General features: G+C 40.9%; 3 protein-coding genes and 2 non-coding genes across 7 annotated transcripts; all 5 read left to right on the top strand.

Moving 5' to 3' along the window:
- The first annotated feature begins 6710 nt into the window (after positions 1-6710).
- Positions 6711-10700, top strand: gcshb (glycine cleavage system protein H (aminomethyl carrier), b). Its single transcript, XM_030095719.1, has 5 exons — positions 6711-6935; positions 7828-7907; positions 9830-9893; positions 9979-10110; positions 10275-10700. The coding sequence occupies exons 1-5, from the start codon at positions 6785-6787 to the stop codon at positions 10370-10372; spliced, it is 525 nt and encodes a 174-aa protein (XP_029951579.1). The 5' UTR covers positions 6711-6784; the 3' UTR covers positions 10373-10700.
- Positions 10701-13421: 2721 nt separating this feature from the next.
- On the top strand, positions 13422-17804 carry rpl13 (ribosomal protein L13). Of its 3 annotated transcripts, none has more exons than XM_030095690.1 (6): positions 13422-13486; positions 13918-14035; positions 15000-15141; positions 16322-16495; positions 17177-17233; positions 17598-17804. In XM_030095690.1, exons 2-6 carry the CDS (start codon positions 13932-13934, stop codon positions 17754-17756), a joined length of 636 nt encoding a protein of 211 aa, XP_029951550.1. In that variant the 5' UTR covers positions 13422-13486; positions 13918-13931; the 3' UTR covers positions 17757-17804. The 3 variants fall into 3 exon arrangements, with proteins under 3 accessions (XP_029951550.1, XP_029951559.1, XP_029951567.1); XM_030095699.1 differs by having other exon boundaries at positions 13458-13482; XM_030095707.1 differs by lacking the exon at positions 13422-13486 and adding an exon at positions 13527-13548.
- LOC115394880 (small nucleolar RNA MBII-202) lies at positions 16165-16237 on the top strand. The gene has a single exon (XR_003932183.1). It is a non-coding gene; the product is annotated as a small nucleolar RNA MBII-202 (small nucleolar RNA).
- On the top strand, positions 17428-17503 carry LOC115394877 (small nucleolar RNA MBII-202). The gene has a single exon (XR_003932181.1). It is a non-coding gene; the product is annotated as a small nucleolar RNA MBII-202 (small nucleolar RNA).
- A 6408-nt stretch (positions 17805-24212) lies between the features above and the next one.
- cpne7 (copine VII) lies at positions 24213-48172 on the top strand. Its single transcript, XM_030090963.1, has 15 exons — positions 24213-24530; positions 28712-28894; positions 29130-29204; positions 32238-32312; positions 36604-36687; positions 36766-36855; positions 36963-37061; positions 37243-37329; positions 37725-37784; positions 38382-38515; positions 43262-43316; positions 45199-45250; positions 45567-45700; positions 46638-46874; positions 47450-48172. Exons 1-15 carry the CDS (start codon positions 24357-24359, stop codon positions 47597-47599), a joined length of 1689 nt encoding a protein of 562 aa, XP_029946823.1. The 5' UTR covers positions 24213-24356; the 3' UTR covers positions 47600-48172.
- The last annotated feature ends 17294 nt before the right edge of the window (positions 48173-65466 follow it).

The following is a 65466-nucleotide window of genomic DNA, read 5'->3' as shown; positions in this document are numbered from 1 at the left end:
TGTGCCGTGCAATGCCAATCATACGCTCCCATGTGCCACCCATGTGAGATGAGTGGGGGCGGGGTTGAACACCCAGGAACATCTCTGCTCAAGTAAGTAGTCACTCACAGTCCTTTCACCAGGCTTAGGAGGATCCAGTTTCAGTTCTTTGGAAGCACCAATGAAGTTTGTCCCGCAATTAGACCTCAGCTGCTTAACAGGACCTCTGATTGCAGTGAATCGGTGAAGTGCGTTGATGAAACTAGAAGAACTCATAGTTTCAATAACTTCAATGTGAACAGCTCGCGTGGACATGCAAGTAAACAGAACTGCCCATCTTTTACTGTTGGCTTGCCCCTTTTTTGTGCGTCGTGCAAAGACCTCCCATGGGCCAAAAACATCCAGGCCAACATAAGAGAATGGTGGATCTGTCTGTAAGCGTTTAGCAGGCAAGTCTGCCATGATTTGCTGCTCTTAGTCTCCTACAAGTCACACCTTTGTGAATGATGCTGCAGATAGATCTTTTAGCTCCCACTATCCACAGACCACTTGCTCTCACAGCTCCCTCAGTGAAGTGTCTTCCTTGATGCTTTAGTGCTTCGTGATGATGACGGATCAGAAGAGTAGCAATACGATGCTTGCCTGTCGATCCTTGAGTGTCGTGCATCACTGCCATATTCCTGTTCTGCCTCCTTTGCTGCCATCCTCAGGCCAAAGATCGCCACTGCTGGAGATGGACTGTTTCCAAAGGCATGGACTCTCATGTGGTAGTCTACCACTTCTTTGCTGGGATCATTGTTTTCATACCAGAGAAAATGAAGAAAATCTCTGTGGTCTTCCTGAACAACAAAGGAGTAGAACATTTGCTCTATGTCTGCTGTGACTGCAATGGGTTCCTTCCTAAAACGGAGCAGCACGCCCAAAAGGGTGTTGTTTAAGTCAGGCCCAGAAAGCAGCACGTCATTGAGAGACACTCCGTCAAACTGTGCACTTGAGTCAAACACAACTCGAATTTTGCCTGGCTTCTGTTCTGTGGGTGATAGACTCCAAAGGTGGGCAAATACCATCTCTCTTTATCCTTATCGCAAGGTGGGGCAAGCTCAGCATGTTTGTTATCCAGCATTTTCTGCATGAAGTCCACAAAGTGCTCTTTCATTTCAACTTTTTTGTCAAGCATTCGGCGAAGAGACATGAGCCGCTATAGGCATAAGATCTGTTGTCTGGGAGTCGATGCCTGGGACTTCGGAAAGGCAGAGGGGCAACCCAGCTGTTAGTTTCATCTTTGAAGACTTCTTCCATCTTCTTTAGAAAGAGCAAATCTTCAACAGATGGGGCAAGCTGGTTGCCAGTTGGAGTGCAGCGGAAAACAGTTTCTCCTAAATCCTAAGCAGTGAGCTTTGAGCATGGTTTTGCAAGTTGCAGTTGATGAGGAGTGACTTTTGAAGAACTCATCAGATTGAAGTTCTCTTTCACACTGAGGCGGCTATCACAAGGAGTGAAAAAACTGGGACGGCCATGATCCAATGCATGTGTTTTAAGAGTGCTCACTTCAGTTGGCTTGTGAACACTGCCGAGGCACACATCGCCAATGATAACCCAACCCAGGTCAAGCTTCTGTGCGTATGGGTCATTGTGTCTGCCATTACATTGTTTTCTCACCTTGTGAGCTCTCAAAAGGTTCCTTCCAATGAGCGGAAGGATGTCAGCATCTGGTTCAAGGTGCAGTATCTCAGCTGCTATTGAACTCAGATGTTGGTGATGCTGTGCAGCTTCAGGGGTAGGTATTTCCTCCCTGTTGTTAGGAATGGCATTACATTCAATGAGTGAAGGGAGAGGAAAACTTGTTTTCACATCTGCAGACTCCACTATGTAGCCACAGGCTCTTTTACCTGAAGTTTCTGTTATGCCAGCACAGGTTTTCAGGGTGTATGGTTCTGTTGTGCCTTGAATGTTAAACATGTCAAAAAAACTCCGTCTTTGCAAGTGACAGATTACTTTGGTCATCTATGATCGATCGCATACATCTTTCTCTTATCGTGTGGATGACCTTCAGGATAGACATGCACCAGGCAAATCTTGGAACAGGATTTCCCAGAGATTTCCTTTCCACATACCTCAGTACAGGTGGCTGTGACATTCTGGTCTGATGTGCTTGGTTCCTCCCCGTCATGCTCTTCTGAGGAAGAGGAAGTCTTTGGTGTCTTTGGTGCTGGACCAGGATGCAGCGCTGTCAGGTGAGTCCCACTTTTGCACTCTACACTTGATGCTGACATTACAATCTTTTGCTTGATGGCTGGTGGAGGCAGGGCAACGGTAGCAGATCTTATTCTCTTTGATGAACTGGTTTCTGTCTTCCAGCAGCATGGTACGGAAACCTCTGCACCTTTTTAGTGGGCGAGGTTTCTGGTGAATGGGACATTCTCTGCTTAAATCTTCAGCTAGATTTTTCTCTGTTGTGATGACATTTGTGCACATATCCGTTTTGTGCACTGTAACTGCTGGCTTGCTGTTGTAAAGACCAGGGGGCTTTTCTTTCCTTGAAATGACAGGGAGTTGCGGCAAAGCTTGAGTCATTTCTTGCTCTGGCCTCTTTCCTCACGAACTCAGAAAAGAAAGAGAAAGGTGGGAAGGCAACATTATAGTCCTCTTTGAACTTTGATCCCACTGTGGTCCATTTTTTCTGAAGATGAAATGGCAGCTTCTCCACTATCAGAATTACTCCTCTGGCAGTATCGAGGTAGGTTAAACCAGGTAAGTACCCATCTTGTTTTGCAGCTTCTAGTTCACAGAGCAAGTCTGATAATTCACAGAGCTTTTGAGGGTCTTTACTGCTGAGTTTAGGAAAGTTTTTTATTCTGGAAAACAGGGATTCTTCAATTGTTTCTGGTGCACCATAACATTCCTCAAGTCTTGTCCAAATCATATAGCCAGGATGACGTATATTGCCTGATTTCATCCGTTTTGCATGTTCTAGGACTCTGGGCCCAACCACTTGATAAGAAGGTTTATTTCTTCGCTGGGAGTAAGACCAAGGTCTATGGCTAAGGCTTTCCAGCTTAGATAGCTCTCGGTTTATCATCAAACTTAGTCAGTCCTCCAGTAACCAGTTGACTCTTTGCTAGGAATTTGCTAGGCCACTGAGGTCACTGTTGGCAGCTGCTTGGCTGGAGCTAACCCTCCTCTGTGGCTCCCTCATATGGTTTGGAAAAGTATCCTGACCTACACCTACTACTACACTGCAGTGTTGGTTTACTGCCATCTAGTGGTGAAAAATTGTGCTGAATTGGCTCTTGTTTGAAGGGAGAAGGTGTGGACTTTGGTGAAGATTTTATTTGTCTCTGCTGACACATACTATCATCATGCTGGATTGACATGTCCTTCTGTCCTTGATTAAGCTCAGTGTAGTCGTGTTTATTTATGTACTCACTCACTCTTTGCTCTGGCGTTGCTTGAATGGGAAAGAACTCCAGCTCTCCGCTTTGTTGGGCATTTTCAAACAGTGCAGCAGCAGACTCCATTACTTGTGCTTTGGCCATGGCAGCAATCAGCTTCTTTCTGCAGTTGAAGCACATCAAGAGTTGCTTCTAAGCGTGCCTTTTCAGTCTTGATATGTATTTCTCGCTCAGCGTAGGCTAATCTGGCTTTCGCAGCCTGTGCTTCAGCTTGAGCTCGTGCTGCTGCGATACTGGCTGGAGAAGATGCAGAAGTAGATGACCTTCCTGAAGATCCTGCTGATGATCTAACTGTCAGCCTTCCTGAAGACCTTGAATGAGCGGAGAGTGATTTGGTCTCCTCATGGTCTTGACCTTGAGCCTCTGGCGCCTCCATGTTGATCGCGTAGGGCTCGTGAAGGTGGTTGTGGCTGACACAAGCTTCCTCGTCTGTGCCCAGTTTGTTGACATCCCTCGCAGAGTACAAATAATTTCACTGTACTGTTACACCCAGTGTGACTCCTGTCCTATACTGGGGTTCACAGCCAGCTGAACTCTCCTTTGCATTGCATCCTCCAAGGAACAGGTCGGTTGTTGTGATGAACGGATTTAATACAAAAAAGTGTGAAACTGAAATGTACAAAAAAAAAAAAAACCCAGAAACTCATTAATCAGACTGGTATAGTTATAAAGTTGCATCAACATTAACACAAACCGCATTTAGATAGCCCCAAAGTCCCAAATCCACCAGGATAATACAATTATTAAAACAGAATGTAAGTCAGAAACACTGCACACAGACTACAACATTCCAATGCCGATTCTAACATCAATAACATATTTACTTACTTATTTTGCCACACAACGGGCTTGAAACAAATGCCAGTTTGAGGAAAAGGATTAGCTTTCTGCTGCTAATAGCTGAAACAATGTTGCCCCCTAGAGGCCTGGCGGCTCAGTCAGATAAATGACAGGTTACAATACAATTCACTTGGAAATTGTGCTCAATCTGTCCTTACTAAACTTGAGCATTTGCAAAGATTTTTTTGAGACATTGAGACATGCACTAAGATATTTCTGATGTAATGAAATGAATGAGAAATGCCGTTCTGTTCTGAGCAGCTACAGGGTAGTTTGGAGAGTTGTCCATGTTGTTTTGAGAATGTAATTTCTGTTTCAAGAAATGAGCCAAACCAATAGAGAAAAACTGTAAGAGAATACAAAACCAAATAAATCTTGGAGCGAAACTTTTTTTTAACACTCATTTTTAATGTCATAGATTGTCTTGGACTTTTTAGTGGTTCAACATCTGTGTATCACATTTCCCGCAGAAGTGGAATTTATAACCAACAAACTTGCAATATTTTGAAAAAAAAAAGGTTTATGAATTACGTGTCAAACTATAGTGCAGGTGTGAATAATGACCTGTTAGAGCTATTATGAGATTTGTGTAAATATTGGGGATCGGTCACAGAACACGTATCGAGGTAAACTCTGTCAACAATGGACCTGAAAAGTAACTGAACATCAATAATTCATACAAACTGGGACTATGGCTGTGTTTACCTTGCGAGTGGTGACCTGTAGGTTGAATCCTGAATTTTGTCTATTGTCAGTTGGGATGAACTCTCAGCAGGAAAGCACTAAACCTTGTTCTATCGCAACTAAAACAAACTGGATTTTGCAACTTCTCCATTGAATATTTAACTATTTACTCTGCAAATAAAGCATTCCCAGCTTTGTGTTTTTTCAATTTTCAGATGTCTTGTCTCCTTTAACTATAGGTATTTTCTGCCATACAGTGATCTGACACGAGTTTTTCATTTAATTGAGGAAATTTTTACAAGAGAATTTTAAAAAGAACAAGGAACAGTCCATCATCTCAGCAATTCTGTTGTCAGAGCACACTAGGGCTGAGGGCACACGCTAAGTACACTAAATCCTCAAAATTAGTATCAACAACAAAGATAAAAAGATGACAAAATTACAAACAATACTATTCCTTTACATACACGACTCTCAAAAAGTCAGATTATGTTTGGCTTTTTGGTCAAATTTAGTCTAAAATGCACTATAAACTTTACAGGTGAAGTTATTGTAACCTTCTCTAAACTCTTGATTGCATATTTCCAACTATTTAATGTTTCAGTACTCTTTGCACAACTTGTCGTTCTCTCCAATTCCAACTGGATGACTAACAAGTTCACTCAGCCCCCTGGAGCTTGTTTATGTCCCATTTATGGATAAATTTGTGAGCTCTCTTAAATGAAGCCTGCAAGTCTCTACAGGATTACCTGTACAAATAAAGGTTAATGATTAAAAATGAAAGTGGCAAGTAAAATGAATGACATAAAGTTTCTTCAGAAATATGCCGTGATGGTGGGATGTGGTGTAGGGGGACAGGCATCCCTGAAAATTGATTAATAAATCCCAATTGTTGTTTGTTATAATTCATAAAAATCATTGGGGCAGTCCTTGAAATATCTGGTAATTGAAAACTATAAATGAATGTTGCGTATCATAAACAAAGTTGTAAGCATACGCAGAGAAGTCTAAGCACCAAAAGATACCATTACAAGTGTAAAAACTAGTGCTTTCACATGATTAAAATTGTCTAATTATTGCAACTCTGTCCACAATTAATCACGATTAATCGCATCATTTGTGAACTTGTAGTTAACACACAAAATCATCCATTTAATGCACCAAAAATGGTTTTATCTGAAGCAGTTTCACATAAAAAAAACCACTCACAAATGTGGAATTTGAACCATCAAACATTTCTAAGTTGAGATGCTCAAGGGAAGGCCAGTCCCATTTTCTCTTTCGTTGTTGAACAGTACAAATCATAAACATCCACAGTAGGATATCTGTAACATTTTCAAGTTTCAAAGGAGCAAAAGGAGTTTTCTCTCCTATCTCTTTTCTTTGAAACTCACCCAAATTCTGCAATTATTCACAACGATTTTTAAAATAAATCCTGAATGATGTGATTAAAACTGACAGCACCCCCAAAATATTTTCTGGTAGGGAAAAATACGAGGGTTTTATTTATTATTATTATTATTATTATTATTATTATTACATGACACCAGAATTGATGCCTGAGGAGGCCGCTTTTTGCCCGTAAGGCGTATGTTGAAAAACGCATGCGCATCAAACATTGTACGAAAGACAACGTGCAAAAAACGAACCAAAAAAAAAAGAGAGAAAGAAATGAAGAACCTGGTGATGTTGGACCACCTCCTTCACGCCCTCCTCCCACAAACACGCGCACGTGCTGACGGGAGCACGCAACCAGTGGGATGGTGCGCGCCCCCGCGGTCAAGTGTATGTGCACCCAGCTAAAGCGGTCGGCAGCACAGTGAGTGAAGATGGCGATGAGAGCGGCGCTGCGGTGTCTCTCCGCAAACTTTTCCCCCAGGCTGCCTCAGCTGTCGCCGGCAGCGCGGTCCTCCGCCGCCCGGCTGCTGTGGAGGAGCGGCTCTCCCCGGACCCTGAGCTCCACCTCGGCCCTGTCCGCAGGTAAGAGAACCGGGCCGGACTGGCTGCCGGGAGCCCGCTCCATGTGGGGCTCGGTCCCGCATTCCTGTCTGACTGGAATGGGCGAGAAAAAAAAACACTCTCACGCAGTTTGTGTCTCTTTCCCACAGTGGAGCAGAGGAGACAGCTTGAAAGTTTGTTTTTCTTTTAGCAGGTGGCGGTCGAGGTTAAACTTTCGCAGCAGCGCCGCACAGATTTGTAGTCTTTCTCTGTGAGAGTTGGCTCCAAGCACGAGCTCCACATTTGGGGATGTTGATCTGAAATTGCATGCGTCTCGTGCACCAAGAAGGACCTTATTAAAACCAGTCACCCGTGATCATGGCCACGTGCAATTAATAGTGGTGGACTGAGTATTTGAATTGTGCACGTGAGCCAGATTTGATGCTGTTTATTATTTGCAGCAGTGTGTATTTAATGTCTAAAATCTACGCCTGCGTGACCCTGGAATGGTTTGTAACGCTACAGAAAGGCAGTGCAGCGGTCATTCATGTCCATCTGCACAGTCCCTCAATCTGGTTCAAACCTGTATTCTTCTGCATGGTCTGATGCCAGCACTGGAAGTTGTTGAGGCATTACAGTTTCTGGCTCTGGGTGTTGTGAAGATGACAGCAGGAGAGAACATTCAGCTGGATCCGTGTAGGACTCCACTGTGATCTCAAGTGTTTTTTTGCTTTCTGTGAAAATCATTGTTGATGATGAAAACCTGCACCTCTCAAAAGATATTATTTAAAAATGGCAGATCATTATGTTGCATGAGTAAAAACAAAATGGTTTGGTTCAACAGTTTGATTTATTGTCAAGCACTTGTTCACGAGATCAAAAGTTTTGTTTATGACTTTCACCAGACTAATTCCTTCCTTTGCTCTTTGTGCAGCCCTAAAGTTCACAGATAAACATGAGTGGGTGCGAGTGGACGGTGGAGTCGGCGTTGTGGGTATCAGCAGTTATGCTCAGGTAGGTTGCTGAGTCCGATCCTCTGCTAATCACTGAATTATGACACACATGGTTCAGAGGTTTACTGATGGCTATCTTAGAGTAGTGATATGATCATGTATGTTGTGCGCACCTTCGTGCTGCACTTTGCCCCCAGCAGCCTTTCTATAGCAGGAATATTTATTGTTTTACAGCTGTTGTTTAAACCTATTCATTCATTAAAGTGCTCACCCTGGGCGATATGGGGGTTCAGTATCTCGCCCCAGGTTCAAGACCCCTCTATCACCTGAACCACAGCTGACACTGTTTTCTTATCACTTAGCCCATTTCTAATGCTTACATTTACATTATCCATTAACCCCCGTATCATCGCTTTGTGAAGAAATGCAGCTCTGATAATTTCAGAACAAAGTGTGGACTTTATCGACTTGTGCCTGTACTGCACTTGATCTAAACATTTAGCAAACCTGAGATGATGTGAAGGAGTGAACTGTAGGTGCAATTAAGACAGTCAAAAAAATTCAGCATTAGACAACAAATGGGCTTTTATTTTTTTATTTTTTTTAGTCTTTTCTGAGTCAAATTTTAGTGTCTGAAAAGAAAAGGCTGTTTTATTTCAATGCTTTAATTTCATTGTTTGTCCGGTTCAATATGGCAATAAAACATCAGTGATTTGATCTCATATATTCTTCGACAAGCTTGATTTTGGGGTTGAAGCAGTGGTTTTAAACCTGTTTCAGGTGTTTTCCACCTCTAGCCCGAAGCCCTTACCGTATATACAGTGATCCTTTAATTCACAACTTAGTTTTATCTTTGTCTTCTAATGCATTTACAGCAGGCAGTGTTTAGGACAGTCGAAGTAAATCTTTTCACTCTCATGAAAACAATTTCAGGTTGTAAAAAAAGTTTCCTTATCTTTAAGTTGTAGTTAAATTGGGTGATTAGTGAAGTTTCCTGCAGTTAACTATGGATTGTTTTAGTAACAGTGACTGATATATGCTGCTGTTATGCAGCATTTTGTTGTTCATTACTGAGTCACACTGGTGTGTGGTTTAATTTTTTTTGATCAATAAAAATGACAGATTAGTTTACACAGTTCTACATGTTGGTCTACATTTAGGAATACAGGCAGGTCAACTGGTTAGCATTAGCTGATATAAAGTCACTTTGAATCCTAAAGTGTTCATGTAATGTTCCGTTTTCACTGCTGCACAAAGAAGAACCATGTTTAGGATTTTAGTCGTAGTTTAATAAGAAATTTAGGTTTTATTGTAACACTGAACTTTTTCTATATTTTTCAAAATCTTGATACATTTAACTGAAGTGAACCTGTCACTGCCAGGATTTTTATCTACATGACAAATATATTCAAATTAAATGTGTTGAGAGCCATGACATGTGATGCGTGCAGGCCAGTAAGTCCTCAGGATGGATCCTGTGGAAAAAGGCTACAGTGGGGCAGTTTCATTTCCCTTCAGTCACAAAAATTAGTCCCTTCTTTTTTTTTTTTTTTTTTTTAATCCCAGTGTGTTTATGCAAGTGTATAATATTCATGTAGTAGTTAAGCTTGAGTCTTATCTCCTGCTTTGACTCCCATACCTGACAGGGTTGTCAGTCGTTCAGTCTCGAGTTATTAAACTTTTGCTGTCATGTTGATTGTCAATATTAAACCTGTTGCTCACTAGCTGTTCTGTCTTCTGTTGATATGTTAGGTCTGAGTTCCCTGTGCAGACAAAGCACTGTGCTACACGTCAATGTGGGACTGAATTACTGCGAATGTCTAAAATAGCACTAGACATAATCTACCACATTTTAATGAATGTACACACTTTTTTAATGTTCGTTATGATCCTACTGTTACAGAGGAAGCATGGATGTTTCCGTTGACTCAGATTGTGATATTTAATCCAGTCTGGATTCATCGGCCTCCTCTCTCCTTGTAGGAAGCGTTAGGTGACGTGGTGTACTGCGGACTTCCTGAAGTTGGCCAAAGACTTGAACAAATGGGTGAGGGGCCGAGAGACAATCCACGCTCTCTGAGTGCTTGGTTCTGGAACAGCTGAAGAAGAAAGCCTGTGTGTGTGTGTTTCAGAGGAGTTTGGTGCCTTGGAAAGTGTAAAAGCTGCCAGCGAGCTGTACTCACCTTTAACAGGCGAAGTGACTGAAATCAACACAGAGCTGGCAGAAAACCCCGGGCTCGTCAATAAAGACTGCTACGCTGAAGGTAAACACATGGTGATCGTCGCTGCTCCCTCCCTGGAACTTTTCCAGCTAACTTTGATGCCATGAAGGTTGAATGAACTAGAATAACCAGAATAAAGTTACACCCTGCCTGTTTATAAAACCAGTTCCTGCGTGGCTTTCAAACCATGATCTCCTGTCTTCCAGGGTGGCTAATCAAGATGACCATTGAAAAGCCTGAAGAACTCGATAGCCTCATGGATCAAGCTGCCTATGATTCATTTCTTAAGTCACTTGAAGAATAAATCAGCGGAGTCACTGTGCTGCTTTGTAATGTGATTAGTCGGCAGGGTTACTAACATCTTGTGTGACGCACATCTTCATCACTGGTATTTATTTTATACTGGAACCGCGCGATCAAAATAATCTAAAATACTGAGTTAACAATCTGTCTAGATGGCTTAGATACTACCAAATATAAAGGGCTCTTACACTCAAGATCTGTCTGTATTTTTGGGTCTTGTTTGGTGCTTTGCTCCATTTTTTTTCTTTTTTTTTTTTTTTTGTGCAGATGTGGTAAATGACTGGGAAGTGCTGTGTCGCATTCATTTAATAAAATTTGGTCCTTGTATGAGTTCACATGCCTTTGACTTATTGATTAATGGATGTTTGCAAAGAAAAAAAAACACATTTATGACAACTTCATTGAATTTACAGAAATATATTGCTGGTGTTAAAGTGGCATCATTTTTACAATGTGTTCCAAGCCGCCATGTTCATATGTTGCTTCACATGTGCTGACTGAGCGAACCGCCTCTTTGTAGTTCCACACACCTTGACCTTTGGCCTCAGGTGAAGCTCAACAGATTGCAGAAAGCTTGTTATCAATCATTAATACAACTGTGGTTTAAAATCACTGACTGAGCACTGTGGGCCTGAAAATGGAAAACAAACTCACGTGGGCCTTTCCTGGCTCAAAATGCAGAGTTTCTCTCAACAAGAAGCAGAAGGATTTAAGCCAATTTGACAATTGACTGATTGCTTAGACAACTGAATCAGAAAAAAACAGAACGTTTTCACTTAATTTTGACATAAGGATCTTAATAAATCTGCAACATAAAGCTGCAACATTTTTAGTTGTTTTCACAATTCAACATTGCGTGCATGAGTATTACGATATAAAAGCAATTGATTTTTATTCCCAACAGACACTTACCTCTGTAAATATCTAACTTGTCTCTTCATGCTCATAAGAGACAATCTGACTCACCAGGCAAGTTCAGGCAGGACAATAAAAGTGCAAGTAGATCACTGTTTTGGAAACTTATGCATGAACAAAAACATTTGATCAATGAGGAATTAGCAACTACTATTATTTACAGAGCATATCACTGGTAAATCATTGTGGGCACCTTGTACTTTTTGACCAAGATTATTTGCGATCGTCAGCGACAAAACCTCTGGTCTCGAATATCTTTAGCATAAAGTTGGACTTTCAAAACCAAATACTATTTTTATTGTAGTCAGTTATCCTCTATTTTTGTATCATTGCTATACATTCTTGTATGAAAAGAACATACATGCATTGCTCGTCTGTGCTCAGGCTATGTAAAAATAGTTACTATACTTTAAAGTTAGTCACATTTTCATAAAGCAATATGAGCCTCACCTAGAAGAAAGGGACAACATTATTTTTATATTTTACATTCTGCTAGAAGATGTTGACTTGAGTCAGTCTGAAAGCTTTATTTGAGGCCGTACTTGTCACGCCTTCACTGTAATCCATCTGTGATCTTCTGCAGTGGTTTGGTCACAGTGTGGTAATAAAGTTCTCTTATCAAAGTGACCTACATCACCACCGACACCACCAGTCAAAAGCGTTGGACACGGACACACCTTCCCATTCAATATTGTTCCTTTATCTTTTCAACTATTTACATTGTAGATTCCCGCTTAAATCATCAATACTATCAAAAAACACACGTGGAATTCTGTAGTGAACAAAAAAGACTCCTGAATTACAACCTGTACTTCGCAGAATGAAGGTAAAATGGTCAACAAGTGCTCCCAACCCTGGGAACTCCTTCAAGACTGTTGGAACACCATTTTAGAAAACCACATGAAGTTCATCCACAGAATGTCGAGTGTAAAAAGCAGTAATAAAAGTTGCTCTTTTGATGAGTGTAAAATATAAACCATTTTGAGGTATTTCACACTTTTTTGTTTACTGCACAATTCCATATGTGTTCATTCACAGTTTTGATGCCTTCAGTGAGACAATGTCAAGGAAACTAAGAAAAAACACTAAATGAGAAGGTGTGTCCAAAATTTTGACTGGTAGTGTACCTACAACTTACGATTAATCACAAAGTAAATATTTCTGCCAACTGTCTGCCATGTATAGCCTGTCCCAAACTATAGACTGTTGGGGGGGAAAAACTACAACAAAGAAGTAGTAGGTCTACATCTAGTGGCCAGAACAAAAACTTCACCTTTATTATGTTTTCAACCCATTTATAATTCAACACTGACACCATATACTACTACTACTACTACTACTAATAATAATAACAATAATAACAATAACAATAATAATAATAATAACAGTAATAATAATAATGATGATAATTATATTAGTAATGAAACTTTATAGAACATTGATGTTCCCTTTTTCATTCTTAATTTATTACATTGTTACAAACATGCAAAAAAGAAAAAACTTTCAATTTGCATACATTTTATCTAAGCACACGCAGAATGAATTGTTCTTTTATTGAAGCTTCATTTCAAACGTGCAAAACAAAAAACAAAAAAAAAAAGCAAGAGCAATCAAAGAAAACAGCATTCAAATTACAAAAAATATAGAAGAGACAACACAATGTAAATGTGAATAAATCTATATAGACAAATCATACTTGCATGACTCGGCATATACAAAAAATAATAAAATGTATGCCTAAATATACTCATACACTTAGAAATACACATCCAGTTCATCATGTCTGAAAAGAAGAGGGGAACGTGTTTCTTTAAACCCATAAAAAGATTAAACATAAAAACGAGAACTCATTACAGAGTTGTACTAAAACAGTTGCTCACTGTTGTGTTTTAACCACCAATTTGTCTTGTGCGCTCCATTTATGTGCTTGTTTTTTTTTTTTGTTTTTTTTTTTTTTGCTTTTCTCATTTAAAAGCAGCAAATATGTCGCAAATCGAAGATTGACCGTGATTATTCAGTGTCACGCTCTCATGTGTTCGTTTGACCGTTCTTGTCGGTCTTTTGTACCCGGAGGGGGAATGCTCTCTCTCTTTACTCTTTGCTGAACACGAGTCTTCGCTCATTGGCTGCTGCTCACATATCCCACAATGCGCCGCTTTTCGACTTCCTTTTTCCTTTCGGCCATTTTCCTCCCTTGTAGGTATGAGGGATAATTCTCCATGAATTTTAAGACAATCTGCTTCAATCCTCGTATTTTAATAGGTGCATGGCGCTCTCTTTGCTAATATCACACAGCGCATTTTGTCGTCTTCCAAATAAAGTGACTATCTTCATGAAAACGTCTGTTGATATGCAAAAATTGCCATGTTTTCATGGCATACCCGAACACTCAGCGAGTCTTAGCATTGGCGCTACAACTGCAATGGTTACTGCTGAAGTCTTTTACCGGTTTCCTAGTAAATGTCAACGCACACACTGAATTGATATTCAAGTTGATTTTGTTAGGAATGTTCGCGCGGAGCCTTCGGCTCGAGAAGTTTCTCACCAAGCTACCCCTTGGCCTGGTTAGCATGTAGCTCAGTGTGCCGGCATGACGAGTCGCTGATGTCCGTGTGCCACGCTGTGTTTCAGGGAAGTAGGCAGCCATGGCTCCCAACCGGAATGGAATGATCCTGAACCCTCACTTCCACAAGGACTGGCAGAAAAGGGTCCGCACCTGGTTCAACCAGCCCGCCAGGAAGATCCGCAGGTGAGCACAGGCCGGCTTCACACCGGAGAGAGGCTAACGAGCTAGCATGGCGTATGAGAGAAGCAGCCTGGATGTGCTCAAGAGCAGGGCAGACGCTGGAGTCCGTATTTAATATGAATGCTTCTGACTGTCTGGACCTGTTTCTTCATGGAACACTTACAACTGAGGAGAAATGGAGCTGTCAGCAACGCATAATCACTGTTCAGGAGCCACTGCATCAGTGTATTGAAGAACTTGCAGTTATTTTTTTGTTTCCACATGTGTTGCAGTTAAAGATGTCAGATTTTACTACAATAAAGCAAACTAGGCTAAAGGTTAACAGTTTAACTCCTCAAATTTCATATATAGAGCTCTTTGTAGAAACTAAAGGTACAGCTACCATGAAACTACTGCATTGAATGTTTGTTGATAATCAAGAGTCTCTTGGTATTGAGTTTTGGCTCACGTGTGAGTTGTAATATTTTGTTGTTCATTCAACACACAGATCTGAGGTGAATTATGTTTGCACTCATTGCCAGTGTTAGTTTGTTTCTATAATCCTGACCGATTCTTTTCATTTCTCAGCATATCTCTGCAGATAAAATGGCTGTATCTGGATAGGTCAATAATATATTTTGTGTTGCAAGCATGCACTTTGTTTTGTGCAGTAACAGCCGTTGGTGACAATACTTTGTGTCACTTGCAGTTTCAAGGGTTTTTTTTTTTTTTTCCAAATCAGTTAGAAAAGGTTTCCACAGTATTACTGCAGCGTTGCATAAATGTTCCAGTGACTTCAAATCAACCAGATGGCAACTTAGAAACGCTTGGTAGCGCTTTTCAGTTTCATCTACTTCTGCATGTTTATGAATTCCAATGTCTCAAAATGGTTAAATCGACATTTTTCAGTATTCTGTACGTGTTTCTTGATGCACTTGGTTTGTGATCGTTGTCATTACTTCTGTCTGACCTTGCTGTTTGTGTTCAGACGAAAGGCTCGTCAGGCTAAGGCCCGTCGCATCGCTCCTCGTCCCGTCGCCGGACCACTGAGGCCACAAATCAGATGTCCCACCATCAGGTACCACACCAAGGTCCGTGCCGGGCGTGGCTTCACCCTGGAGGAGCTGAAGGTAAAAACCCCCATCCTGTTCAGAGTTTGAATGTCAGTTTTTTTGTGAGAGTTATGTCTTCCCGTTTTCACGTCCAGAACATTTAGATTTCTCAAATCACTCTCCTGAGAAGAATCGACCTGAAATAGACACGAAACCAGGAAATGCTGCTGCTGCTGGCGCCCCAAAACTTAGTTTGTCAGGATCTTCACGTCAGAAGTGCTATTGACATTTTGTGTGGATGGAAAGCACAACGAGTTCAACCTTTCTTCAATGACTCATGCTTTCCACCCTGCCAAAAAACTCAATAAAAGAACATGAAGTGCAGCTCAGACACTTGTGTGTGTGTGTGTGTGTGTGTGTGTGTGTGTGTGTGTGTGTGTGTGTGTGTGTGTGTGTGTGTGTGCGCGCACCGTGCTGTTCCTCCTGCCATGTACTTCTCCTGCTGTGGGAGGACGGCTAAATGATTGTTGATGTGCATCACTGTGAACTTGATGGTTGTTGTTGTTCACAGGGAGTGTGCTGCAGCACGGTTAAATGTTTTAATCGAGGTTATGTTGTAAACCGGCTGCAGCTGCGTTTGGCACATTCATTAGTGCCAATAGCCACTTGGGAATGTTGGTCTTTGGCACCATAAGTACTGATGCTCAGTTTCATTAAATCAACCGCTTTTAGAAAATTAAATTCTGTTAAAGGGAAAGAATATTTGTTGCAAGGGTCTTTATTTCAGGAGCATAATTTGAAGAAATGCAGTCCCTATTGGCATTATTTATTGGACATGATTGTGGTTTAATGTTTGTCCACACTTTAACCCTTTGACTGTGAAACCAAAACAATTTTCATTCTACTGAAGTTGCTCGTCCCCGACGTAGACAGAGTTCTTTCGTGATTCAAAAGCAAATGGCAGATTTTGACGGAATTCTCAAGTTTCTGTGTACATGATTCTGCTTTTTTTTTTTTTTCTCCCATTCTATTGGCTATACATCTATTAAACACCTGAAGTTTCCTTCACTGAGTGTATCAACAGCAGTTTGAGCAGTCAGATGATGACAAATCTCCGGAATCTCTGTATTCACTTGATGAAAACTTTGAACCCTTTTCTGATGACTGCTTCAGTTTTGAAAAGTTAAAATAAGATCTTGGTTTCATTCGGGGCGAGTAATTCAGGGGACCCTCATCATGCTGTGCTTCTCTTTTTCAGGCTGCTGGTATCCACAAAAAGACGGCTCGCACTATCGGCATCGCAGTTGACCCTCGTCGCCGCAACCGATCCACAGAATCTCTTCAGGCCAACGTGCAGCGCCTGAAGGAGTACCGCTCCAAGCTCATCCTGTTCCCCAGGAAGGCCTCGGCCCCCAAGAAGGGAGACAGCACTGTGAGTCCCTCTCAGGCTTCACACGCAGCAGGAGGGTTTTTAAAAAGAAGAAACAAACTGGGTGTCATTTTATTGGGTAGCTTATGGCTGTGCTTTAGCTGAATTCACGAGACGAGACCTGAAGCGTTTATGGAAGGCAGGCAGAGGAAGTTAAAGCTCAAAAGTTTCTTTTATCAGCCCTCAATGTTTCTTGATTCTTTTCCTGCTTTCATACAAACTTCTTAGCGATGAGCAATGACCCCAAAACTTCATCGCTGATGGTTTAGTAATAAGTACGTTGGGCTTTTCTGCTGGTTGGTGCGTTGGTTTCATAACATTAATTGCACTGAATCCACTTAATTTTTGAAAAGTAATTCAACCATCTACTTTTTCCTTTTTTTTTTTTTTTTAAATGAAACTTCAATGCACTAAATCCTCGGTGTGTTTGCTTCAGTTTGGCACTGACTTTAGTTTCTTGCTGCACATGTTAGACATTTGTCTTCTGCTCTGGCACTCTGACCCCTTTAGCATTCAGAACTCTCACTGTTTGTAAATGAATATTGTAAACCAAGGACTTCCATCAGCTTGAAACTCAGCCTTTCAGTTGTCTTTCTTTGTGTAGTTTCCCCGTTCTTCAAATGCTGCCTCGGCCAACAGACTGACTCCTGATGTGGGCTAAACTGATGCTTTGAATCTTTTCAGGAGGAGGAACTGAAGATGGCCACTCAGCTCACAGGTCCAGTCATGCCCATCAGAACTGTAAGTCACAGCTCCAGCAAGATGCAGCTACACGTGTATTTAGAGAAGAGCACCTGCTTAATGGAAACAACTCAGTTTTCAAGCCTTTAAGATGTTTGAAAATTCCTGTTTAATGTAACTGAGTGTTGATGTGCGAGCATCACGGTTCCCACAATGACTAGAAGACAGAAATATCTTTCGTGGCAGCAGTCAGATGATGACAAATCTCCGGAATCTCTGTACGTCTCTGATGAAATATTTGAACCCCTTTTCTGATGACTGCTTTTCATCAAACTAGTCCATGTGTGGAGCCCCGAAACGGGCTCGAGTATTAACCAGAGACGGGCTGTGGAACGGTCTGACGCGGTCGTTCTGTTCTCCTCAGGTGCACAAGAAGGAGAAGGCCCGGGTTATCTCCGAGGACGAGAAGAACTTCAAGGCTTTCGCCAGCCTGCGTATGGCCCGCGCCAATGCCCGTCTGTTCGGCATTCGCGCCAAGAGAGCCAAAGAGGCTGCCGAGCAGGACGTGGAGAAAAAGAAGTGAAAATAGTCACTATGGAACTTTGCAAAATAAAGTGTTTAAAAAGAGAAACGAGGGGAATGTCGTGATTGAGTGGAGTGATCTGTGCTGGGTTTTCAGATAAATAGTATCATTTATGGAATTCAATTTTAGAAACTTATTTTTGGTTGACAGCAGCAATCGTTAACAAAGATAAAGGAAAACTGAAACGGGTACTTCATGGGTACTGAATATCTGCAGTCTGATTCTGCAGCCGCGTGTGGCTCTTTGTTTTTTTATTTTTTTAGCTTATTTGCACACCAGTGGTTTTCAGGAGGACTCTAAGTCATGACTGCTTAAGAGTCAAAGTGATGAAGCTCAAACGCTGAGGTTGGTCTGAAAGAAAGGTGAAACTGCTAAAATGGCTGAAAAAAAAGTTTCCCTTCTACATTGTAGTTTAAACTTATTGAATGCACGTCTTTGGATATCAGAACTAATTGAAACTTAAAATACAAGCGTGTTTCAGGTGAAACGTGACCAACAGTTCTTAGGCTGCAGCCGTCTGCTCTGAGGTCATGGTTCAGTGTGACAACATGTAGCATGCTCATTTTTATGAAGGAGCTGATTAATGACTCATCATTGGAAACATTCAAAATGATTTATTTCAGTTCAACATTTAAAAGACACATCTTCGATGGACTTGGTATTTCTGATGAAAGGAGCATATTTGCACCTGTTCATTTGAGATGAAGCACCCCGGTGACATTTTCAGGAAATCAATAACCTTTGGTTTGCGCTGACCAAATATCCAAAACGTAGCGTGTGGATTCTGTTGAACTTGAAAGAATAAAAGCACCGGGACACCGCCGTACGAAGGACATAGACGCTATTACGAGTGCAGTACTTTCTGAAAGAACACCATGACCATCACCGAATGATCAATATTCGTGCTACAGACGGGCCCTCTCAGGTATAAATAAGCTAGAAAACTGACATTGGGTGAATTAGTACAGCCTGAGTGCCTCAGAACCACTGCCTGTTTCTGGTGTTGGGAGCAGTAGGTGGCACTGCAGGCACAACATATCAGACTCTAATAAAGACACAGTCTCAGAGTTCTGGGGCTGTAGCTCCTGTTTTGATAGTCTAATTGTGAAAAGTGCATTTTGTGTCTTTCACCATTTGGAAAACTCACCCGAGTTACTTCAGCATACAGGCGGTGAATGTTAACTACGGCGTGAGCCTGGTAGATACTTCAAGGACATGATGTACAGCATGCTAATGAACAGGTGGAAGAGTGGAGGTCACCAACAACCTCCGACTCAGAGAAAGGTCAGGAGAGGCTGACAGTAAGTGAAAAAATAAAATCCCAACGGGGATGGTAGCAGCTTTGCTCTTGGACTCGTGCAGGAAGGCAAAGCTGCATATTAAAATCCATCCAGAAGGTTTAGATGTAGAGCGTCACTCAAATCAACTGATGATAAAACGCTGCAAACACTTTTCCAGACAATGTGAGTGTTCCATATCCTGTGCTGTTCTGATCGGGAGGAATGGGTTAAATTAAAACGACAGAGGATCACCGTGAGACCGTTTCTGTACGTTACTCACTGTTGAGCGTTAAAATGTTTACAGGTCCGGAGAAGCTGCGCGGCCCACCGTGTTGGTGTTTACTGAGAGAGGGCGAGCTTCGAGTGTCCTTGTGTGTGTTTGTGTGCGTCTGCTTGAGTGTTTCTCCGTGTTCCAGCAGCCTGAATATTCATAAATAATTCAGCTAATGAAGGTGAGTGGACAGTCGAGTTGTTTTGGATCTGCTTGATTGATATGTCTGAAGTGAGGCCTCGGGATGGCTGCTCTCCGGGTGCTGCAGGGCGTCCAACGCCTGAAACGCACTGTAGAGGAAACTCCTGAGTTTGAGAAACAGGAAATGAATCTAACTTTGTGTGTGTGGAACAGTGACAGAACCAGTCAGAACCAGAGCCTGACACTTTGATGTCTTCCTGATTCAGTGGAAATAAGCAGTTTGACTTTTCAATTACTGTGTTTATTTAATCAACTGGCTTTTGATAAGTATATTATTTTTAATTCTAAAGAGTGCATCCATGTCAGTGTTTATAATCCAGCAGTACAAATCTCTTTCTCAGGCTTTGTTTGGATATTTAATGGGATATTGTTGTTGGGTGGATAATCGCTGGCTCACAGCCTCACATAATCGCTGAGGAAATGCAATGTTCGTCCATTTGAAGAGCTGGTCGTCAGTGTCTTGATTGATTAGTTTGCTGCAGTCTTGCTTTGGGATCGTCTCAGATGGTCGACTCCATTCTGTTACTATACAAATGTAATCAATGGGATTGTTCATCCTCTGCGATGAGCTCCACTCTGATCCTCAGTCTGTATTTTTATTTTAGTCTGACTAAAAAAAAAAAAAAAAAAGAAATCTGAGACCTCTTGCGCCATAATATTTGCAGGTCAGTAATATAACAATGACGGATGATGCTCCTGGAAATATTTAAAGCCAAGCAATCTGAAACACAATGTCAGTTATTGATGATCATGAACTGAACTCCTCCTGTTTGGGGTATTGTACATGTGGTGCGGACAGGAGAGCCAAAAGAAAGCACTGAATGTAGCTGGGGAGATAATCCATGTGTAAACGCAGGGAACGTCCTGTGAGGTGTTGAACCCACACAGCAGCAGCAGATGGCTGCTGTTTGGAGCTGTGGCGTAACAGGGCTCAGGTGTGTGCCCCACAGCAGCCGCTTTCGACCAACTCCGGATCCCCGCGTTAAGGAGAGGCAGTGAGAGAGAAGAGAAAGCCCACTTTAGGTGTCAGGAAGCAGCTGGATTCTGTGTTAAAGACACTTTTAGCTGATAAAGACTGAAATGATTCTTCGAAAAAAACATCGGTCTGAAACAGGGCTTTGTGTTCATTTGTGTTTTAATGTGCAAGCTGCATGTTAAGCAGCTCAAATAGTGCTGATGATTAAAAAAACAAAAGAACTGGCTGAATGTTTTGTTTTCTACTGCCGGCATGAGTTGAGTGCCCTGCCTGCTTGAATGCTCGGAAAACCTGTCAAAGAATCAATTATGTCTTCTATATCTGTTGAAATGCTGCAAACCCAAACAAAACAAAGTTTTCTTCATTGAAAAACAGATTCAGGATGAGACTTAACAACCTTCTCAGCAGCTCAGTTAAAGCCAACACATTCCTATCATCAGAGAGTGCTCTGTAATGAACAGACCACCACACCAGGCACAGTTTCAAGAATCAAAACAATGCTTTTATCTGCAGTTTTAAGATTGGATGTTGATGAACCAAGATTTCCTGAGTAATTGTGTTTTAGAAAGTGGAGAGCTGCTGTTTTGTCAGAGCAATCCATGAATGTTACGCAATGTCTGGAAATACATTCATGAAAATAATGCATTTGTGGGTGGGCTGCAGAATGGTGTGAGCACAGATGCTGTGTTGGAACAATACATTATGTAATATACATCGCTGTCAAGTGACTGGAAATCTACATTGTAAATCAGTTCCTAATCATTTCAATATTGGAGATGTGCACGCATTCATATCTACAACACATACAGTATACATATGGATATGCGGATATGTGAATTTTTTTCATAAACTGACAGAGCGTGGAGACTGGTCCTCAGCTCTCTGGGGCTTAACACGGAGATTTAATTGTGATCTGCTGGAAGAGCAGCCTTTTTGAGCTCCTGTTGTTTTGCTCATGTCAGCCTTGGTTTATTTATTCACTGTGTTGGACAAAACCATTACATGTACAAATGGACAATATGAATATTATCAAGATGGCTATGAGAAAAACACCTGAGTTCACTTCTTATGTTCATGAGTGAAAAAAAAAAGTCTCTATCTTGAAATTCCAGAAATAACAAGGGAGACCTTCTAAGTGGAACAGAATACACTGTTCAGGGTTCTCACTGAAATCCTAGAATTTGATTAGAATTTGCTTCTGTTGAACATCATTAAACCACTTCATTATAATTCCTCTTGATTGGAAAGATTTCTTATTGGATTTCTGGTAAACAAAATGCAAACAAACAAAAAAACCAACAACTCAATATTGAAGCCTTCATCTACTATTTCATTTATTTATAAATAAAATCCATTATATAGACATGTTCTTGTTTTTACTGGAAGGAATTGATGCTTTACTAAAGCAGATATTACTTCTTTGTTCGGAAAGTCTAAATTTGCTCAGAACTGGAAGAAATCGCGAAATGGTGACTTTAGGATATATGGTCTCTTGCTCTCCAATGGTTGGGAAAGACTGGATTATCATAGGATTCCTTTTGGATATGTGATATGCAAATTCATGTTGAGTGATATTAATCCCTTCTAAAAATGTACCTCTTTTGAGCTGAATTTGAATACATTTGTGGTCCTGTTGGCTTTAAACGTGGCGATATCTGTGAGTTCCTTGTTCTTTTTATTGTGTTTTTTAGTGTTAATATTGGCAAATGCAGAGAAGGTTTCAGCAGAGCTCAAAAGGATCGTGATAGAGCATGAATTCAAGCATGCCATTTGTTGAGATTGTTGTGTATTTCACTGCTTCATTCATGGGTCTACATTTAGAGCCTCCCTTGTCAGCAAATCACACAAAAGCGTATAGCGCGTGATCGCCGCATGTATTTCATATTGTGCTGCTTTTTTTGGACGCCTGCGTGAAGGCAGATGCCTCCTCTCTCTCTCTCTCCTCCAGACCTTTTTTTTTTTTTTTTTGAATTGAACTCTAAATAAATCGCCCTGGCGCTGGCGAACCGCCCATCCTTGCATCAGCAGCTGGACTCTCTCCACTCCTCCCCGTCGCCACGAGCCGAGCGCGCTCCCTCCTCTCCGGTCCAGCCAATGAGTTCCAGCCCAGGAAAACAAACCAGGCAGTGTGTTATGGGAGTGGACTAAACAAGTAGTTTCCAGGAGTAGAGGAGCAAGAAAAAGGTAGGAAGTGAGTTTGTGGTCCGGAACTTCTCCGTCGGAGCAGCTTATTGATCCGTGTTGGTTCCTCAAAGTGCGCGTGGATGTGTTTGTGAATGAGTCGGTGCTCAAAGTGCGCTTTTTTTTTGCCTCGCAGGCGGACAAAAGCTGACCCTGGATTTTCTCCTGCATGATTTGTTTTTTAAGATTAGATATTAGCAGTCCTGTTGATTTGTAGCGGTGAAGTATCGATTGACCATATTAGTGAAGTAGTTCTGCTGGATCTGCGGCTGTTCGCTCCTGAACGTTACATGTTGCTTTACCTGCTGCTGCTTTCCGTCGTGAGAAGTTTTGCTTCATGTGGTGAACTGGGTGGTGTTGCCGAGTTAAAGCCCCTGACTGTATGTGGAGCATGGCTGGGAGAAGTTTTGAGTGGGGGATGCTTTTTTAGGGGAGGGGGGACACATGTGGTTTGAGGCGCACAGGTGGCGCGCGCAGACGGAGCACGGGCGCTGTCCCTGGTGCTGAAAGCCAAGCGTTCTGCAGACGCGCTCCGTCTCCACACACTGGGATACTTTGACAGAGAGATGCAAACCGACGCCCCAATGCCACACATTCTTCCCTTTAAAGGCAGCTCCAACAGACGTATGTAGCCGCCTTGCTCAAGGACACTTCAGCAGGGCGGATGCCTGCCTCTCAAGAGCTTGAACAAGTATTTTCCTGGTTTCCAATATTGTTTGAGCAATAAAGGCATACAGAAAGATCTGGTTTGGCTACTTTTGCCTGCTTATCTATTCATGAAGTCAAGGAAAAATGTGTTTCATTGGAGTGAATTTATTTGCTCTGGAAACAGGACTGATGTGACGGTTTGGCATCAAACAGATGAATGACTACATCAAATCATCATAACGTGACATTATGATTTTTTTATGTGCAGCACAGTAATTGAAATCAATATCCTTCCATGGTGATTTGGTGTTGTGTGGGCAAGAATGAATCTCAGAAAGATATTTTTTCTCCGCCTTTGCTTGTGTATTAAAACAAACCAAAAAAATTATGAAATATGTTGGTTATATTACGTTTCCCACAAGAAAAAAAAAGCAATAACAAAGCTATACATTGAAAAGTTCATAATTTGACATATTTTGAAATTGAAATCCAAGTAACTTCTGTTTGCTTAGCCATCAGTACATTATTATAAAAGCATTTTGTCATTAAAACTTGTAACTCATGTTATTTAACAGTGAAAACGTGATCACACTGGTTGTAGAACTACAGTATGTACAGAAAGGGGATCTCAAATATGTCATATTATTTGTATAGTATTATGTGCAGCACAGTTATTCATAATGAGTCTCAGATTTTGTTGTAATCATGGAAAAAGGATCCCTCAGTTTGATAAATGACTCATTTGCAGGAATCTGATCTACCCTCCTGAAAGTTGAAGCCAGCACCTTCATGTCCTGTCTCTCATCACTGCCGAGGTGAGACGATGTTTCTTACAGGAAAACTTGTTTGATCCTCGCAGGAAAATCAACAACCATCTTTGTTTTTGTGACATCTGCGTCAAGTCAAAAGGGCCTGTCTCCTGTGAGCGCGCCACGTCTTCACTGAGATCCCCCGACCACATATTTCCATCGTTTGGAGCTTTTACCCACTGGATCGCATCGTACCGCTCGGTTGGTCGGCAGCTCCTCTTGCCCTGCGCCAGTATGAATGATGTTCTGGAGGCCACCTCCCCTGCGACCAGCCTCAGTGGTCCCGCGACTTGTGTCTCCAAAGTGGAGCTGCGTGTGTCTTGTAAAGCTCTGTTGGACCGAGACACTCTGAATAAGTCAGACCCCTGTGTCATGCTCATGGTGCAGACTAATGGACAGTGGACAGAGGTGAGCATCCCTTTATTTCTCTTTTAATCTAATAAATATACAGTTGAGCTTGAAGTGAAGGCTGCTATCTTCTAAGAGCAAGTCTAAAATTCAATTCAATCATTGTGACTGTGATATGTGGAGTTTTCTAGATTTGGGAGATATTTCAGTCTCAATCCAGTTTTCACAAAAATGATGTAATCATACATAATCAACAAGGAACATAAGTGTGTTAATGGTTTGAAGATCTTGCAGCTGTTTTACTGCAACATCAATCTGTGAAATATTTTTAGTCAACAGTGTCTCTTTCCACAATTCAGTTAATCACAGACAGATTATGTCGCCGGCCCTGTGGGGCTCACAATGTCTATCTTTCACTTCTCTACATGGACAAACAGTCGATGGGTATTATGCAGCACGATGAGTAGCGCTCCAGCTGAAAATGTTTACTTTCTTGGATTGGTCCCAAGCTGATTTGGATGTGTGCAGCAGGTCCCTCATTTGCCTGTTAATTAAGTCATTAGGTTCATGAGGGAGCGCCAAAAACGCAGGTCTCCATGAAGTGGAGGACGTGTTAAAGTACGGCGGAGGAAATCTAATTACATAGGCTTTTCCCCCCGCAAGTCTCCATCGAACAAAACGCTCTATTTTCAGAAAAAAAATGAGAGATAATAATTAAGTCTGACTGCCAGATTTCTGCCACATGGGAGCCATTTGTTGAAGACGCTTGCTGTAATGTTTGAGCGATATGAATGGGGAACTATGAGCTCCTATTTTTAGGCAGGGACGATGAAAACACTCGGCTGGCAGTGTTATGGAGTTTTCCTGGTTTCAATTGGATAGAGGTTTGTTACTTCAGACGACTGACCTGGGATCAGTGTAGCATGAAAGCAGGAGCTATTTTTAGCTGCTCTATTTTAGGCAATTCCATATGACACGAATAAGGTCATATGATGACGTCTATCTATCTATCTATCTATCTATCTATCTATCTATCTATCTATCTATCTATCTGTCTGTCTGTCTGTCTGTCTGTCTGTCTGTCTGTCTGTCTGTCTGTCTGTCCCTCCCTCACTCCATCCATTCATTCTTCCGTCCACCCTTGTCTTGACAGTCATGACAGTGTGCAGGGATTGTCCAATACGCTGCTGTCAGATCCCTCAGTACTGGGAGGCACCGTTGCTTGTGCAAGTTGTTTACTTACGTCAACAGCTGAGTAAAAAACAGAGCCCACTCACATCACCGCCATGTCACCCGCCGCCTTTTTTTTTTTTTCTGAGCACACTAAAGACGGTCTGAGTGAACTTCCGAGTGCTAATAGAGCTGAACAGTACTCGTCGTCTTCTTCTTCTTGTTTCGCCTTATTCCAACACCTCAGTTCAAAGGCAGACTGGAGACGACACGACACCGTCAACTGGCACGACTTGTCCTCGTTTTTTGTGACCTGGACTTCCTGTCCTTTCAGTCACTTCAACTCCATTCCAGATTGTCTGTTTGTTAACCAGTCTCATTCATGTAGATCATACTGAGTCTACCTGAGAGGATCGGCATAACCTTGAATCCTCATCTCTTTATAGTTCTGGCCCATTACCAACAACCAACAGACGTCACAGACGTCGACACAACCTATCCTACATAGCTCTGATTAGCTTTCATCAACAAATGGACGCATCAGACTCAAACCAAATCTGTCCATCCAGATGGTACAAAGAGAGACGGGAGGAGGCAGGAAGAGGCAATAAAGAGGATCTGGGGTAAATGGAACCGAAGAGGCCAAATCTTAGCCACTTGTTTTCCCTTCATAATGTACACACCTGCATGTCTGCTGCAGACCAACAGCAGCTGTTTGTATTGTCATTCTCACTGCCGACCAGTCATTTACTCTCAAAGCTGTGGCAAAGACCGAAGTGTTCAAAGCTTCAGAGATTCATCTCTGAATGCAAGCAAATGAAATATGACAGCTTGAACGCTTATACTGATTGATGAAGTGATTTATTCTTCGCAAACAAACGTAATGAATAAAGAACATGAACAATAATACAGAGCAAAAATAATAATAAAAATAAATGTAATGCCTCTGATAAAAACATTTTCCTTATTTAAAAAAAAAAAAATCTTTGTGCACAATATCAATGTCGGTGCTTCAAAGTTAAAGGTTGGACAAGAAAAATCTTCCACAATGTAAAACTCTTAGAATATATTACAGTAACCCCACATATTACCTTTTTAGCCCGATTTCTTGTCGAGAAATACAGACTATATGGAAGCAAAGATGTTAGGAGAAATAGAAAAGTGTGTCTCCTTTACAGATGACCTCTGGAGCCTCTCAGCTGCAGTCAAGGCCAGTCGGAGGCAGACAGTTCCACTGTTTAGATTCATACTTCAAACATCAAAATAAGCTATTTGAAAATTCTGCGCTGAGGTTTCAGCTGCATATTTTCACTGGTTTTTGCCATTTTCAATGATATAAAGCTGTGTGGACTTCAATATCTTTCTAAATGACGATTTGCCCTTGTGACAAATTGGGCCGTTCATGGAGCTGTCGGAGGACTAAATCCTACATGGCGAGCAGATGGGCCCTCGGAGAGCTCAGCCTCTGCCTGTCAGACAGTCAAAGACCAGCTTCAATGTTGTCTCTGTGCTCAGATTAAATGTCAGAGCCTTCCATTCCTCCATTCGTCTCCTGTATCATCTTCTTGATGGAATATAATAACATTTGCTCATCTATATACTCTGGTGGTTCCGAAAATAAGTATTGAAAGAAATTTCCTGCGAGGTCTATTTCTAGATGTGCGTGTGTGTGTGTGTGTGTGTGTGTGTGTGTGTGTGTGTGTGTGTGTGTGTGTGTGTGTGTGTGTGTGTGTGTGTGTGTAGTTGTCAATTTGCCAAAGAAAGGTTTGATTACTCCATTTGATATGGAAGCTTATTAGGATAAGCAGTAGTTGAGTTTGTATCAATTCTGTTAATTGACTTTTTTCTAATACAGCCGTCGCATTCAACCTAGTTGTCTCAAATCCATTAACAAAAAAAGATGAAATGAAGAGGAGAAACCCAACAATGCCACATGAGAAAACGTTGGCGCCTTTGGAGAGCACACGCTCCCCGTTTAATAAGAGGTGGCAGCATTCTGCGTGGACTGGCTGCTGAGAGGATAATAACGTGGGGAAATTAAAGAACAAGACAGAACAAAAAAAAAAAAGAAAAGAAAATGTGAACTTCCATCATAACTCAGAGTTGAATCACAGAGAGAGAGAGAGAGAGACGATAACTCAGTTATAGTCACACCTCCTGGCAATTTTAGCTTCACTAATTAACTTCAGAAGCATGTTTTTGGACAGTGTGTGGAAACCCGTGCATGCACAGGACGAATGTGAAAACTCCACAAAGAATCAAAATAGGGTTTTTTTTTGTACAGTCAGGTGGGAGTGTTAAACACACAACCACCATGATCTTCTAATTCTTGACACTGGAAAATGAAGAATTTATATCTGTATCTTCTACAGAGACAAATATTGAATTCAGCTCACAGAGAATTAGATACACCGGCTGGACAATTTAAAAGTTTATCTCCACTTTGTGGCCAAAATATCAAAGGGAGTGCTAAATTTGGTCACTTTTGTGTGTCACGCCTGAGCAACTCCATGCCCTGTCAGAAAAATAAATAAAAAATGAATGTGCCCTTAAAAACAAACAAAAGGAATGACTTGGAATGGTGGCATATAAATGCACGGAGAGCAGTGAGAGGAGAGGCGCTAAATGATGGCAAAGAATCTCCCAACAGTCTAATCAAAATGGATCAGGGTGATTTAAGTCAGTCCAAACTTTCAGCATTATCATAAAGGAAACATTTTAAGCATGATCTTAAAAGTAGAAATTATGTTATCTAAAAAATATCATCATTTTGTTAGGAATGACATAATATTACAATTTCAATAATGATAGTTATGGATGTAATTAAAGAGGAAAAACAGTGGATTTTATATTTTTTTCTGATATTTTCATTTAGTTTAATTTTTTATCTTTTAAAAGCTAAAATTACTGGAAGTTAAACCAAAAAAAATGTGTGAAACACTTAGAGATATGTATAATAACTCTAAAACATAGAAACGCTTTACTGTTTGAATGAAACTGGTGATGATTGCATAACCACTTTCACATTGTGTGAAGCGGTGTGTCTCACTCGGTGTTTTTTTCTTTCTCAGCTGGACAGGACAGAGGTCATCAAGAGCAACTTGCATCCAGTCTTTGCCAAAGTCTTCTCGCTGGATTACTACTTTGAGGAGGTTCAGAAGCTGCGGTTCGAGGTCTACGACATCCACGGCACCCACAGCATCGGGACCCGCGACGACGACTTCCTGGGAGGGGTGGAGTGCACCCTCGGCCAGGTCGGCAGACGCTGCTCGTCTCGTTTCATTGATCTGTGACAACGGTGGCGTGCTGAAAAGTCTCAGTATAAAACATCTGAAGCATGTCTCCGATGATGGTCGTAAATATATATGTGCTGCTCAGAGTGTCAGAGGAAGCAGCTGCCGCTGCTGCTGATGATGATTCAGGTCCCTGTGTGATTTTCCTGCTGATGGTGTCTCAAGGCCAGCCGTGTGTTTATCTTCCCCTCTGCAGATTGTGGCACAGAAGAAGATGGTGAAGCCTTTGTTGCTGAAGTATGGAAAATATGCCGGCAAATCCACCATCACAGTAGGTTTTTCAGCATTTCTCTCGCCGCTGTGCTGAAGTGAAGGAATCTGCAGAACATGAAGAAAGTAGATGAGCATGGCGGAATCCTGGATGGCAAATCGATGGGTAGCAGCATCACATTAGGGTTTTTTTTTTCTTTTTTTTTCATTGTTGTTGCCAGTCCCAGAGCATTCCACCCTCAGGCGCCATAATGGGCTTACATTCTCTTAATGTTTTGCTGGATGTATCACAACATTACTTCAGTTTTCCTTTAGCAACTGATGAGGAGAGAATCAGCTTACCTTCAGCAGACCATTAGAATTCATGCTCTGTCATAGGGATAAATGCACACATCCTTTCTGAGCATTTTTCTTCGGGTCGTGCCCATTTTTACAGCCGTCCCTGCCAAGTATGCTAATCCACACACAGGAAAGCGAGAAAATCCACGTGTGGGGAAGAAATGATGCGTGTAGAAAAACCCATGTGTCAAATGTGAAGAAGAAGAAAAAAAAAAAGAGAGATGTTGGTTCATTAACCAACATCTTGCTGTTAACAAGCCAGTGGTGAGAGCATATTAAAAAACACGACAAACCAAATGATGCGGCGCTTCACTTGGGCTTGTGGAATAACTCCCTCTACCTTGAATACACAGCAGAGCGCCCTGTCCTAATGGAGGTCTGAGCTTATTGTTATCTGAAAGTCTGAATAAGAGTAATATCAGTGTGTGTTGTGCAGGACAGATATGACTGTGTTTATGGAAACAGCCCAAGTATTTGGTGTGATTAAGAGAGTCTACCTGAGATCAGCCTTTCAACCTTTCTTTTTTCATTGTCCTCACTGACTGTAAACAAAAAAGGAATTTGGGTGAAATTTGAATCCATGATCTTCAAAACAAAGTCCAACCCAAAATAATGTTTCGACTGCTATCATTTAGTCTCCTTTTTCATACAAGAGAATTTCAGTGTTAGTTAATTCCTGTCCAGATGCACTGATGCAAATCACCACTGACTTGTTAACTGTGCACCAATAATGAACTGAGTTACAGCCCATGCAGCGGTTTGAAGCTGGAATCCTCGACAGTCTGACATCGTGACAATACATTTAATACATTTAAACTGTTCTGAGAGGACTTCGGCCTTATTTTTTTAAAGCTTGGGGCCCAAATATGGCAGTTTGGCTGTCCCTGACACGCTCATGACGCATGCAATATGCTTGATTTTCTTTCAATCAGAAGGTGACAACTTTATTCATCCAGTGTGTGTAGTTCATGCTTGTGGGTGTACCTTTATCCGTCTTCATTGTGTTAAAAGATTACAGCTTGAGTCACCATTATCCAGCAAAACAGCAAAAGAAATACCAGCAGCTGATTGATGCAGTGCAGGGACAATGGCTCATCTGAACCACTAACATACTGCTTTCATTAAGAATCTTTACCAGCCCTCGATAGCGGTACTAGCTTTTCAGGAGGTTTCTCAAGAAGGCTAGTTTTCCGTCTCTTACTTTGTTAACGTAAACAGGAGGTATATTGGAAATATTTATTTACTGTGTGTATTTTTTGACTATAGCGCACTGGAAAAAAAAAATCTGATTCTGTATCCGTCAGATAGCAAATAATGAAAGATATATTAAAATCCATGGAGGGCAGTTATCTCATCAGTGATTGTCAATCACATTACAGTTACAGAGTAAGTTTGCTCCAAGTAGGAGAGCACACTTTGAATGAAGCTGCTGAATTTTGACACCGATCCTCTGTGAAAGGCATCACAGCCGCTGCGCTTACTGACCACGATGAGCATCAAAAGCTAATAACTGTTTTGTTGCTCTTGCACCACCTGCATGCACCTGTCTCTTTCAGCTGATGCCGTATTTCTGTGTTTTGTTTTGTGTGGCGTTCCTCACAGTGAAAAGTGTATCCCTAACAATGTGACGCCTAATTTCAGCCCCCTTTATAAACACAGGCTGAACCTTATTTAACCTGGATCAGACAATCCTCTAAATATCCCTAAAATAGCCCAATGTTTCTCCATCCATCAACTGCAGCGCTAAACACACTCACTCACACACCTTCTTGGGGGCTTTCTGAACATTTAGATTTCCTACTTTGCCAGTTGTCACTGTCGGGGTTTGTTGAGCCTTGGCCAGGATTCCTCTGTTGCCTTGGTTCTTCAACTTTGATGTGAGGTTTTATGCAGAGGAGATGAGAAAACACGTCTGTGCTGTGTGAGTGGGCCAGACTTCACAGAGGGAGCAGCAGAAGGTGCCTGAACTTATTCTTTTTTTTTTTTTTTTAAAGCAGCACTTTAAAAACAACAACTCCAATCATTCAGAGAATCAGCTGTTTCCAACTTCCCTGTTTCATTTCCGCCCATTTTTTGGGACTGAGGACCTTTTTTTTTCCAAGTTTAAGTTTAAAAGATTATCTATGCCATTAGCAATGCCATGCAATATAAAATGTTACTTATTTCAAGAATTTTGCAAACAAATGAATTACATATTTGGATTTCAATTGAGATATAAAACCTTTAGATTCCAGGTAATATACACATATGTTTATACTTTTATTGTTAAATGAAGACTAAGCCAGCAGGGGAGCATCTCTGACCCTAATCATTTCTGAAAGTAAGAAAAAATATCTCAGTTTACTAAAGTATCATGATGCTAAAATGGTTTTATGTGAAGTGACACTCCCAGTAGTTGTCAGCTCTCAGTGCTGTAACTTTCAAAAGAGGTGCATAAATTGTTTATTTTTTATCTATTTATGCAAATTGCAAAGGAAATGAGCAGGAAAGAAATCAGGGTTTTCTGTGACCACCCTTTCCTCGTTCTCTTTAATGCAAAAAGGCTGATATGTAACACTGGCTGTGTGGCTGGAGTTGTTTTCCTAAGCAGTCGACCTTCCTAAAGGCTTTATCTGATGGATGAGTAGAGTAATATTTCACCCGACTCGAACCCTTGCAGAGTGCTGTATCTAATGACGAGGTCAAGGTTTTGGAAAAAAAGAAATGGAGATCCTTAAAAGCAAAATATTACCCACAAATCTCATTTCTTTTTCAGGTGCACGCTGAGGAAATTTCTGGCAACAACGGATATGTGGAGCTCTCCTTTCGTGCAAAGAAGCTTGATGATAAAGTGAGTTACCGTGCACGCTTTGACGGAGTTTAGCAGGGCTGAAAATATCTGATGGGAATAATATGATGTCTCCAGTGCAATGATACAGAAAGCAGAAACAATGCTTCAGCGACCCTAAATAAAACACAAAAGATAGATTTTTTCTTTTACTATGATTTATTTGGTATCGATGTATTACTGCAGATGTGCAGTATTATGTAGAGTGAGACAATAAGGACAGCAAAACCATCACTGTAATGTTGGGAGAAAAGACCATCTGGGACAATCTGAATTCCATTTCAATCCAGACTGTTTGAAGTCTGGTGAACTGCAGGGTGAGACTTGTTGAATTCTGCTGCTTTCACTTTAAGGTTGGATCTCTCTGACCTGAGCTGCTCCTGATCTCACACTGTCACATTTTGCTGAAGGCGGGCTTCAATCAAAAAGACAGCGGGAGCTCACATCCAGTCACCAGTCTGATGATCTGGAGTTACACAGGAGCGAGTCAAAAGATTCCCGACTCATGGGTCAGCTTGTTTACTCCAGGCTACGCTGAGATTGTTCCTTTTGTTTGTTTCTTTTTTTTTTCTTCTCTCTTTTCTGGACATACATTTATCTCTGAAATCGAAGCAGCGTGTGATAGTTGAATATGAAGTCAATGTCAACGTTCTTGAGAATCTGCTCGCCGCCTTTGTTTAAACTGAAATGATCGCCATTGAGATTTTCTCCACATCCATATGAAACAGTTTCTTTTGCAGCACTGAGAGCAAATGGAGTACTTGAGTTTCTGCTCTTAACAAACACTGCATATTTATGTGAAATAGAGCACTCGTTCCATGAAAACGGTGTTGTGAAAGCCTCGCGCTTCAAAACAATGACGCAGACTTTTCTCCCATGTGTGGACAGTTTTGACTCTTTATGCTCTGCTGCTTTTTCCATCACTGAAAACACAACCTGGTCTGAATAAACCAGGAAAACTAATTGTATGGTTGAAATTTTTTTTTATTTTTTTTTAACTGAAGTCTGGTTCATTTTTTTTTCACCATCTGTGCAAACAAGTCAACAACAAACATGGTGTGAGCGGTGTTTGCTGTCACTAATAGAGAGTCAGAATTAACATTTTCTCAGCTGCTTCTGCTCTTGGCAGTGATTTACTGAAGAAGCTGCAATTATTTAAATGTGACACTGCAACTTGACTTTTCATTAGACGTGAGTGCGGAGGGGAAGGTAGACAACAAAGAAAGAGGAACTCATATGAAAGGCAGTTTTACAATTGCATTGTTTTATGAATATCATCGTCGCTACCAGACGGCCAACTTGTAACTGATTACTCGACAATTTATGAGAACTGATGAGCTATGGCTCTAAATAAAGCTTGTTGAATCAACATATTTGCATTTAATGCATTCCTCCTCAAAATGCATCTACTTTTACAAAATCTAAAAAAAATAGCTGCACATTGTATTGGCTTCAAATGTTGTTTATTGACCTTATTACTTGCGTCACCATTTTTAGAAGGCAGGTGGGGGCCACATGTGGCCTGCTGGGAGGTCACTGTGCAGCACGTTTAAGACGTTTCCCTCCTCAAGCACAGCGCATTGTAACGGTCAGTTTGTGTTCAGGGTTCCTGCAAAGGCCCGTTGATGTCATATTCATTAGATTCAGGTATGGTGGAGCAGAGAAACGACAAAAAGATGAAGGGCAGCGGCTCCGCTGGGGCCAGGATGCTGGATTATTGCGCTTTAGGAGCGTTGAATTCAGAGGTTTTGTGCGATTGAATAATATGCAAACACAGAGTTGAATTAACTGCGCATGAAGATATTGGATAGTCTACTGGAAAACGTAACAAACATAATCAAACAGTAAACAATCAGTAAAATACATCTGGACTTGAAGATATTTCTCTGATGTTGACTCTGTAAAAATAAGTACAGCAGTGAATCATTTCTACTTGTGTTACTTAATATTTTCATGTGTAATTCACCAAGTAGTGAGTCAGTAATGAGTGGCATATTTATGTATCAAGTACACATGCATTATGTATTGCTGTACTATTTTATATGACGCAGGAAACGTGGAAAGACTCACTTATAGATTAAAGTCGTTTGCACTCATAAAAGAAGGATTTGTTGGCAATGTGTTTGGATTTGAAGTCTATGGATTTTTTCCATTTTGCATAAAATGTAAAATACACTCACAGCAGGAAAAACCAGATTTTTTAAATTAATTATTATTTTTTCCACAAGAAGGATTCTGCCTTAGCCAAATCTGACCAAATGGGTGCAAGCATGTTGCTTGGTAACTGTGTCTTGAATCTTCATGTTTTGCACATGAGTTTGCCGAGTAACTGTCTCGGAAAAAAAAAAGAAAAATTCCTGGTCAGCCAGTCGCATCAGAAAAATCAAGAAACTCGCTGCTAAATGTATCAGGTGGTAACGTATCCAAATGAGACTTACAAAAAAAAAAAACATGTAAATAAAAAAACTAACTGAATTTGATCAAAAATAAACTATTTTCTGGGGCTTAATGGTTCATTTCTTAAGAGTTTCGTCATTGATCATTTTTTTTCTTTAAAAGTTTAGTCTCTACCAGGAACCCCAATGCCTCTTAACCTGCTGTTTGGACACAAACACATAAATACTGACCCTAAATTCACAACAATACGGCCCTTAAGGCTTATTTATTAGTTTCTCAAACTGGTTTTCAAAACTTGTGTCTTTTTCAGGGATCAGGTGTTTCCCTGTTGTCGTCTATTATATTAGGAACAATGCAGATTAGCCGTGACAGACCAGTCGCACGTGGCACTTTATCTCATGAGGACGCTAGATGATGAGTGAAACAGACAGCTGTTTCTTATTTCCTGTGAACCGTATCATCGCCGCAGCCCGTTGTAAACACCGGCAGGTCATCGGAAAGTTGTCGGTGGACGACGGGCTTCATTACGCATGTGATCAGCTGTGGAAAGCGATCATGATTAACATTACCTTCATTGTCAGGCCGAGAGTGAATTTTGACATGTGTGTCTCATCAATCCAGGACACTGATGCCAGTGGCTACTGGTTACCATGGCAACAAAGAGAGGATGCTACAGCTCTTTTTTTTTTTTTTTTTTTTGCTCCTGTCCCTCAGGAGATGTATCTGGTTAATGTGGCGGGAAATGCATCCTTAGCTGTCTCATTCGGTGTACACAGAACTCCCCCCCTCCACCCAGTCACGTACACACACACACACACACACACACACACACACACACACACACACACACACACACACACACACACACACAAAAAAGCACACAGATGTACCGACGGTAATTATTTGTTCGCCTGCCTGAAGAATCAATTGACCCAAATAATCAGTGTAGCCTCGGCTCTGTATTCGAGACTCAAGGATGATTTACAGTCACCACAAATTTTCATGACGGATGCAAAAACGTTGCTCCTGTAAAGAGCGATGCTTTAAACACCGAGGGTAGAGATGGACGTATAAATACTGGTAATTTATATTTATGATGGTAATATCTGCTCACTGCTGGCCCTGTTCCAGATGCATTTGCATTTTGGAAAGTCAGAGAGCAATAAAGTGATTAAAGTCTCTGTTGGGAAGATTCAAATATTGGCTGAAGAAAGCAATGAAGTTATTTGAGAATACCGGAGAAAGCTGCATCAGTAGAAAAATTGCACATCGGGAAGGTTATTTACTCAAGAAAAAAGGTCACTGATTGAAAAAAAAAAAAAAACATAATCATTCGGGATGGATATGAGTCTTATAAAATATGATCAAATTCTGAACTGATGGTTTCTCCGCCAAAAAATGCAGCCGTGCTGTGCTGTAAATGTGGTGCCTGTGTCTGCCTGACCTTTAATCACGGAGAAAATTACCTCTCCTGCAATCAACAGTGTTAACGCAGCGTCAACATCCATTTGGACGGATTTTAGCTTTCGCTCACATGACTCATGTGGACCAGGCTGAGATAAATGTTAAATTTACCCAAACACGGCGTTTTCATGGTAAATATTGACAAACAGAAATCTCTATAGCTTCAAGCAATATTATATACATCAAAATAAATCAGAATTAAATGCATTACCATGTGCCATTGGTTGATATTGTAGCTTTATTTTCAATTAAATTTCCTGCCGAGACAAAGAAAATAACAAGACAGTGAAATATCAAATGAACATTTTAATACACTGAATTGCAATATGATAATTAATAGAATATATAACAGTATTTAAGCTTCCTAATCTTCAGTGAACTCATTGTTTCTGAGGTGTCAGGGTTAATATTTAATATCATTTTGTGTCTGCAGGATCTTTTTAGCAAGTCAGACCCGTTTCTGGAAATATACCGAATAAATGACGACGAGACCGAGCAGCTTGTGCACAGAACTGAGGTACCTCTCGCCACATTCACTCAACAATCACTCTGTTATTTGAAAAGAAGCCAATAATGTGTTCCTACACCTTAACAGGTTATTAAAAACAACCTGAATCCAGTATGGGAACCTTTCAAAGTGTCACTTATATCGCTGTGCAGCTGTGATGAGGACCGAAAGATCAAGGTAATGCAATGTGTTGTATGTGAGTAATCTTCCTTTGATTTATGTTCCAAGTGCTGAAACATCTTAATTTCCAGTAAAGATGACGGTGTTGTCTCTGTCTGCCACAGTGCCTCGTGTGGGATTACGACTCCAGGGGGAAGCACGACTTCATCGGCGAGTTCTACGCCACGTTCAGGGAAATGCAGGAAATTTCCAGTGGAAATAAGGTCAGTGAGGGGAGAGGCGGAGCAGAGACAGCCGTGCACGTTTCATCTGTTTCCACTGTGCCTCCTTGTAAATACTCTGCTGGAATCCATTACAGATGAGACACGTTTGGAGGCATTTTCATTTTATCCAAAACGCTCTAAGCTGCTGCTTCTCTTCTGTCTTCAACTTGTTTTGTTCAAGGTGTCGTGGGATTGTGTGAATCCCAAGTACAAACTAAAGAAGAGAAACTATAAAAATTCAGGAGTTGTCAGCCTCACTGACCTTAAGGTAGGAATGTTTCTGCAAAAACAAATGTTTTCCCTTTCAAAGTGACGGCATTGTAATTCTGAAAAAAGTCTTATTGAAATATAAAATGACAGAATTAGTGTCAGGAAGTTGTGTTGTCAACATTAAGTTAACTTTTATAATGAATGCCTGTCCACCTGGGTGTGCTTTACAAAGAAATGATCATAGTATATTTCTTTTATGATCCATCAAAACAAAAAACTCATTAATATTTACACTAAGGACATTTTCAGCCTCCAGCATATTTATACACTTTACAGTGAGCAGATTTCTTTGGTCGATTCTCTTTTAATGACCAGATGCTTCTGAGATTATAGCAGCTTAAAATCACTTCTGAGGTTTAGCTTAAAAGAGTTTTTTTTTTCTTGTTCTTGCAGCTCCACAGAGTGTATTCCTTTTTAGATTATATCATGGGAGGATGTCAGATTCACTTCACGGTGAGTACAGCAGTCTGTTTGGTGATGCTTTGCTGTTGGTGAGCTCTCGCTCACCTGTTCATCCCATAATATAGCATGAGTATGTTTCAATCAACGCATCAGTCACATTTACAATATGGAGTCTGCCGGGTTATTTACTTTTCTGGTAAACATTTTCTGCATTGTGCGATCCTGCACCACAACAGGGTGATTAAAAATCCTCCAATTTCATAACTTGATCATTTTGTGTGTGTTAGCTATCCTGTCGTGGGTAGCTTCGTGGAATAAATCCAAACCGTAAACTCTTGCCCTTTGGTCCGCCTTCTGCAGTGCTCATCCTCACTCGCTGGCCGGATTACCAAAGCAATGAATATTAATCACGGGGGCTGCTGGTTAGTTGCGGGTCCTCCTCGTTGAAATAACTAGCTGCTTAGATCTTACTGTGCATGGGAGCTGTAGCTGCTGCAGCCGATGTGGGTGTAAAGACAAGTCTTAACTCCTGTTGTATAATTCATGGGGCTGTTATGGATCGTTCAGGCTCCTTCTCTCACAGTGGCTTGCAGCAATAAGAAAGAACAATATGTAGATCTCTGGCTCATGTCGCACACTTTCCACCAGGTCGCCATTGACTTCACAGCCTCCAACGGAGACCCCCGGAACAGCTGCTCACTGCACTACATCAACCCCTACCAGCCCAACGAGTACCTGAAGGCCCTGATCGCGGTCGGCGAGATCTGTCAAGACTACGACAGGTGTGTTGATCGGTTCTGTTTTACAAAAGGCTCTTTGCGAGCGTTGTCAGTCTCCTGTTGAGAAGCCGGCAAGCACGGCGCCATTTCCAAGCCTTTTCAGTGGAATCACACCGAAGCGCAGTGAAACGGGCCACTCCATCTGGCCCTCGGCTAAATGAAGATATGATGGAAGCTGTTTATTTTCTCTCCATCAAACATCATGTTTAGATTATTCAGTAAACTTCAATCTGTGTTCAACTTTATATTTGTTAATGGCTGAGAAAAGTGTTTGTCCCTTGAAAAATTAGAGCAAGCAAATCTGGCCTCCGCTGGTATTATTAATGCATGAGACTCATCTGGGACTGAAGACGGCTGCAGTCAAGGACACTGACACAATAAAAAAAAAAAAACCTCTCCTTTAATTGTGGTTTTCACCCAAATATCCATCAATAGTCCATCTTATCTGTCAGTTGGACGGTATTTTGACCTTGCTCATCTTGAGGGCATTTCAGTTTGGAGTGTGTGTACGCTGCTGACAGCCTTCTCATGGGGATTTTTATACGATTTATAAAATATATGTTTAACTAATTCACATCTCAAACATCTGTCAGTGCTCAACTCAACGTGTATCTTCTATAACTGGGTGTTGAATTGCAGCTTGTGCTGTCGACTTTAATCAGGATTTTGACCCCAGATCTCAGATACTCAGGTTCAAGACTCAGTCCGATGAGCCACATGGTCAATAGTGCACCAAGGCAAACGCCACCAACCTTTCAGAATTCGTTTTTTATTGAGGAACCAAATACAGTTTTAATCAGAACTAAGCGAAATCACAGTAAAATGATAATAACCTACAAATAACTATGTTTCCTTTTCTTTCTTTTATGTAAGAAAAAAGAAATCTTCGCTTCCATTAAGCATCATTTCTCACCACCGGAATTTGTCAAAGAAACAAATTTTACATTACCTTCTAATGTGATCAGTGATATGTCTAAAAGCCGTAGCTATTGTCACTATATGTCGTGAATTTTTAAATTTTATTGCATCTAAAACACAACTGATGACAATAATTCTGCAGAGATCTAAAACACTTTGTGCCTCGTTGTCGCTCTGTAGACTAATGTTAGCAGAAGCCTGTTGGTTCTCAGGGATTAAAATGTCCGTGGCTCAAAGCTGTTTGTTAGTATATCCATATGGGAACAGCATCAGTAAATATTATTGCTTTCTTTGTGTTTTTTTGCACTTTGTGGTGGATATTTGTCACTTTTTTTGTCTGAAAGTTTGCACGCTTTCTCTGTCTATGCATTGGCCTTCGACTCAGTGTTAGTTACCTCTATATGTGGATTTGATTGTGTGTGATTTTTCATTTTATCTTATTTCAAACATAATAAATGAAAACAAAATAATGAATGAAATGTGGAACCAGAGATCACAGATCAGGATGGAGTCGGAGTATCGGGGTGTTTGGCCATAAAGTCAGCTGCCCTTCGTCGTGTGTTTCTGTTGGCATTAGCGCCATCGTGTCTCTTCTCTCACTGTGAGTGTTTTCTGCCGTGGATAACTTCACGATGCAGCTTCCCCACAGCGTCTGCTGTTGAGACGGGTCCTCCTTCCTCGCTCTGCAATAGACTTATTACCCAGACGAACGCGTGCAGAGGCAGGGGCTGACACTGGGATCGCAGGCACGCCACAGAGAAGAGGGACGCATGGAGAAATAACAGCGTGGTGTAGAATCAGAGAAGGTGCTGCATGATAGATATTTCCATCTAAAGACTCCTGCTATTGTCAATTTCAACACACAGCTGATATAATAATGAGGTTTTGATTTCTAAAAACCCTCTTTCTTTCCTTTCTGTTGTAAAACTGACAACAAGTGTGTAGACCTGCAGGTATGTGACGATGAATGGAAATCACATTTCTAATATGATCTGCTCCAGAGGAATACTCTCATCTGTCGCATCTAAGTCAGATGAGGATTAACACTCTGACAGCTGATTTATGCAGATCCTCCTATTTAATATCAGGGGAGCACTGTCTGGCTAATTATAGCATTCAAGAGATCGTACTGGAGAGGCTGAAAAACCGCCTGCAAAATAGCTGCTCGTCCTCGTAGCAGAATCTTCATCGCGTTTGCAGTAAATGCACGTCAGCCCCGTACATGCAAACATGCCTCCGGGAGGACAGTGACCACATGTGTAGGCAGGCCCCTCCTCTTACTCTGGAACCGTTATTGAGGAGTAAAACGTGGGCAAGCAAACCTTTTAGCCTTTAGTGGATATAGGTGATGTGGGATTTTAGAGTCCTTGCAGAGGAGTGCATTATGGAGCCTTTGTCTGTGTGGGTAGCGGCTCGTTTACCTTGCTGAGAGGGCTATTACACCGGGCACATCTCCCCGTGGCTCTTCACATGTGCTGACAGAGTGAGAAAGCATGGGCCACTGTCATCTTCACAGGAAAAATTCACATGATGAAAATTACTTGTCAGGCGTCTCCTCGGCTCTGCCGCCGGGGCCGGTGCCGTGCCGTATCGCAGATTGATTGAGCCCGATAATCTTTTAAGACATTTTTTAAAGGGTGCCATATAAAAAGCTCCAAGGACGAATTTTATGAAAGGACTTCAGAAGTTTGTGGTCACGATGAGCTGTTAAAAAAAAAAAAAAAAAAAAAAAAAAATCACCTTGTTAGCAATGACTAGAATAATTTGACTGAAGTTGACTAGTTATCAGTAACTCCCTCACCAACTGATATGCTCAAATTAAAAATTTATTCTGTAACAGCAGAGTCGGTGAAACCAACATAATAGCAAAAATCCTGGTTTGTTTTTGCCCGTTGTTTAGTATTGATAAAACTTGGCTCAGCGTGTTTCAAAGGTCATAATAGTGGGAGTGAAACCTGCATTAAATGGACGGGCCTTATTTTCTAGAAAATGAATAAAACTGCAGTTACGAAACATGTCATTGTTGAAAGTGTATTGAGATTTTTTTTTTTTTTTTATTATGCTGTTGTACCAGTTCCAGGAGCCTTTGGACGGAGAATCCATTCCATTCGGGTGCATCATTGTTACCTGGGAGTATTTATGTCTGGATACAGTACAACACATTAGCAGGAGCATGTGAAGAGCTTTCACTAAAACCAATCAAATTGGTCTCATTGGCTGTCTTTTTTTGTTGTTTGTCTGAGAGGATAATGGAGGTAAGGAAATATGCACTCAAAACACCCCATTTAGCATATTCAGAGAAGCTTTACTGTTTGTTACCAAACTCAAGCTTTTCTGATGCTGTTAGACTTTTCAAATTCTAAGGCTGCAACAGGAGTTGTTATAATAATAATAAAAAAGCATCTCTGTTGTGTGATATATGCTGCTAACAATGCTCCTAATTATTATATAAGAATAATTCCATCAACAGTCATCACTCAAGAGTTGTTGCTCACTGTCTGTGTGTAATAATGGTTTCTTTGCCAGCGTTTGTGAACACCTACTCCCATCATAGTTAATCAGACCTCGTTCATCGCTATGAAAGGCTGCCTCAAAGCCATTTTAACCACTCCAGCGGACAAACAACTCCCTAATCAACACTTGTCAACAGCAGAAATAAGTCAATACTTGACTATAATCTCTGAGATCTGAGCCTCGGAATGAGGCTGTTCTGTGCGATTGCCCGGGGTCTGGAGTTGTTTTGTCATTCGTGAAGGCAGGAAGTACAGTAAATGGTGCTGATAACAGAGGCGGTCGTGATGGGAAGCTGTCTGCAGGCAAACAGTCAGAGTTGTGACTGAAAATAAGGTTTGACAGCTCTGGTGCTAATCCAAAAATGTTTCTAATGTATTAAAGGAGAAACAAAGTGTTATCTGCTCAGACACACATCATAATCTGTCCTCAGATGATACTTTATATCAGGCATTAGTGTGTGTCAATACAATTTGTTCTGCAATGGATCAGCACTGCACTCATCAGTGGTTTGAGTCTTCATAATGCTCCCTCTTCCCACTGGGAAAAATGCATCTGAAGTTTCAAGTTGAGAAATGAACTCGTTTGTGGAAAAAATGAAATTAACAATAAAATAATCTTATTTTTGCACTGATAGGCATAAATTACAACACTCCTTCTAGAACATGCAAACTCCACACAGAAAGACCATGCAGAGCACACCTATCATGATTACTAGTTACGGAGAGCGTACCTCTTCATATTCACTCTGTCCTCCTTTTGGTTGATGTATTTCACAGCAGGCTTGTTTCTTTTTCTTGACTAACAGCAGCAATAAAGCAGCACAGCTGGAGGCGACTGTTTCACTTGTTATCATCATGTGAATCACGTAAACTGGGAAATGGGACCTTCCCGAGTGGCACCTTACTTACTTTTCGGCTGCAGGGACATCCCAGCATGCTGCATTAACTCCAGAGGACACAAGAACACGTCTTTCTCTCCATTACAGTCATTCTTAAGCACATCAACAGGGGATAGGTTTCACCCAAAAAATAAAATATTGGAGTCAGTAGTGAGGGATGTCTTGCAAATGAGCTGTTGTTTCACACACAGGATTATTTTGCTATTTACAAAACTGTGCTCTGTGGCCTCTGATTGGAGGATTTGGCTGGAAGAACTCTGGGACCGTTTTCAGATCGTAATTCAAGCTTGTAACATGTTATGACGTACAAACATGTAATGGGAATCCAGCAATATTCTTCTGATTGCTGTCAGGAGCTCCCCTGGATCCCACAGCAGCAACACTAATTCATCACTTTTTAAATTTGCTTGTCGTTTCAGTGATAAACGGTTTTCTGCTTTGGGGTTTGGTGCTAGAATCCCTCCAAACTATGAGGTGAGTACATCAGTTCATTTTTCTTCTGTGTGATTGTTCAATCGAAATCTTCAGTTTTACAATTGCCATCTAGAAACTGACGACTCCTTTGCATGAGTGATACATTGCGCGGTGTTGAAGCCCGGCACTTCCTCTGCTCTGTAATGTTGCATTAAGCAAGTCGATTTCCATGACCTATTTTATGACACAATTTGTCATTCTGTCAAAATTTCACATTTAAAACTAATTACTGCGTGTATTTTTATTCATAAGCCCCTTGTCTCAAAATATCAACGTGTCGGGAGAAAATATCATGTTGCGATGACATAAAAGCCCCAGAGTATTGACGCTCAATTTACATAAGAATTCATGTGTGTGAGAGCATTTGTTCAAGCAAATTGGACTCCGAGAACCAGCGATAGGGCCCCAGGGAGATATCTGACATGTGAAGAGTGTGTGTGCGTGTGCATGAAAGCGTGTACATATCTGACATGCGACCAGAGTGTGTGTGCATGAGCATGCACAGACACATATGGCTGATACACTTTAGATACTAACCTACCAGCGTGGCTGCTGGTTTTCTGAGACAGTAGCAACACAGACTTTGCGGGTGAGGTAAGATGAACAAACTTTCTTCAAACAAGAGAGAAGAGGAAACCAGTCCAGTCTGCCTCGTGTCGTGTTCCATGTTGCTATGCATGATTGGCTGCAGCTCAGACTATGATATGACGAATACGTTTCGATTAGCATTAGTTATATTTTTTTTATATTACAAAACCTGTTGTGAAGACAGATACGAACCAAAGTTCACCTCCATGCAAAATTCCAGTGGTTCCCTTGTTTACTTCTCTACAGCCTCTCGTGTCCATCTGCGTAGTGGTTAAATTCAGACTGTTCATCACATTAAAAACAAGAAATAATTTTAAGAAAAAGTCGCCAGCTGGAGAGGAGTCAGTTGTCACTGATCTGGCTGACAGTTGGTGCTTGAGGAAAAAAAAAAAAAGAAACCTGTTTCTTGTGAGAGGAGGGGGGTGTTTTTGCCAATTAAACAGCTTTGACAATAACTGCATCAATCTCATGTTTGGATGGCAAGAATAGTGCAGATAAAAGCAGAGAGGCTTGCGATCCTCTTGCAGTGACTACATATTAAATATACAGCACATGTTATGCTTGTTACTTTATAACCTGATGAGGAGATGATTCATGATATTAATACAAGCAGCAGCCACACACCAGCGTAAACAAACAACTAAAATAAACAGAAGGGAAGGCTATTTTGGTTGTACATGCTGCTTAAATGATATGAATAAAACTGTAATAGATGATAAGAATAATGACCATAACATTGTAATCTTACATATCCGATATTTTCTCCACTCCTAAATAAAAGAATAATCCTTTTTTCAGAAGGGTAGTGGCCTTTTGGTTACCACAGACATGAATTTATGCAGCCTGTTCTTGCATTGACGTACAGCACTGAAAGTTGGCGCGTGCACTAGAAGTATGCCCAAAGGAAACATGAAGTCCGTGTCTGAAATAAGCATCTGTGCTGTTTGTTTTATAAGATATTATGGTCTCACTAATTAATCCGACTGGTGGATTGTTATCAACTCCCCCTGCGCACGGTCAGCAGGTGTAACTCACAGAGATGCTGCCTCACCTTGAAGAACACGTCACAGCTTCAGTTGCTTGGTTGAATTGTACCTGAACTTCCAGTGGCAAACGCAGACGCAAAAAAGAAAAAATACTTCATTGACGTGAATGGACTAAAATCATCTGAACCATTTTCAACATTCAAATATGAGAACATAATGAAATGCGAGTGGAACATGACTCAGTAAAGAGTCTTTTCAGCAAGGAAGCTTTGAACAAACTGCAATCTTACACTTTTCTTTTATCCCAGGTGTCCCATGACTTTGCTATTAATTTCAACCCAGACGATGACGAATGTGAAGGTAAGAATCGTCACAGACCAGAGCTATGTCTTTATGCTGGTTATATGACAGCTTAGCATTTGAAATTATACAGATACTTCAAAACGTCCAGCACAGAGAAACTCTTGTGCACCGTTTCATGAGAAATATACAATGAACTCCTCATAAATCTCTTCAAACTGAGCGAAACTGAAAACATATCAAAGTCATAAATAATTGTCTCCTGCAGATGACTCACCTGAGTGCACCTTTTACTGTGTAGCTGCTTGTTAGCTGAGGATTCTGAGTATGGGTATTGATGTTTCTTTCAGTTTTACTTGGTGTTGTTTTTGATCAGGCATCCAGGGAGTGGTGGAGGCATACCAGAACTGCCTACCCAAGATTCAGCTGTACGGCCCCACCAACGTCTCTCCCATCATTAACAGGATAGCCAAGCTGGCAGCAGGGGATGGGAACATTAAAGATGCCTCTGTGAGTGCCCCTTTATGATCCTTCTGGAATATATGGATGCGATCCAGATTCTGTTGTTTCACCTCCCGTCGACTTCCGTGAGCGTGTTGCCGGTGCTTCACCTCACTGTTTACAGTAATGATTCCCTGCGGTTGACAGTAAAAAATAACTGATTTAGCCTCAGGACAGTCATTTTTTTCCCCGCTTTCACACTCACACATCCTATTACATCCTGTAGCCAGCAGAGAAGAAGGGGCTGAGTGTATAATGTCTCTGAAGTCTTCATATCACGGATAGAAGTCTTAGTTCTTACTGTCTCACCTTTTTTTTGTTTTTTGTTTTTTTTTTAAAGATTAAATGCAAGACTCTCATCTGTGCATTGTTTTAAATTACTCATTAACTGCATGAACATAGTGATTATGGCAGGGTCATTAAGTAGTGCATTACCTCTAATTACATACAGTACGTTTGTGTCTCAGTTATGAGGTTCCTTCTGGAAATCAGCAATATTATTCCAATAATAACTCTTGTACTTGTGCCAACTGTAATTGTTAAATAAAATAGAGTAAAATGCAAATGAACGCAATACTTTATCTTTTACATAACAAGTAATAATGTGGTAATGTGGTAAGCAACAAAAATTATTTCAACATTGAGAATCTAATTACATTTATTTTAGTACTCTAATCCGCTCCAGCAGTTATTCGCTGCATTGTTTCTATTTTGTTCATTTGTTTGGTTTGCTCATGTTTTCTGTGTAATATTTGACCCCCGTGAACCTCCCCATAATCCTCACTGCTCACTGAAGGATGTAAAATGAGCCAAAACAGCATGAAAATCCTTCCTCAGACGGCAGCACACACCGAGAGGCGTCCTCTCCCATGACCCCACGCGGGAGCCGAGATGGGTTCATGTCAATGCAGATCGATTCACGCTGAAAGCTCTCATCTTCTTGCAGCGATATCACATCTTGCTCATCCTCACGGACGGCGTGGTGACGGACATGGCGGACACGCGTGAAGCCATCGTACGGGCCTCCTATCAGCCTCTCTCCATCATCATTGTTGGCGTCGGCAACGCAGACTTCACAGACATGCAGATTCTGGACGGCGACGACGGGGTCCTGCGCTCACCGAAGGGCGAACCGGTCCTCAGGGACATTGTGCAGTTTGTGCCCTTCAGAGACTTCAAAACGGTCAGTTTTTTATATATATATATATATCTGTCAGTCAGCTCTTGTTGACGTCTAGCTTGGCTTTCAACACTCCTCGATCTGACTGCAGCTCATGCACATTAAATAATATCCATGCAACGCGCCCTTGTTAAAAGAAGAGCTTGCAGAGCCAGGTTTTGCTGGTTTTGCCAGTGCTACAGATGGACATCGTGAACTGGAGGAGATTCAGAGATTTGCTCGCTCAGAAACGGATCGTCCTTGATTCTACATGCAGTCAGGAAGCTTTCAAACGTACAATTATGCCGTCTGTTGTGGATTAAATGTTTCATTTACAGATGCATTTTTTAAAAACCTTTTCCACTGATGTATTTATAATATACAGCAATGTGGATGGAGACACACTGAAATGCACATTCTTCTGGACGAACTGAATTTCCAGATATCAATAATGTCCCCATTCTGCTTTGATTTTCACCGCACGTTCAGAAATATCACGTAATACCAAGGATTTCTGCCGCTGTCTTGTAAAATATGTGAATAACGCGTCATTTCACGGTTGGTTTGATGGCTCCAGCTGCTCTGTGTCTCTGTTGCAGGCTTCACCTGCAGCCCTGGCCAAATGTGTTCTGGCAGAGGTGCCCAAGCAAGTGGTGGAGTACTACAGCCATAAGGCCATCCCGCCCATGTGTCCTATGAGGGACTTATTGACCCCCATCCTCAGCCCGGTCGCCACCCCGACAGAATAATGCCTGCCTTGCTGCTGTGACCGGGCTTTGACCAGCAGCACCAATCTGGAAGACTGGGAGGGAATGAGGACGCATGCCTCACTGCTTTGGGACGAGAACGGACGAGAAAATCCTTCTAAGTGTGTTGTTACTCATTCATTTCATTTTTCACTCAAAGCAAAGTGTTTACACGAGGACGGCACTGCAGAGACTGTGGGTTGTACATTGTTCTGCTCAGTGTGGAATGAGCGCTTTTCCTTGGCCGTGCACACCGACCGTCCAGTTGTTTCAACGCCATTAAGTCTCGGGGGTGATAAGGGTTTTTTTTTTTTTTTCACTCTAATTTTGATGCATGCAGGCCTTTTCCTCTGTGCTGATTCATTGATCAGATGCAGCAAAACTCCAGATTGCTCATAAAATTTAACGAAACAGTTATGTCTTTAATGACTCTTCTCCCGGCGTGCAGACAATTTAAAGGAGGAGCTGCGCGGTACAGTGCAATTAAAATTAAACTGTTCAACATGAACATATACTGACGAAGGCTTGTCCAGATAAATAAATCATGAGAAGTGCGACATTACCTACTCGATCTGGACTTCGTAATTACTTCTCTCACATAATAATAAGTCTGTCTGGCTGTAGTGTTGACAAACATTACAAACAACATTTCCAGAAACACATGGATCATAATTTGAAATCATCCTACCGTAAGTCGACCTTGGAACAAGGTTCAAATGCCTAATTTCTCCTGGAAAGTGCTCTTGTTATAGCAATATATTGCTGAAACTACAGGCTCTGTTCCAAAGCGCCGAGCCATTGTCAACTAACACTGAGAAAAACATGCTGATCTGAAACAGCAAAAACTGTGAATGGCACCACTTCTCCCGAGCAAAAACAAATAAAGAGGACAGCGTGTGATTGTCAGTCAGTGGGGACAAGCTGCCAAATGTGTGTGCTGTGGGAAGTCATCATCTAAATACCATTAATTAACCAATTCCCAAGTCAATCGGGAAGGCCAGGTGAGGAAAGCCACATCATTAATAATAGATTTATTTAGCCACGAAGTGACCGGTTCATCACTAAAACTACAAGAGACATAATAGCTTTCTGTTCCGTTTGCTTGCAGCTGTGTGCAATGCTTCTTTCATTTACAACAAGGAGCAGAAGATACACTCGGGTCATCGGCTCACATGTTGAAGAGGGGGTGTGTTTGGTTTGTTGTGTCGGCACAAAAGGTTGCGGAGGGCTCTCTTTTCTCAGTGCCGCTTTGACGTTAAAGCCGAACTCACATTTTGCTCCGAGAAACGATCAGTGATTGCACCTATTCCCGGTCTTCTGTCAAGTGGCTCTGGTGTACGCTGTGAAAGTCATGCGTCATACAAGGTGAAGCCTTTCTCTCTGGATCGTCCATTACCGTCGTCATCGTCAAGCCTGTCATTGTGAAGGTAGTGCTATTCATGTTTCTGCACCAGATTTCAATTTTCTTTTGCAGGTTTTGATATGCATTTTATTCAGCCTTTGAAAAGACATTCAAGCAATGAGAAGTTTAACAAATCAAAAAAAAAAAAAAAATGGAATTACTATTAAAGCATCACCTATACTTGTGAATATTTTTATTCTTAAGAAACTATTGCCTTAAAGGTCACTATTTTCAAGAAAGAAAGTAGGGATCCTTGATTTTTCTGTTCGGCGCAGCTTTAAAAGGTTGAAAAAGTTCAGAAACCTTCACTTTTACCCATTGCAGCTTCGTGAGACAGTCTCCATAGTAGTCAGAGTGTTGCCTCTAATGCAAGCTTGGAAAAAAAAAGACAAAAAAACAACAACCTGTGTCATGCTTTGACCTCATTGTTTTGTAAAGGAACATTTTGTTGCTACAGTGGTGAATGCACAACATCTCACTGTAATCAACACTTTACGCTCAAAAACAAGCTGCTGTTTGGGAAGCTTTTTTGCATTTTAAATATCAGTGTGAAAAATATCTAAGTAAACAAGAAAAATGTGTTCAGGTTACATTGAGAATGAGTGCAAACCGGGGACTGAGCAACACAGAAGAATAGACAAAATCTTATCGTGGGTTTATACACAAATTTATACATAATGAACACAAATGTTTGGAAACAAATCCAAAATTTTATGTTCAATGAAGAGAAGTACATCTATAAGGCATAAACATCAGATTCCCTCCCCTGTTTTCAACCATTGTATTCTCTTACTGTGGGTGTAAACTTCATTGTTTCTTCTGTTTTCATAAAACCATGTGTGCTCTGCACATCTTTAATGGGTTTCTATGCTTTTATCCTATATGTGGCATTTGTGCTTTGAATGGCCTTGTGCGATGACTAATTCGCTTGGCTGGAAGCCAAGCTCTCGCTGCCATTAAATGCACAGCGCACGTATCTCGTCTACACAGATCCTCTAACATGCATATGGCCGCCACCAGCAACAATATTAATCTGACTTTGATTTGTCCTCCAGAGCCTGAAGCGGCTCCCCTAACATACAGATGATTGACTGCTTTTGAGAGAACCTGAACAGAGCTACCTCTGCTGTTGGCTACTTCCTAAACTGCTTTGAAGATCAGTTATTGAGGATTCTTCTATCTCTGAGGATCACATGATAAGTCCTATCGATTCAGCACTTGGTCGAATGTGGATTATCAGCAGGGGATTTCAGCCCCACAACTGAAGATCAACTCCACGTGAGAGGCTCACGGTCATGTGGGAATAAAAGGAAAATAATGAAGAAATACTCCATCAGAATAAACAGCAGTCAAAATTTATTTATTTATTTATTTATTTTTAACTGAGGAAGTTTTGTATTTTCTGTTTGATGAATTGTGTTTATATACCTTAAAATGTGTGTTTTTTTTTTTTAATGAATGCATTCAAGATTATTTGCCCCTAAGTAGGTGTGAAGAATTAGGGGATTATTATCTCCTCCCAGTATTTAAGGCCCTTTTTACATGTCAGTGTTTTCAAGTGAGAATGTCCTGTGAATCTTTATCTGTGGAACCAGCGCTCTTCTTTCCCGTCAGTCTTTCCTGGTTAACTACTCTGACTAAACAAGGCGAAAAACAGAGATATCAGCCAATGTTTTTGTTCCTTCAGGGCAGGCCTGCTCACACATTAATATGTAAAAGGAATCAATATTTTCATGTGATTCAGGCGTTACATGACAGCACACTCTTTATCTGCAGTTAATGCAGTTTGGCTTCAGGCTATGAGCTTCTCCACTTCTAAGAGTTCATTGTTCAGCGCTCTCTGCTTTTAGACAATTGGTGATGTTGTTGTTGGATCACTGAAGTAAGAACAAGCCAAACTTTTTTTTTTTCAAACTCTGTTTTCCAATAAGCTAATACAAAATGCCCAAATAACAGTTTTCTCCACGCAAATGTTTAGAAACAAAGGGCCATACAAATGTTTCATGGTTCTTAGAGGTACACTTTAGACTTAGTGCGCATGAACTGAAATGTTTTATTCTTGATATTAGTGTATAAATCATAAAAATCTATTCTGAGTACCGAATCTACCCTCCTTAAAACTCTTCACCAGGTCAGATGTTTTCCCTACTTTTCAAGCAGAAGTCATATTTATCACATTTAACATGTGACAAATGCACAAAACTTTACAGGCATCATGATTGGTAAAACAAAAAAAAAACCCAATAATCAATGATATTATTATTGTCTGAGATACACTTCCATAATTAATGTGATTCCTGTTTTTTGGATGCCTCATCAGAATTGAACCATTGAGTGTGACTTGTTGGCTGTGGCTCTTTCGATACAGAGAGGTGTATTTTTTTTTGAATAGACAAATTTCATTTATGTTTAAAAAAAAAAAAGAAAAAAAAAAGTGAAGAATTCCCCCCCAAATTGTGTCCAAGAGCTAATTTAAGTTCTGTGACGTTACTGAAAATATTAGCAGCTTTTTGAAAAACACTTAATCAACTGTCATGTTCAAATGGAAACCTGTATTTCATGCCAGTTCCAGTGAGCTGTACCGCGGTGCAGGAAGTGAGCACAGTTCATGTTACCTTCATGCACTGCAGATTAACAAATCTTTAGAAAAGCTCAGTGGAAGAATCCAGCGAGGTGCTTATTGTTCTCTTATCTTTTTGTGAACCACTGGTAGATAAAATTAAGAAGTCATAGGTTTTATGCCACCGTTATGGGTTTCAAACTCCCTGGAAACACACACGACACACACACTCTGTTTCAATCAGCTGTTAATAATCAGAATGAGGTTTGCAGTCCATAATCCTAATATGCAATTGGTGTAACTACAAGCTCTGTGGGTGAGAAGCTACCCATACATCATTAGGAAATATTTGGTTTCTTCAGACAGAATAAAGGGGATTTATTGCATGCTTAATTTTATTGTTACGCTGTGCTGTGCAGTGCAGTCATTCCTTTGGATTTTACGATATGCTGATATGCAAGCCTGCATTTGCACAAACCTCTGTTCCTGTAGTTTATGCTCTCTGTCCTGCAGTTTGGTAAATAAATCTCATCATCTAACTGAAAGCGGCTCCGTGGTTTAATCCTGTTGTTTGTTGGAATGATATTCATTTTGTTAAATAAAGTCATATTCCAAGACTGCGTTCATCAGTTAAAGCGGTCTAACTTATTCCTATTTATTTTATATTTCTTATCATTTGGATGATCAGTTTGTGAAACACTCCCTAACCACATTCAAGTGTGCTGAAAAGATTAAGGAAATGAGGAAAAGACACTGCTGGGCTGGATAAAATGCAGGTTGCATCATCAGATAGACATTTAGATTGTATACTTTGCTGGCTCTGTGAGAGGTTTGCATGGGAAGAGGGACCGAGCCTACTCTTTAATTCCATCAGACAGCTCCTTTCATTTAATGGCCATTGTTGAGAGCACTGAATAACGGTTGTTTCCATGGTGACACCTACTTGTGGGGAGACTATAGACCTTCATTTTTTTTTTTTTTTGTCAGATTCAGGGACAAAGATGTCGAACGGGGCGGCTTTGGGAGGAGGTCATCAGCACGCTCAGATGAAAGGAGGAGGCTTTGATTTTTGAAGAAGGCCGTTCTTAGCGAGGCCACCGTACGTCCGGCGATGCCGTGAGCCTCAGGTGAGAGGAGTCCACTACCCAGACTTCCTTTCACTCTTCCTCTCAGTCCTTTCATTTGCCAGCCCTTTCTTCTGCCTGGTCAACTGATTTATTGCCACAATTAAAGAACGATCAGCACGGCTAAATATTCAGTGGCAATAAAACCAGCAGGTAGCCTGGAACGCTGGGAAATGTGCTGTTGTTGGTAAAGTCATCACTTTACCAGATTACTTTTAATCCTTTGAAACTCACCTGGGTTTCACTAGTACTTGTTTGGCAAGAGCACAGTAAAAACAGGAAGGACATCAGTTTTATCCTCAGCGGTTACCTGCTGCTTGCCCGTAATGAGGAAATGACTAATAAGGGATGGAGAACGGGAAATCTCTCAAGTAATTAGCTGTCTCCTCCTTCCCCTGAGGGAACAGTGCACACCTTTGAAATGCTTCCAGCCACTTTCTCTGATGTGTTGTCTCACACATGCTTCCTATTCCCCCAGATAATCTACATACACCGCACAGCACGTACATGTATATTCACGCAAATACACTTTGAAGAATGGAGCTGATCGGGAAGTACAACACCGAAAATATAATCATTCATTTGTGATAAACCTTGGCAGGTGATCAGAAGAAAATGTAGTTTTCAACATTTTAATCCTGTTTTTATCCAAATAAAGCGTGCGGTCCAAGTTTTCCGACCGCATCGTCGGCATCCTTGGTCGATGGTGCAAACAGAGCGCTTGACTGAAGTGAGTCTATTCAAAGTGTCAATAGATGAGTCATCCAGAATCAAGATTCACACTCTCCGGAGACTCTGCAGGAGAAAGAGGAGATTCTGCACCACACAGGGGGCTATAGTTGTGATTTTTAGTCAAGCTAAATTAACCCTGAGGAAAGTGTTTTGTATTCAAGCGATGTCACAATGCGGTCCTGAATAGCACCGTTCTCTCCATCTCACCCTGCTGTTCCCTCACGCACTAGCCTACTCTCTTTTTTTTTTTTTTTTTTTTCACTTTCCACATTTACTTTATGACTCAAAAGATATTGTCGCCGCCCCTGAGAAAACAAAAACCCCTCATTATCATTCAGTCTGCTTTCACATTGCATGAGTATGTAAGCATAATCCTTCATTTGTGAGCCTGTGAGCTGAAGATAAACGTCAGCGTTCGCACGCCACTGTTACACCGATTACATAATTTAAAACGTTTTTTTATTGATACTTGCTCCGTCAAGATTATGTTGTGAGTCAATCATGGCAAAAGACAACAAAATAAAGGTCTGATGTGAGGGAGCTTTAGTGCTGTTTACATTCTGTGTTGACTCGGGGACTCCGACCGCCAGCCTGTCTGCTGTCTTTGCCTCCGACACAAACAATACATGGAGTGATTTAATAGAAGCTTGAGTGAGTTCTGTTGACCGACTCTGCCGACTGCGTCTCTCTGCACCTGTGCTCTGCCGCTCAACAGCAGTCAAACTTTCATTGTGACGTTTCCTTCCAGCAAATCTCCTCCCTCGTCCCCCCTTCATTTCCATTCCTTTGACTAAAGCGTAACACCAGGGCGTATATGGAAGGAGGAGACCCTCACGGTTTTCAAGACTTGGAGAAATCATCAGGGTTTCTTCTTTTTAAATACAAATTTTGCTGTTTTCTTTTCATCGCTATCATTGCAGATCACGTTTTTATTCTAGCCGTGTCTGTACCTTGGATCATTTCTGTCTCCTCCAAACAACAATGTGAAATGTGGATATTGCTCGTGGAAATATTGCACAGAGATTAAGTGATGTTTAAAATAATATAAAAATGCACACTGCATTTAAAACGTTAAACACACAATGGTCCTTTATCCTGCAGCTTTAGATTCTCAGGAAACCTGATGATGGTGGGCTAAAATGAATGCCACCTTAATGTTCATGAACTAGGCACTAAATGTTCACGTGCCTTCATATGTTACGTTTTGGAGGGAAAGTCGCAGAACAAGGTTTTGTATCTTCACAAACCTGGGACAATCATTGTGAGAAGGGAAACTCTGAAGAGCTGACCAATGAGTAAAATGAGAGAGAATTAGAGCAGTGAAGTCAGCTTTAAGGAGACTGAAGAGTGGAGAGGCAGCTGGTCCAGATGGAGACGTGTTGGAGAGAAGGCAGGACCCTTTGACCAGGTTATTTAACATAATTCTGAGGGAGCAGATGCCTGATGGGTGGAGGGAGGAGTGTACTGTATCAGTCTGCAAGAAGAAGGACGCCTTAGACAGTAACTACAGAGGTATGAAGCCGATCAGACAAATGATGCAGGTATGAGAAAGAGCTGCTGAAGGGAGGCCAAAGCGAGAGGTTCAGCTCAGTGAGCAGCAGTTTGATTTCATGCCCAGAAAGAGCACCGTTGATGCTATTTTTGCTTTGAGAGAGCTGGTTGACAGATACAAAGAAGGTCAGAGGGAGGTGCACTGTGTCTTTGTGGATCTCGAGAAAATATATAATGGGGCGGAAAGAGGAGGAATTGTGCTGCTGCATAAGGAAGTCAAGGGTAGGAGGAAAAGCACATGAGTAAAATGCACGACGTACACGTCAGCTAGTGGTGAAACGTGCAGTCGCAGTGACAAATGGGCTCAGAGTAAGGGTCGAGATACATCAGGGATCTGCTCTGAGCCCCTTCTTGTTTACACAATGATCATGGATAGCAGGACAGATGAGGACAGATAATTAAAGGCTGTATGAATTTCACATTTTGTAGAAGAAATCGAAATTTATGGTGAACATAGAGAGAGGGTGGAAAAGTACCTGGAGAGGTGGAGGACTGCACTGCAGTGAAGAGGAACACGTGAGTAAATGAGATGGACGGATGTGGAAAAGTGGGGATAAAAGGCGCAGAGGTGGTGAAGGGTCAAGTACCGGGGCTCAAACATCCAGAATAATGGACAGACAGCTCACAGAGAGAGAGTGAAGAGAGAGCAGGCAGGACGGTGGGAGGGGAACGGAGAGAAACCTGCTATGGAGCATGGCCTGAACACAATGGGACTGTTTAAAAGACAGCAGACTGATCTAGAGATGGTAGAACTGAGAGTGAACTAACTCCATGGACTGCCAAGGTCCAGTAGTTTAGGTGTAAAACATAAGGTTGAGATGGACAAAGGATTTTGGAGATGTGTCTTCCATGCTGGAGAAGATCTCATGGAAGACTAATAGATGTAAGATAATAATAATAATAATTAACATAGAAGAGTAATGGGAATAGAATGATCTGCTGTGGTGAGCGCTGGATGGAGCAGCTAAAAGACGAAGACATCGTCATGGTAACTACTTTTACAGATGTTGACATCTTTCACAACCTGTAGGCAGCAATATAATAAACATTTTGATTTATATAACGATTCTTGTATGAATCAGTGAAGCAGAACAACTGAAAGGCAAATATAATACAAGCCACAAGGTGCTGAGTGAGCAAGTTGTTCTCTCTGATCCCCTACAGGAGTATGATTCTTTCAGTGCAGGCAAATCTCTTCCAGTCCTGCAATATTATGTTGGGGGAATAATTTCTACATTCAATACAAAGCAAGATATGCTACAATAATGGTTTGTAATATCATTGTGTAATGGCTGCCTCAGGGATTCAAGAGGATGCAGCGAAACCAAACCAAAGGCAACAATGCGTCTTTAGAGTCACTGCTGATTTCCTGACCTTTGAGGATGATTTGCAACTACATATTAAAATAGGTTAAATGGGTTTTTGTGCGCGTGCTCGTGATAACAGTGGGAGTCAGCAGTGGGATTTTGCATGTGTATACATTTATTACAATGAATATGTTCCATGAGAACAGTGAGTGAGACGGTTCAGCGTTCAGGCTTCATGATTGGAGGGCACTGAATACATTTTAGCAACACTTTTTTTTTCAGATTCACACACATTTCTTTATGTTTAATGGATTAGAAATGTCCCGATCTTTGAGTATAAATGGCTTCATTGTGTTTGACTGTGATGGACTCGAGGTCAAGGTAAACTTTATGATCACTAAGAAGCACTTTGTAGCACAGCCCACTGGAGGACATCCATAAAAGAAAACAGCATCCATATAATATATACATCACGTCTATATGCATCTATTGAGCACATCAGTGGTGGATGGAATAAAGGAGTTCTTGTGTATGTTGGATCTGTGCATAAACTGAAAGGATGACCTGACTCTAACAAGTGAAACACTGAAAACAGAGGACGGCGGCGGCCGGTCAGGATTTTTCATGGTTCTCGCCTTGTATGAATCGGTGAGGCTGTTGAGTATTGAGTGTAATTCTGCAGCAGTGTTTTTCTAATCTCTTCAGTACAACTTTGTTTTTGAGTGCGATTGACCAATAGCAGCAGATAAAGGAAAAAGTATGAAGAGATTCCATGAAAACAGTCAGAAATTCCTCAGTTTCCTTAAAAATGTCATAATAGTTGATTTTTATACACAGTGCTGAAAAGACTGATGCTCGTGTTGGTCTAAGGACAGTTTGTTTTTGATGGTGATGCCAAGATATTTATAATTTCATGCCACTTTAACAGCTTGGTTATGAGTAAAGGAGAGTGAGCGGAAGTCTTCATCCTGAAATTTATCCACATTTATTTTGTCTTTGATGCGTTTATACTGGAGAAGGACCCAGTGAATCACTGAAAAAAAACAAAAACTGAAACAGGGAGATGGTCAACACATTCTACTTTGTCGTCAGCAAATCTATCATCATCATCAATATATTATTATTTTTATATTGATGACTTGTCCAGGCTGGCCCCTGACTTTGCCTTTGTTCACAATAACATGCAATTGGCTTTAGTGCCAGCTACAGTTAATTTCTTATTGTTGTCTCATCGACACTCGCCATCAGAGACAGCTGGTGCCCCAGTCATATTTTGAAGGCGACACAAGTATTTAGGTCCACAAGTCAAAGCATAAGGGGTGTTTATAAATAATCACATATTTTACGGCTTATTCTATACCTTTTTTCACAATTTACAAAAATGGCCCTTGTATCAGCACAAAGCAACCACAGGGAATCTTAATTTGAAACGTTATGCAGAGATTTGTATAACATTGGACACGGACGTGCAGTCAGGCTTTTGAACCTGTCGGTTTCATACTGAAGTATTTGTCTTGTGCTCGTATTTCACTTGAAGGGAGGTATTGACCCTGAGATCACATTGCAAATCAAGACTTTCCTCCCATATTGATCTCAAAGTGTTTTGTGTGTGTGTGCGTGTGTGTGTTTACAAAGGTATAGTGTGGTAGTACTCATGAGGGGAATTATCCCAAAAACAGCTCACAGATGTGTCTAAATTGGGCTTGTGATTTTGCATTGATTGCACATTGATTGGTGACACACTTTAAGTTAAAGGAACACATCCCACCTTTCTCTAAGGTTCTCCCTCCCTCACAGACTCTACAAACAGGTGTTCTCCTGATTGTTGTGTGGAAATGTTGATTATCTTATTGATACCAGTGGATGGTTTTTATTGATTGATATCACCTCTGAAGACCCCAACTCCTTTTTGATGTTGCATCAACATAAGACATGTGCTTTGCAGCCCCTGTGCTGGTTACCTATTGATTGGTCATGTGCCCACCCTTCCCTCCCCTGTTTTTGTAATCTTAATTACGATCTTTTGCCTGTAATCTCAAGTTTGCATTCACATGTGGCAAATCACTGATGCGATGTCTGTCTTTTCTTTTACTGAGCTTCCTTCCACCTAATTGATTTTTGTAATTGACTGAAGATGTGGTGAATGACCTTGACTTTCTCAGATTTTCATGGCATTAAATGAAATATTTGTAAAAGTAGTTTCAGCTGTCTGAAATTAATAGAATTGAGATGTTTTTCAATCACATGATAAATAGAAATAAGAAAAGATTAAATAGGCTGTTTATTTGGCAAATGAATTGCTGACCACTCACAACAGCATCTCGGTAATGACTGAGAAAGACAGACTGTAACAGAATAAATGTTTTAATAGAGAGACTGCAACAGTTTAGTGAACGCACCTGCACCTGTGCAATTCAACATACTGTCTATTATTGCTAATATGTTAAAAACTTTGCAGTGAAGCCAAACACCACTGGACCATGTTGTTATTTGTATTATTTCAAGTATATGATATTAATGAATTATATTTTCACTCAGAAACTGTGCCCGAGGAATCATTTGGATTTAATGTCTTCAATGGATTTATTCGATAAGTGCTTCTGACAGACAGCTGTTACATTATGCAGTGAGGTGATTATCCATGACTGAAGAAGTTGTGATTACATTCCAGTAATTAGCTTCCTTGTTCATCAGTCGGCCAATCAACCTAATTATGGCGTCAGTTCACTAAGAGCCCTGACATGTTGAGTAAATACCTCACCTTTATTTTTGCATTTGAACAAAAACCTAAACCTGAATTGTATCACATCTTTCTCTTTTTCTTTTTGTTTCTGGCTTGGTGGCACAATTTTCTTCAAATTAATCAAATTGTACAATTTACTAATTTCTTAGAAAGAAAAGAGTTGACATGAAAAGTGTAGACCAATGCACAGCATCCCTCTCTTGTTGGAAGATAAATAACAGAAGAGATTATGAAATCAACCAAAAAATGTTGTGGCAAGCCAGCTGAGGAAATGATTCCCCTGACAATAGCAACAGCGTCACTGCTGACGGCTGGGCAGATTTGACTTTCCATCAACCTAAAAAACAGAAAATATCCAATGATAAACAATGTGAGCATTTGCAGAGGTAGGAAATCACTTGTGGGTTGTGCATTACTCTTTCAGCAGACACTCTGTGAGGAGGACTACAAATGATGAAGCCTGAATCTGAAGATTGTTTGAAGTTCTAAAAAAAAATTAACATTACCCCCCAATATTTTGCCTGATCTGGGAGACTTTTAATGGAATATCTATCAGCTCTGATTGGATCTACACGGATGAAAACAGGCTAAATATTTAGCCCCTCTTTTCGACAGCAACAGACGAGTAATGTGAATAATCCAAGACCCTGATTGATTTAATAGTCTTTAATATTCACCTTGGCAGAAGATCAATGAGTTTCGATTTAAATGAAAAGCCCCTGCATTATTACATGTATTAGTCATTCATTTATGAGCCAACAATTACCAAATACCCCGAAAAAGCAAAGCACACAAAGAGAGCCTCACCTGGGGTCATGTCTGTGGTGTTAAACAGATGAAACAGACATAAAATTACAAAGGAAGTGAAGAATCATTTTTACCCTTCAGGCCTGAACAACCAGCGACCTTCACTTACCTGCTGGGGAGGTCTTTTAGATGAATAGTTAATGTTGTAGCAGTGATTTTTCTTCTTCCTTGAGATAAAATGTGCTGTATTTAAAGGTTAATACCAGGTATTGTTCTGATCTGGGACTTGTCGCTGTTATATTTTGTCAGTAGAACTAAATGTCAAAGGTGAGGGCAGACTGCTCAGGAGTCATCTGAGCTATGTGACAGCTTGAACATTTATACTCCTGCCATTAAATTAGCAGATCACAGGCTGCATGAGGCAGGTGGTAATTTTCTATTGTCTGCACTGATTTGGATACAATGAAAAAGGGAGATAACTTTTGATTTCGTCTGTTAAAATCAGGAAGCTAAATTCTGAATTCATTGCCAAAGTCTGTAAGCAGCATGAAGGCCAATTTGAAATTGAATGCTAATTTATGTATTAAAATGCTGTAATAGTTACATAACACTTCACATAAAAGTCTATTCAATGCATGTCTACTTTTTATAATGATTGACTTATTTATACGATGGAGTGTGTGTGTATGAATATATGACAAAACAAATAGTATCGCCGAGTAATTACATGTGGTTCCAACGTAACTTATCTTTCGAGCACTATACCTCCATATAGGTCTACTTTTAATTGGATAATTAGAGCCATCTCTTTGTGCTGTCTGGAGTGATACTGGCCAAGTCTATTTAGGACTTTATTATTTTTAGTGTCTATAACATTCAGCGTGCATCAGACAAAGGCTTTTGCACATTGTGATCATGAGTATTTGTGTAATGACATTAACAGATTGAGTCTGAGACAAAAATACCAAGAGGATCAACATTTACTCCGTCCACCCATCCATCCTTAGAATGACTAATTATCCTTTACCTTCTTTGACTGTGGAAAAAAAATGAGAACACGGATGAAAAGGATGTCTACACAGAGAGAACCGGTAACTTCCACACAGGAAGTCCTCCATGGCCAGAATCAAATCGAGTTGACAATCGTTGTAAAGCGAGAGTGCTAACCACGACAGCAACACAGTTATCTTCTTATAAATGGCCGACAACCACCGTCAATGCTGCACATTCCACAAAACAAACAACCAGGACGACATCAGTGAAATGTTTTTTTCAGACAAATGGTCCCGCCAGGAGGAGACTAATATTTATTTTGTGCTGTCCACAAGACAGAGCAGTCTGTCCAGCCAAGCACATTCATTACGGGAGTGAAAAGCACTGCTAACAATTCTTCTCTTAATGCCCCTCAGCAGAGAGAAACTTCAAAACAAGACATTTTGTTTTAATGACCACTGCCAAGCCCACGACAGAGGAGACATCGATCAGAAGTGACTGAGCGGATGAACACATCTGTCACTATTCTTCACGACGTTGCCTCATTTAATCACATTTTCTCACTTGATTGCAGGAAACTCAGGCACATGTTGTACTGACAACACTTCAATAAGAGTATGAAGTAAGTCTAATATCTATCAGGGGAAAATACAAATTAGAAAATAGCTGAAAGAGTCATGAAAATAATTCAGATGACATTTTGTGTGGTGAATGAAAGAAATGCAGTGACAACAAATATCCTTGAAGGAGAGCGTTGCCTTAAGTACTGCAGTGATACGTGAACAAAGTGGATTACATGAATTCAGTTATAGAAAGACAGCAGGGAAAAAATAAGTGCTTTGTAAAACTCGGTGGCAGTAAAGCAGTTTGCTTGCTCACAGACCGACATTTTATCAAAAATCTGAGTACAGTCAAAAGAAAAGGCAGCACTCAGTCAGCTGATAACACTGGGAGGACAAAAAATGTAGTATGAGAGCTTCAGGAAGAGTTTTCTGTCAAGCCATCATGCAGTGATTACATTATCACAGCTGAAATATGGAACACTTGAAAATGCAATGTTCAAAATCAAGATGTAGTGATCTTGTGTACTGTGCTACCTGACCTTCTCTGGCATGGTTGATCAGCGGCACTCATTTACACTTCATGAAAAAGTAACACATTTACTTTATCAATCCACCCCTCCAGAATCCTCTGCCATCCTTCCATCTAGTTAAAAGGAAAGGTTACTAAAATGTAACTTCTCACTGCCTCTCTCTCAATAAGCATCTCTTTAATCCTGTGAACACAGCGGCGTTACTGTGTGCTGCTTGCAGACGTTGGCAGAGCTGTCAGCAGCTCTGTGTGGGTCTGACGACTGAGTCACTCATGAAGTTCAGCTGAAGTTACATCAGTCAGCTGGAAGTCAAATGTTGGTGCACACTTTGTGTTTAGTGTGAGTCGTTCAGTCTTTAGCAAAGTTCACAAGTTTCCGCTGTGTGTGCTCCCGGAGGGGGAATACAATTTTCAGAAGCCATGCAGAGTGATGTGAAGGACTGTTTAATGAAGGAATGGTGTTGAGAAGCCAAGCAGCCGAGATAAACTACCAGCATGCTGACAGCAGAGGAAGGCTCCTGCAGGTGAAGTAACGTTTATTCAACAGTGTAAATACATCTCCAGTAATGCGGAGACGATGGTTCTCTTAACATGAAAGTAAACAGCTGCCACAAACAGCACGACACAAGAGAGGCAGCGGCTCCACAGCTGTGATTTTAAATACCGGTATGTCATTAATTTCATAATAGTAATCAGTTAGGGATCATTTAAGGTGATCGATTAAGATTTCTTAATCAAACAGCTCCACCAGTGAGAAATTTCCAAAATGATGAACAGAAGTCAGAGCTCCTGCCTCTCACTGTCACTCAGAGCTAGACAGAGCCATCCAAACAAAATGCCAGAATTAATACATTAAAAATGTCAGTCAACAAACAAATGATTGACATTACTGTGGCTTTGGTCGCTTCTGACAATAAACATAAAAATTTATCAGGAGCAGCTGTTTGAGGGGATGAAAAAAGTTGCATTAAAATTGGAAAACAACACATAAATGGAACTGGCATATAATGAATGATATCTAGTAATTCAATTCAGTTTCATTCTGTTAATAAAAGAATGTGATGATGTTTAGAAAAACATTCCTCATCATTACAGCTACTGAAAGTTTGAAATGTAGTTAACATGCTTTCCGAAGGAGCAAATTAGAAAGAAGTAATCATAGTTTTGGTTTCGAATATCTATGCACTCTTTCACTACTTCTGCACTTTGGTGCACTTTCAATTATGTAACATAAATACATACCACAAATCCACCATGACACCTGTTTGTGCATATGAATATGACCTTTATTATTTGTGCAGCGAGCTTTAGTGGAGGTGGGAAGAGATAGCCTGAATAAAATGGCTCTTTACTCACACCCACGGCCACATCCTGTGTATGCAGTGAGCGTAAATGGGGTTGTATTTCAGTTGTAGGGGGGCCTGACATATACTACTGCAGACAGTATCATGGGAATCGACTGAAACTATAGAGGCAGTGTCTGTCAGCAAGCAGCGCTGTGTAGCTGGTGTCCTTTCGATTTTTTTTGAAGGAGACCATTCGAGTGCAGTAAACAGCAGAATACATTTCCTCTCATCATTTACTCAGTGTGTGTCACTGTTATGAGCAAAGAAAATGCTGCTTAGATCCAATAAATCTTTTTTGCTTTTATGCTGATATGACAAACTCACATGTTGAAATTGACAGTAACATTTATTTAATGAATCTCAATAGTTCTGCTCAAATTGAAGTGAACTGCTTCTTTAAGAGAAAGTTAACCATCTGTTTCAAGCACGAACGTTAATGTACAGCAATAACACTAATAGACTTTAGCTATCCGGGGAGATTGTGGGTATAAACAAACAGTTTTTAGTCAATTAAGTAAGTGATAATGTTTTTGTTGGTCCATTAAATGCTTGCTCATGCCTATGTGCAGAGAAGTCAGAAGTTCACCCAGGACGAGTCGTCTGTTGTGATTTACCGCCACGCAATCCCACATGCGCCTTCATTTCCTACAGCCTCTTAAATGCCTGCATTTTTTTTCTCTAAGCACAACAAAAAGTTCTTAATAAACATATATGAGTCCCTGCTTTAATTATAGATCTATCTAGAGGCCAACAGAGTACAAAATACTTTCCTGTCAACAAACAAGACTCAATTTCTCTTCACCCACTGTGGTTTGTATTCTATAAATGTTAATGTGCTACTGGTGCCACTGCTGTGACTACACCAAAATAGATAATGCTCAGTACTTTAATGGCCAAACAAAACAAACATAAACACACAGTCTGAGTCGTGTTTAAGTAGAATTTAGAGTCAGAAAAATAAAAGCAGTCAAATGAGATGGCAGACCACTGCTGCAGGCAGCGGTAAATCCCTGTAAATCTGTACACCTGCCACTGGCTGATATTGGTTATTCTCTTCGAAGGGTGTTTTAATCAGAATCCCTGGGAGATAACTACTCACCAGTCGTTGTATGCAGTGTATACTCAGCTGACTTTCCAGAGCAGTGGTGGTCCAAATGTGCCAACAAACATGATCAATCCAAACTTTTAAAAAATTAACATTTTGGAGAAGTTACCTGTATGAGAGTAGACATTATATTGTAATTCTGGAAATCGATTTCATTTTTTTAAACACATTTGAGACTGGGGTCACCTGGTCCATCATGGAAGAAGAAGAAGAAGAAGAAGAAGAAGAAGAAGAAGAAGAAGAAGAAGAAGAAGAAGAAGAAGAGATGTATATTAGATATAAATACGAGCCCAGTATGTCACAGCAGGCTTCCCCCTGTGCGCAGTGCTTGGTGCACCATTTCATCAGTCTCTTGAAACACTTTGCCTGGTGTGTGCATGCCTTCATTCATTGTCTCTGGGCCGTGATTCATTGGAAAACGACTGAAAGATCAAATTTCTGCATACTCTGGACAATCAATCTGCAGCAGTTGGGAGGGATTCCTCCTTATCTCAGTAAGCTCAGAGATGAAGAGGAAACCATAAACCAGTCAGAGCCGCTGAGAGAGTAGGTGTGAGACTCCTGCAGGTCCAGATTAAGCTGTGTGGTGGAGTACTTACTCCCTAAATGGCTGAAAGGATGAATAATACCAACCTTTACAAACCTCTGAATTCTACCGTTTTTCCATTGGTGTCTAATTCAAATTTTTCTGAACACTCATTTTTCTGTCATGAAGCCAGCTACTTATTCAAAATGATAAAACACTGTTCTTCAAACAACATCAACGAGATTCTAAACATAATTATAGATCAGACACAAAATGTTTGAAGGTGGGAATGAAGTGCGGACGGCCATGTGATACTTTAATGCTCATCAAAATTGTTTCACAAGGTAAATGGACCATGACGATTTTTTTTTTTTTCCCCAGATGATAAAACAGACAAAAAAAGTGCATTTGAAGCAGGTGTTCCACTTTGTCTACAGTACATTTGCTTGACAGGGATGTGGGGCCACCACCTCCACACTCACTCTGACCTTAAAAGTACATTTTGAGAAGTTAATAAGCTATGCGATTAGGCAGTCGAGCGGCGTACAGTCCTGGTTGTTTATTCTTCCTCTACTTTCCAGTCTGCAGAGCAATGGAGTGATAAATGCCAGTGATTCTCCGAAGGTCCACTTTGTGGAGAAG

Source organism: Salarias fasciatus, chromosome 1, assembly GCF_902148845.1.
Source record: "Salarias fasciatus chromosome 1, fSalaFa1.1, whole genome shotgun sequence".
Lineage (NCBI taxonomy): Eukaryota > Metazoa > Chordata > Actinopteri > Blenniiformes > Blenniidae > Salarias > Salarias fasciatus.
The sequence above is the reverse complement of the archived record's forward strand: the minus strand, read 5'-3'. Positions and strand labels throughout refer to the sequence as shown.

What these genes read in the sequence shown, in the direction of transcription:
- gcshb (XM_030095719.1), top strand. Translation starts at nt 6,785, where the DNA reads ATGGCGATGAGAGCGGCGCTGCGGTGTCTCTCCGCAAACTTTTCCCCC. An exon ending in GTATCAGCAGTTATGCTCAG is followed by an intron (nt 7,908 to 9,829) that starts GTAGGTTGCTGA and finishes CTCTCCTTGTAG; the next exon opens with GAAGCGTTAGGTGACGTGGT. An exon ending in CCAAAGACTTGAACAAATGG is followed by an intron (nt 9,894 to 9,978) that starts GTGAGGGGCCGA and finishes TGTGTGTTTCAG; the next exon opens with AGGAGTTTGGTGCCTTGGAA.
- rpl13 (XM_030095690.1), top strand. Translation starts at nt 13,932, where the DNA reads ATGGCTCCCAACCGGAATGGAATGATCCTGAACCCTCACTTCCACAAG. An exon ending in CCCGCCAGGAAGATCCGCAG is followed by an intron (nt 14,036 to 14,999) that starts GTGAGCACAGGC and finishes GTTTGTGTTCAG; the next exon opens with ACGAAAGGCTCGTCAGGCTA. An exon ending in TCACCCTGGAGGAGCTGAAG is followed by an intron (nt 15,142 to 16,321) that starts GTAAAAACCCCC and finishes TCTCTTTTTCAG; the next exon opens with GCTGCTGGTATCCACAAAAA.
- cpne7 (XM_030090963.1), top strand. Translation starts at nt 24,357, where the DNA reads ATGAATGATGTTCTGGAGGCCACCTCCCCTGCGACCAGCCTCAGTGGT. An exon ending in CTAATGGACAGTGGACAGAG is followed by an intron (nt 24,531 to 28,711) that starts GTGAGCATCCCT and finishes TTTCTTTCTCAG; the next exon opens with CTGGACAGGACAGAGGTCAT. An exon ending in ATCTGTCAAGACTACGACAG is followed by an intron (nt 38,516 to 43,261) that starts GTGTGTTGATCG and finishes TTGTCGTTTCAG; the next exon opens with TGATAAACGGTTTTCTGCTT.